This window comes from Lepidochelys kempii, chromosome 20, assembly GCF_965140265.1.
Source record: "Lepidochelys kempii isolate rLepKem1 chromosome 20, rLepKem1.hap2, whole genome shotgun sequence".
NCBI classification, from domain to species: domain Eukaryota; kingdom Metazoa; phylum Chordata; order Testudines; family Cheloniidae; genus Lepidochelys; species Lepidochelys kempii.
In genome coordinates this window covers 20,314,583-20,376,572 of record NC_133275.1, presented here as the reverse complement: position 1 = coordinate 20,376,572, position 61,990 = coordinate 20,314,583, and the positions used below count along the sequence as shown (strand labels likewise).

At 50.1% G+C, this 61,990-nt stretch overlaps 2 protein-coding genes across 2 annotated transcripts; one reads left to right on the top strand and one right to left on the bottom strand.

Moving 5' to 3' along the window:
- The first annotated feature begins 3,956 nt into the window (after positions 1–3,956).
- Positions 3,957–28,283, top strand: LOC140900976 (adhesion G protein-coupled receptor E3-like). Its single transcript, XM_073319063.1, has 16 exons — positions 3,957–3,987; positions 5,916–5,954; positions 11,746–12,975; positions 14,003–14,079; positions 14,432–14,521; positions 15,057–15,240; positions 16,219–16,335; positions 17,237–17,436; positions 18,330–18,500; positions 21,421–21,615; positions 22,330–22,565; positions 23,277–23,343; positions 25,481–25,572; positions 26,731–26,899; positions 27,009–27,113; positions 27,897–28,283. Exons 1-16 carry the CDS (start codon positions 3,957–3,959, stop codon positions 27,930–27,932), a joined length of 3,039 nt encoding a protein of 1,012 aa, XP_073175164.1. The 3' UTR covers positions 27,933–28,283.
- On the bottom strand, positions 27,960–59,424 carry LOC140901067 (adhesion G protein-coupled receptor E3-like). The gene is given in 15 exon segments (XM_073319224.1): positions 27,960–28,028; positions 30,161–30,267; positions 30,386–30,531; positions 40,473–40,564; positions 41,969–42,035; positions 42,747–43,014; positions 43,693–43,891; positions 50,504–50,564; positions 50,566–50,663; positions 53,084–53,286; positions 54,185–54,301; positions 55,177–55,360; positions 56,339–56,415; positions 58,400–59,004; positions 59,420–59,424. Coding segments are annotated over 15 exon segments (2,298 nt in total).
- Between the last annotated feature and the right edge of the window lie 2,566 nt (positions 59,425–61,990).

The window sequence follows — 61,990 nt, the reverse complement described above, 5'->3', positions numbered from 1 at the left end:
TCTTCCCTAGCCTAGCATAGTCTCCCTTAATACTCTTCTATTCTCTGGATCAGCTCTAGTTACAGGCCTGTCTATTCTTCTCAGTAAAGAGTCGATCACATAGACCTGCCTTTTCCTGGTGACGGTGCTATTCTCCAGTCAATCGCCTGTTCCCTCTGGCTGCAAGTTCTTCCCATTCCTATTCTCCCTTGTAATCCTCTTCAACCCATCCTGTATCCTCCTGGGGTTCATATTTGGTGTCGTCTCCGTTGACTCTTCCTTTTCCTAGCCGCTCTTCTCTTCTTTCTTCGCCCTTCCACCTTCAGTGACTACCTGCTGAGCCACTTCATTTTCCAACTCTGCAAACCTGTTCTTGAGCTCTATTTCTCCTTCATTAGCCCATCTTTTCCTCTGCCTGGTTCTTTTAGTCACATGCTTCCACTGAGCACTTTCCTCACCCAGCAGTCTCCCCTCAGAATTCCTCAGTCCTGCTTCCATCTGCAAGTCTGAGCTTTTCCCTTCAGATACCTCATGTCTTTGCTCCATAATCTGCTCGAACCCCTTTCTAAACTCAACCAGAGTTTCCACCTGCATCTCCAAACCTCAGATCTTTTCCTCCATCAGCTCTCTCAGATGGCATTTCATGCAGACAAAACTCTTACCAGGTACCCCCTCCAGGACCATGTACATACCGCAGCTTCCACATCCAGTCATCTTCATTGTGTCTTCCACTGCCTGGGTCACTCCCACTGCTGCCTCTGTATCTGTCATTGCCTTCCCACCTAAATCCTATTCATCTGGGAAACACAAACCACACCAAAACACCACTGCCCACAGCAAAAACAAACCCCAAACAAGCACCACAAACACAAACTACCCTTACAAACTCCCCCTAAAACTCCCCCGTTTACAGCTCTGTTTGCTGGCTCCCGTGCCGCTACAGGAGTCTGTATCTTTAAATATTCATGGTAAACAGGCCCAATGGCCTGTGAGGGGATGTTAGATGGGGTGGGATCCGAGTTACTGCAGAAAATTCTTTCCTGGGTATCTGGCTGGTGAATCTTGCCCATATGCTCAGGGTTCAGCTGATCGCCATATCTGGGGTCGGGAAGGAATTTTCCTCTAGGGCAGATTGGAAGAGGCCATGGAGGTTTTTCGCCTTCCTCTGTAGCATGGGGCACGGGTGACTTGCTGAAGGATTCTCTGCTCCTTGAAATCTTTAAACCATGATTTGAACAAAACACATTCTAAGCTGATCTTAACACTTTCAGTGTCCTTACATATTTAGATGCTTCTCACCACAGGCTGGCTGGTTGCCCTTCAGCCAGGCTCTCCGCTTTGATCAGTGCTTCAGTCGCTTGGTGGTGATGTCTGTAGATGGAGGTGGAAGAGAGAGGAAGAGCATGGCAAACATCTCTCCCTTTTATCATGTTCTTTCTTCCCTCTTGGCTTTGCCCCCCTCTTTCCGACTCAGGTGAGCATTACCTCATTGCAGTCCCAAAGTGACCAAAGAAGTGGGGTGACTCACTCAAGAGTCCAACAGACTCTTTGTTGCTGCCTAGGCAAGTGTCCTTTGTTCCTTTGAGGCTGGGCTGGGTTTGTCCCATACATGCCCTGTTGAGGTGTGAACTGCCCCTCTGCTCTTGGAGAGTTTTGCCTGGGCCTATTTTAAGCCATGAGGACACATTGTCATCCTCATAACTATATATATGAATTTACAGCCCATAACATTACTATACCATTACTGTAACAACCATTACTATAACATCACTATAACAACAATGCTCAGTGCATCATGAGCCTTCTGAAGACTCCCGATATGACAAACTTTGCATTGGATACCACACAGTCATATTATAAGGATGAACATGGGGGTGCAGGCTGTTCACCCGAGGTACAGAACGTCACTCCTCCCCCATTAACTTACTGCAAGAGGGTTAGTCACTGACTAGCTCAAAGGTAGTTTGTGTTATAGTTCTCTTGGCACCCAGCCATCAAGGCCATCAGGCGGTGTACCTCAGTTTCCTCATTCACACACAGCAAACCAGGTTTTTTATGGTTTCTCTGCTGTGATAAGCTTTAAACCTGTTTACAGGTATTAATTGAAAAATAGCATTATCATAAGGTTTAACATCCATGTCAAAATTCTTACCCCAAAACTTAACATTAATACCAAAATTTTTATCTCAGATGTACGTTTACCAGTATCTTTATGATATCATGCCCTCTTTTCAGAAAGTGTACTGTAAGTCTAGTTTGTTCATTACCCATGCTGTCCTTTGACTCTCTCCCATGTAATCAGTCACTGGCTTTTCTTTCCCTCCAGCATTCCCCTCTGTGTGGGCTCTTAATTTAATCATGTTTCTGGAATTTTGGTGCCTCAGAGTCTGGCAAGATAGGTGTTCAGGGGGATCCTGCACATTGGCTGGCCCTTTGGGGAGTGGTCTCCCAACCCCAGGACTGCACCTAGGTAGAAAATCCAGCTCACTTTTTGGGGTTACCCGGTGTTTCCTCCTCCCAGCACTGAGTCCTTCCCTGCCCCCTAGTGGGCTGTGATCGGGGCTCTCTGGGCGAGGTGTCTTTACCCTTCGATCAGATTCACCTTCTCCCAGCAGCCTTCCTGTAACTGCTCCCTGTTTCTTACCAGCCTGGGGGAAAACACCCCCTTCTCTGTCAGTTGGGTCATTTGTATTCCGGCAAACTACCCCCTGGCAATTTCCTGGTCCCAACTCCTCTGTTATCACAGGCATTGGAGCTGCATCTTGATTTAAAGAGACAAGGTTACTTTCCAAAAACTTATCAGAAATAGCATCCTGAAGAACAGGGACCTGGATTGGGGTACCCTTCGCCACCCCTTTCTCTGTCCCTGAGAAGTCAGCTGTGAGACTGCTCCCCTCCAGGAGGCTCCTTGTCAAAACCTGGGTCACAGACTGAGTGCCTGGGTGCATAGATCCTGACCCAGCCACCCTCCTAGTGTCCCGGGCATCCTGCACTGAGTGACTAGTGAGGAGACATTCCTGTACCCCCATTATTCCTTCCCCAGTTCCCTCCTCTGGGCCCTCTCCTAAGACATATTCTACTATGGGTCATCAGCAGGGATTGTACCTAGAACCTTCTGCACTGAAAGCATGAGCCTTGTACCCTTTTAGCTAAGGGATATGCAGCGTAAGGACTGTCTGATTCCCTGTTGGCCTGTGAGGGCACTGTGATGAAGCGGGACTGTTCTTAATGTTTCCTCTGAATATTGTGGGGGTGCCTCAGTTTCCCCTATGCAGTTCTTAAGTATCTAGGTGGTGGGATAAGGGTGTATGATCGTTGCAGAGCCCTGGAGGGCAGGTGTGTGCAGGGGTCTGGACACAGAGAATGGCCAACACCCTGTTTCCTGGCAACTGGTGGCCTGGGCCCTTCCCCCCTCCAAGGTGAGCGCTAAAGGGTTGGAGACAAAGAGATCAGGTGACCTCCTGGCCTGGGAAAGGGACAATGCCAGAGGAGGAGGGGCTGGAGAGAGTTTCAGTTTGGGGCTGGCTGGGGACATGGAGTGAAGTGCAGACGTGGTTGTCTGGCTCACTGCCCCCCAAAATGGACCCAGCTGAGGGGTCCTGTTCTCTGCACCTACAAGCTCTGTTTAGACCATGTTCCAGTCGTCTAATAAACCTTCTGTTTTACTGGCTGGCTGAGAGTCACGTCTGACTGCGGAGTTGACCCTCTGGCTTCCCCAGGAGCCCCGCCCGAGTGGACTCGCTGTGGGAAGCGCACGGAGGGGCAGTGGTCAGACCCAGGAAGGTGGAAGTTGTGTGAGCTGTGTGTCTTGAAGACAGTCTGCTCACAGAAAGGAGACTTCCCCAGACACCAGAGATAAGGGGAGTAAAGAGGAAGTTGCTGTGAACGAGTTTGTGTCAGTTCTGCTTGTGGGTTTGTTTCGGGTTAATAAGGAAGGTGCCAGGGTCAGAATCCCAGAGCTTGTCTTCTGAGCAGCCATGGCACGCCGAGGCTTCGCGTTTCCTCCAAGTAAGTAGAACCGAGTTAGTGATGACAGAGCCGTGGTGTATGGGAGAGTGTGGCAGGCAAGCCGCTATCCGCTGGATAGCTGGGAGTAGCCAGCTGGCAACTTATTGGAGATGCCAGGGAGGGGAAGTTAGAAGGGTTCTGTCCTGAAGTACTTCGGAGGTTCCCTGGCCTATCAGGGTACATCTACACAGCCTGTGGCAGGGACCCTCCAAGCCCACCTTGACAGACTCAGGCTTTTGCTACCATGATAAAAAGAGCGGTGTCGTCAGCACTTTTAAGTTGTGGTTTGGACCAGCTGAGGCCCATTCCTTTCCCTAGACTTCAGAGCCTGACCTCCAGTCCAAGCCACCCACAACTTAGAAGCTCTGTGTACTCAGCTACTTTTAGCACAGGAGCCCAAGCCCGACTCTGTCGAGCTGGGTTCTGAGCCCTGCTGCTGCAGTCTGCTGCGCGGTGTAGATGTACATTCTGTTACCAGCTGGGCTTCACAGGTGGACAGAGAGCAGCTGCAGCACCAACTCTTGGCTAAACAGATTAGCAAGATACATGCTCTCCTGCAAACTTATGGTGCATCTTGCCCCTCTCTAGGGCGTGTGTTTGTTTCCTTGCTGAGCATTGGGCATGCTGACCCATGAGGAACAGATGGGAGAAGGTTATATCTGACAGAACCCAAATGACAAGGGCAAAGGGGGAAAGCCCGGTGTGGTGATTGTGTGAATTTTGGTAATGATTTATGATTCCTGTGCATGCTTCAGTTTCCCTCCGGCCTTTGCATTTCTGTGCATTGAGCGTAAAGGGATATGATGTGGTATTTGACTCAACAGTCTGGCTGGAGACCAGAGTCATTAACAAACTAAGTAAAGAAAATTTACACCTGTGAATGGAGGGTCTGGAAAAGTCAGCGGAAACCCCAGTGGCCAGGACATTCACTCCTTGTGACCCACAGCTGAGAGGAAGGAGATTTCCTGGAGGCTTGCAGGGCAGCAAACCAAATGCACTGAGTGGGAGAACAAAGGGGAAAGATGACAGTGGGCTGGATTTAGAGCTGAGCTTTCAGAGACACAGGAAACACACCTGGAACTAAAGGAACAGAGACGGTGAGAAAGTGCCAAGATGGTTTGTTCCTACAGCAGCCTGGCTCATGGGAGCCCTGGCATTGGTCAGCATGGCCCATGTCTTAACCTGTGCCTCTCTATGCTAAAGTCAGGACTGTTGGATTCTGTAGGCCAGGTGGCTAATACATTCTTAGCTTGTTTTGAAAAGGCTGCCTGACATTACTGAAAATACTCACTGAGAGCATTGTTCCCTGAAGGAGTAAAGAACAAACCTCGCACTGGAGTCTGGCTCTGCTGGACTTACTACTGGGAGCCATGGAAAATGATGGGGATTGCTGGCACCCAAAGGCCTAGCTTTGGAGGCCACGGGTCTGCCCCTGTGGAACTGTGTAGGTCCTTGGGGCCCAGCACACTACAGGGATCTCTCCAAAGGGACTGGTTACAGGCTGTGTCATAGACCAGACCCTGTGACTCCCTGACACCCTGCCTCAGGCCATTGAGAAGCTACTCAGACTCCAGCTTCCCAGCTGCCTCCTACAGGGCATCAGAGGATGAGACTAGAATGGAAAAATCCAGTGTCTACCTTCCATTCTCCCCACATCAATGAGGTCCAATGCCCTGATCCTATTTCTGATCTCCTAAGTCCCAGGATAAATCCAGGATAATGCCAATAAAAGTAAATCAATGGAGTCATTCCAAATTGACACCAGTATAACTGAGATTAGGGTCAGACTCATACAAAGGTGCTTAGACTCCTTTAATTAGTAATGTCTCCCTGTGTTGTTTATTGCCATATCTTAGATTTTAAACAAATTTTGTTCATCTTCTCTCAAGTGTTTTTCCTCCTTGGACTGTTCTGGTTTCTACCACCAGCAAGCGCCCAGACGACAAACAGAATTGGTAAATTCTCAGGTTCGTGAAACATAATGCCTTGTGTAACGTTTCTGTGCCCATAATAAGTGAGTATCATATAGAGTGTCTGCCATGAAGCTGGTATTGGCTTGGCAGCTCTCAGCAGCATTCTCTGGACTCTGATGTGGGGGTTCACTGCATCTGGGTCATTAGGCGCAGCAGAATGCCCAGAGGGGTGGGTCCACCTCAGGTTCTAAACAGACCCTGAAGGGAAAACCCAGAATTTTGAGAACAGGGAAGATTGGGTGTCAGGGATAATTCCTCCTTCTCTGTGTTCGTTTATTCATTCACTCCCTCTTTCTCCCTCTGTCACTCCTTAGGGTATTCTAGTTTTAGTCTGCTCACACTCTGTCCCATGGTGGACAAGAACCTCTTTCTGCTTCCATGTCCCACTGAGAGGTCTTTTAATAGTGTCACTAGGCCATACTGAAAAGCCAGAGGTGGGCCCAGAAAGCGGTAGCTGGTGACTTCCTATACTGGACTGCAGTCCCTGGAAGTCTGTCAGAAAGGAGCGAGGGAGAATGAAGTAGCAGTAACTCTGGATCTGTCGTTTTGGCAGCTTCCTCTTTAAGGAGCTGTGAGTATTACAGAATTGCAAATGAAAATTGAGATCCTGATCAATTTCATGTAGAAACTAGAAGCGCGGGGAAATTCTTATTGCCAAGAAGGCCAGTGGCACATTGGGCTGTATTAGTGGGAGCATTGTCAGCAGATTGAGCGAAGTGATTATTCCCCTCTATTCAGCACTGGTGAGGCCACACATAGAATATCAGGGTTGGAAGGGACCTCAAGAGGTCATCTAGTCCAACCTCCTGCTCAAAGCAGGACCAATCCCCAACTAAATCATCCCAGCCAGGGCTTTGTCAAGCCTGACCCTTAAAAATCTCTTAGGAAGGAGATTCCATCACCTCCCTAGGTAATGCATTGCCGTGCTTCACCACTCTCCTAGTGAAACAGTGTTTCCTAATATCCAACCTACACCTCCCCCACTGCAACCTGAGACCATTACTCCTCATTCTGTCATCTGGTACCACTGAGAACAGTCTAGATCTGTTCTCTTTGGAACCCCCTTTCAGGTAGTTAAAAGCAGCTATCAAATCCCCCTCATTCTTCTCTTCTGCAGACTAAATAATCCCAGTTCCCTCAGCCTCTTCTCATAACTCACGTGCTCCATAGAACCATAGAACCATAGAATATCAGAGTTGGAAGGGACCTCAGGAGGTCATCTAGTCCAACCCCCTGCTCAAAGCAGGACCAGTCCCCAACTAAATCATCCTAGCCAGGGCTTTGTCAAGCCTGACCTTAAAAATATCTAAGGAAGGAGATTCCACCACCTCCCTCGGCAACGCATTCCAGTGTTTCACCACCCTCCTAGTGAAAAAGTTTTTCCTAATATCCAACCTAAACCTCCCCCACTGCAACTTGAGACCGTTACTCCTTGTTCTGTCATCAGCTACCACTGAGAACACTCTAGATCCATCCTCTTTGGAACCCCCTTTCAGGTAGTTGAAAGCAGCTATCAAATCCCCCCTCATTCTTCTCTTCTGCAGACTAAACAGTCCCAGTTCCCTCAGCATCTCCTCATAAGTCATGTGTTCCAGTCCCCTAATCATTTTTGTTGCCCTCCGCTGGACGTTTTCCAATTTTTCCACATCCTTCTTGTAGTGTGGGGCCCAAAACTGGACATAGTACTCCAGATGAAGCCTCACCAATGTCGAATAGAGGGGAACCATCACCAGCCCCCTAATCATCTTTGTTGCCCTCCGCTGGACTCTTCCCAATTTTTCGACATCCTTCTTGTAGTGTGGGGTCCAAACTGGACACAGTACTCCCGATGAGGTCTCACCAATGCCGAATAGAGGGGAACGATCACGTTCCTTGATCTGCTGGCAATGTTCCTACTTATACAGCCCAAAATGCCATTAGCCGTCTTGGCAACAAGGGCACACTGTTGATTCCTATAAAGCTTCTCATCCACCGTAACGCCTCAGTCCTTTTCTGCAGAACTGCTGCCTAGCCGCTTGGTCCCTAGTCTGTAGCGGTGCATGGGATTCTTCCGTCCTAAGTGCAGGACTCTGCACTTGTCCTTGTTGAACCTCATCAGATTTCTTTTGGCCCAATCCTCTAATTTGTCTAGGTCCCTCTGTATCCTATCCCTGTCCTCCAGCGTATCTACCACTCCTCACAGTTTAGTGTCATCTGCAAACTTGCTGAGGGTACAATCCACACCATCCTCCAGATCATTAATGAAGATATTGAACAAAACCAGCCCCAGGACTGACCCTTGGGGCACTCCACTTGATACCGGCTGCCAACTAGACATGGAGCCATTCATCACTACCTGTTGAGCTCGAGGATCGAGCCAGCTTTCTATCCCCCTTATAGTCCATTCATCCAGCCCATACTTCTTTAACTTGCTGGAAAGAATACTGTGTGAGACCGTGTCAAAAACTTTGCTAAAGTCAAGGAATAACATCTGGAGTATTGCAATTTTGGTCCCCCCACTACAGAAGGGATGTGGACACATTGAAGAGAGTCCAGTGGAGTGCAATGAAAATAATTAAGGGGCTGGGGCACATGACTTACGAGGAGAGGCTGAGGGAACTGGGGTTAATTTAGTCTGCAGAAGAGAAGAGTGAGGGGGGATTTGATAGCAGCCTTCAACTACTTGAAGGGGGGGTTCCAAAGAGGATGGAGCTCGGCTGTTCTCAGTGATGGCAGATGACAGGAAAAGGAGCAATGGTCTCAAGTTGCAGTGGGGGAGGTGTACATTGGATTTTAGGAAACACTATTTCACCAGGAGGGTGGTGAAGCACTGGAATGGGTTCCCTAGGGAGGTGGTGGAATCTCCATCCTTAGAGGTTTTTAAGGCCTGGCTTGACAAGCCCTGGCTGGGATAGTTTAGTTGGTGTTGGTCCTGCTTTGAGCAGGGGATTGGTCTAGCCCAATGCTTCTCAAGCAATCTGATGTGGGGGACAGGCAATTTTTTTTTCAAATGTGCGTGCAGACCGGCAGCCGATGGCTTGCAGATCAGCGCGGGTCCACGGACCACCACTTTGAGTAGCACTGGTCTAGATGACCAACTGAGGTCTCTTCCAACCCTAATATTCTATGATTCTATGATCCTACAAATGGAGCTAAATCCTGAGAGGCATTGAGGACCGGCAGCCAGGGCCGGCCCTAGACCAAATGGGGTGCACACCCTTCCATTTGTTAAACCTTTATATACCTTATTTTTGATTGCATTTGTAGTCCATTTCATGACTTTGATGCACGATTTGTATGCATGATTTATCCCTGTCTCATGAGATTAACAGTTGATACTAGGGTTGCCAGGCATCCGGTTTTCAACTGAAACGCCCAGTCGAAAATGGGCCCTGGCGGCTCCGGACAGCACCACTCACTGCGCCATTAAAAGTCAGGTCGGTGGTGCAGTGAGGCTATGGCAGGCTCCCTGCCTGCCCTGGCTTTGCGTAGCTCTCCGGAAGCAGCCAGCACGTCCGGCCCCTAGGCTCAGCGGTGATCAGAGAAGCTCCAAGTGCTGCCGCTGCTCCCAGGGCCAGCTCCGCAGCTCCCATTGGCTGGGAACTGTGGCCAATGGGAGCTGTGGAGTCAGCGCCTGTGGGCATGGGCAGTGCACACTACACAGAGCCACCTGGCTGCTCCTCTGCCTAGGGGGCAGAACATGCCGGCCACTTCTGGGAGAAGTGTGGAGCCAGGGCAGGAAGGGAGCCTGCCTTAGCCCTGCTGCATCACCAACTAGGAGCTGCCTGAGGTAATTGCCGCCCAGCCAGAGCCCCCACCCTGAACCCCCTACCCTAGGTTGGAACCTCATCCTGCACCCAAACTCACTCCCAGACCCCACACCCCTACCTGCACTCCAACCGCCTGCCGCAGGTCAGAACCCAATTCTGCACCCTAATTCCCTCCCAGACCCTGCACCCTCACCTGCATCCCAAATCCTTGCCCCAGGTTGGAACCCCCTCCCATACCCAAACTCCATCCCAGAGCCTGCACCCCCAGATGGAGCCCTCACCCCCTCCCACAACTCAACCCTCTGCCCCAGCCTAGTGAAATTGAGGGAGGGAGGCAGAGAGCGACCAATGGAGGGAGGGAGGCTGGAGTGAGTGGGGGGCAGGGCCTTGGAGAAGTGGCGGGGCCTTGGGGAAGAGGGCAGGGGCCAGGGTGTTTGGTTTTATGAAAAATGAATCCACATACGGAATACATGAAACATTTTACTTCAAACATTCTGTTTTCCCTTTTGTTGCTAACAACAAAAACAGCACCCCGAGCCCAGGGCCCCCCAAACCTGGCACCACTGATGGTTGCCTGGGTCACCTGCCCCTAAATCCAGCCCTGCCGCCAGCTCCCATTCAGGCTAAGAATGATGGGCCTCATTCTCTTCTCATGTACATCAATGTAAATCAGGAGAAATGCACTGAAATCAATGGCGGTCATATGGTGTAAGGGACAGGGGAAGGAGGCTCAGCATTTCACAATATCTTCCCTCACTGATCGTATTAAAGGGGCTGAAGCTAGACAGCCAGATTCTCAGCTAGTGGAAATTTGAGAAGCTATATTACGTTTGGCCTTAATTTTCTTTCAACTCAGGACAGAGAGAGAGCTCTGGGAGTGAGGATAAAATGTTTATTGGGAGATACAATGTTTCTGGATCTCTCTATAAAGAGCCAAGTTGGATGTCAGCTGGGGGGTGATGGGCAGAATCCTCATCTGTTGTAAATCAGCAAAGGTCTGTTGTAGTCAGTGGTGCTACACTGATTTACACTGTCTGAAGATCTGGCCCTATATAACTAAAAGGGAAGTAAAGGAAACTGATTAAATGAAACTTTTATTGAACTTTTTAAATTGTAATTTTATTAATCTGTTTCTTATGTGTGTTTAATGAAGGGTTCTCTCTCTCTCTCTCTTTCTGTATATATATATTTAACGGTGGTGGTCACAACAGGAGACGGTGCCAGCGATAACTTGACACAAGACCCAAACCACACTTATGGGTTTAATGTTGTAACAGTACAAAAGGGTTTTATTATCACCTGAGCCAAATAGGCCCAAGGCACCTACCCTTCTCAACACAACAGAATATGGTTCTATAGTTTTTAACGCTTAGAGCACAAGAGACTGAGAGTAGGAAACCTGGATTCTATTCTTAGTTCTACTGCTGATTTGTGGGGTTACTTTGAGCAAGCTCCTAATCCTCTCTGTGCCTTAGTTTTCCGCTCAGTGCAATGGGGACAGTAATATTGACCCATCTCCTGGTGGGACTGAGAATTATTGAATGTCTGTCTGTAAAGTGTTTGAAGCTTAGACAGGAGGCGCTAGGGAAGGGGAAACAATTATTCTTAGAGCTGAGTCCAAATCATTAAGTGTGCATTTGGATCTGACATTTTTCTGTGTTTCCATGAGTGTTTGGATCCAGGATTCTGGTTCTCAACAATTATAGAGATCAGGGACATTCATGGAGTTCTGATCCAGATTGGAACATTCCCCGAAGTCATGTTTGGTTCCCAAGTCTTTGTTGGGTTCTAAGCTGTCTAAGTTGTCCTTGTTCATTATTTAAAATAATGTGTACTATTAATAAAAATTATTTTAATTTAGATTAAAAATATAATGGGAAAAATTTCTAGCTGCATTAAGATTTTCAGGCTCCGTTTCTTTTTACTGGGTCTTAATTTTTGACCTGAACAAAGTTGATCCAGTCCCTTTTACTCTATCCACCTCTTGACAGTATCTCTCTCTACCTCCAATGTTTTATTGCTATTTTTCCTTGCAGGCACATGTCAGACTGAGACTCTGGGAAGAGAATTCATCACCTCCTACATGGAGGACTGTGGGAACTCGAGTCAATTTGAAGTGCAAATTACTGGCTACTTTGCCTTCACTTCAGTGTCTGTTTCCATCCCCAATTGCAAGGGTGACAGGGCAAGGTTTGAGAATAAGACTATGGTAAATCAGGGAGAGATGGTGCGGGTCAGGCTACCAGAGTCAGTGGGAATTAACGGCAGTGACGTGGTCTCCAAGGTGGTCCTAGTCAAGGCTGACAAAGATATCTCGGTAGTGTCTGTCAGCAACAAGCATGTGAGCCCTGAGATCACTGTGCTGTATCCTGTCTCCAGCTTGGGAAATGAACACTATGTAGTGACTCCCTCTACGGAATCCTTCGATAGTTACCCAGAGTTCTCTATTATAACGTACCAGGAGCCCAACTCCGTGGAGGTCCATGTGAAAGGCAAGTTACATTACCTAACACAGGTCCACACCACTGGCAGCAAACTGAAATTTAAGCCCTTCAGTTTCCATGTCATCCAGTTACAAGGCATAGAAGATCTGTCTGGCACCAGGATTGTCTCAGAAAAGCCAGTGGCCGTCTTGGTTGGCCAGGTGTGTTTTTGTAATAGCACAAAATGCAACCACGTCTTTGAGCAGCTCCTACCAGTCTGCAGCTGGGGAACAACATACATCATTCCTCCCTTACCCTGGCAGAAAAAAGATGGCATAGTCTATATCACTGCTTCCCAGAGCATGACTGTGTTGTATCAACGAGGAGACCAGCAAGAGAATGTTACTCTAACAGGAGGCAATGTATTCCAACTTCCTGTCAAGCCCTCAATCCCAGTCTACATCTCTGCTAACGTGGGCATCCAGGTGGTGTTCTACAGCCTGGGCGCAGCTATCCCTAATTCCTCCCACGCCTTCCTGATGAATGTTCCAGATGTTGCCAGTTACTGCCTGATGTATTCTATAAATGAGCAGGAGGGCTTTGAGAACTTTGCCTTGATGGTGGCCAATAGATCAGAGACTGGCGCCATCATCTTAGACAATCAGCCTCTAAAGGATGTGAAGTGGAACCCAGTCCCTGGCACTGAGTTCGTTTGGGGCATGCGTACGCTTGGACCTGCCATGAGATCCCATGCTGTGGAACATGCCAGCTCTCCATTCGCACTCCTGAGTGTTGGCACTGCTGCCATGGACAGCTATGGGATTCCGGGTTCCTGCAGGAAGAGTGAGTAGCCTGGGTTTTAAATCTATTTTGGCAATGTAAGGCTTTTAGTGTAACTGAGGCCTGCTCAACACCTAAAACTTCAGTCAATCATAAGGCAGCCTAAGCCTCAGGGTAGGCAACACAAGGTCAACAGAAGACTTCTTCTCTTGTCCTAGCTACCACCTCTGAGAGGCGGATTTACTACAGCAATGGAAGAACCCTTCCATCACCATCGTCAGTGTCTACACTACAGTGACACAGCTGCAGCTGCACCACTTTAGCGTTCCTACTGTAGACATACCTTGATGAGAGTCAGGCCTTTTAGAAGTACAAGAGCAGGGTTAGAACAGTTCTTGGGAAGGGAAACTTCTTGAGTAGTGATGTAACAACTGTCTTCTTGGTAACCCCAAGGATCAAACCCAGGACCTTGTAAATCCATGACCCACTCCTGATTGAGCTAAGAGACAAACTCCCATAGCTAGGAGCTGTAGCAGAACCAGACCTTTGGTGGAGCAGCCCCAGAGGACACATAAGACACACTGATCAATGAGACACACAGACACACAGACAAAGTGAGTATTAACCAGGTGATGTGTGGACACACGCCAGGCTTTTAGGGCTGAATGTATTGCTAACTGATTATAAACTCAGTTGAAAGTTGTCAGACAGGGCTAAAGGGATCAATGGAGCTAAAGGGAGAAAACACCTGCTGGGTTTCAGGAGATCATCAACTTTGTATTCTGGAAGGAAGAAAGGATGGCCTTTGTGGTTAAAATGCTAGGCTTGGACTCAGTTGATCAAGCTTCCATTTCCAGCTCCGTCATAGAGTTTGTGTGAGTGTGGTCTTAGGTGTGTCACTTTGGCCAAGATTTTCAAAATCGCCTTGTGATTTTGCTTGCCTAACCTGACACCTTAAAGGGTGAGTGCTCAGCACTTTTGAAAGTCAGGGCCCTTTTAAGTTGTCTGAAATCACGAGACACTTTTGAAAACCTTAGCCCTGCAGATGTTGACTTGATGTAATTGTCCGTGCCTCTCTTTGTGTTGCTAGATGTTACCTTTAAATGCCAGACTGAGACTCAACAGATAAGAGAGCAGTTGAAGAAGTGCAGAGATGTCTTTCAGCAGGTATGTGTAAGGGGTTTATTTGGGCTTTGAGGGTTTTCACAAAGAGTACACAGAAAACTTTGAGCCTGAGGATTCTCTGCTTATCCAAGGTTTACCACTGACTTCAGTGGGAGCAGAATCAGTCCAACACAAAGTGCTTTTGAAAACTCAACCTTCAATACTATGTGAAATATCAGCATGTCTGTGGGCTTCAGCACACTTAGCCTTAACGTGTATAATCTGTGGACATTGTAGTGGGACAGCCAGCCAACCACAGGTCAAAGCAAGATCACGATGAGGAACCATTTACCTTAATTTTGGGTGGCCTTTCCATGCTTGTAGAAATAACCCATTTCCTCTGATTGTTCTGCAGGGCAACACCAGTGAATTTTGCTCCTTCATGAATTCAACCTTAGTGAATTTGGAGTCCATGTGTGCAGAGGGCAGAGCAGCATCGCTGGAGGTTAGAGGTTCTGCCCCTACGTGGGTGGGCGCTCCATGGCCAAATGCCCTGCGCATTGGTATAGCCCTCTCACTTTGGGGGAAATTGTAGCTGCTCTTCAGAAAAGGGGTGTGTGTGCGCATGTGCATGATCTCTAGCTGAAGTGGCAGGGGATCTGGGTTCTGTCCCCACTGGTCCTAGGAGGATCCAAATTGCTTCCGGGGGCAATACAGAGAGAACCGAGATGTCTGCTGATTGGTTGTAATGTTCTCTGGCACCTACACTGAAGGGACCAGGGATGAGGAGCGAATGACACACGGTGTTAGACGTACCCTGGCTTCAGGTTACTGTGAAGTCCTGAGCAAGCCTCAGTAGCCTCACTCGCTCAGTAAAGGGCTCCCTCTTTGAGAAAGCTGCAGTCCCTCTGAGTGGGAAGGTCACTATGAACCTGTATGTCCCTAAGAGGGTCATTGTTCCCCTGGGAGTCTGAAGAATGTGGCTCATGAACCACTGAAATCCTCCGTCCTTCTCAGGGTGTTTCCTTTCCCAATCCCAGGAAGTTGCTCGCCCCTTTGGTTCCTTGCTGAATAGCTCCATCCTCAGTGCTGGTGGGACTGAGAGCAAGAGGGACGTGGCCTCCGCCGTGACCTTCCTCCTGCAGAGTGTGGAATTGGCTGCACTGACGGTTGCTTTGCGGTCTCCGGAGTCTAAGACCCAGAACGTGACAACAGAGTTTATGGGTGAGGAGGATGAGAGGCTCCCACATCGCCTCGTGGCAGCTGTGAGATGGGGGTTATACACTTTTCAGTGCAGAACACCACTGCAGCCTCACTGCCCCTCTCTCAGGGTTTAAAACCCAGCCCTGGGCGGCAGGTGAATGAGCCACTGAGAGAGGTTAACCATTGAGAGAAACTAGCCCCAGACCCCTCCCTCTCTGCCCAAGGCCCATCCCCTCCTCTTCCATCCCCCATCTTCCACTAGAGCCCAGAGAAACCTGCCTTGCACCCCGCACTACCCCAGACCCGGAGCGTCCGATGGGTACTGCAGCCAGAGAACCCCCAGCCGTAGAGTGCTGGGCAGCCGGAGCATCCCCAACTCCAGCGCCGGGCAGATGGGCAGACAGCATGACGTGGCATGGTCCCAGCCCCAGCGCCCCCAGCCCTGGGCCTTGTGAGCACCTGCCTGCCCCAGCCTGCCTGCCCCAGCCTCTCAGCCATGGAAGAGTCGGAAGGGAACTGGAAGTAGGCAGGAGGGAGCCTGGGGGCAAAGCATGGGCTGGGCCATGCCAGGCTGTTTGGGGAGGCACAGCCTTCCCCAGCCTATGCTACCCGCCACCCATAAACCGAGCCCTGGGGCTTTGCAGCAATGGCAGCTGCCTGAGAGGGGTTTAAAAGCAATGCCAATCTTCTGTTGCCACAGGCAGCTGCCATTAGTTCCTCCTTTCACTCCCTGCCCCAGCAATACCCCTTCTTGCTGCTTCCCCTGCTAAAGCGCAGAGGTGAGGCAGCAGGGAGAAGTTGCCTTCTGCCTCTTGGCACAGTGGCATCTTCATGGGGGCGCAGGCATGATGGATCACAGAAGGTCAGCCAGAGGGGCTCAGGGAAACGCAGAGAGATGGAGGTGAGGAGGAAGGGGGAGGGGTGGTGGGATTCAGAAATAGTGGAGCTCCAAACCTGCCTTGCCCTTGCAGCAAGAAGCATTGCCATTTCCCTCCCCAGCTATCAAGACGCTCCTCGTCCGAGCTGCAAGTTGCCGTGATGAGGTCTTCAGGCTGAGAGGTCAGAAGGAGACAATGGACATTTACTGCAATGCCGTCACCAGAGCAGACACAAAAGGTACCATCCTGGTGCTTCCCAGGCACTCACCCCTTTAGATACCAAACCCCGGCCCTAGTTCTCCCCTTCCTCTCGCCCCATGCTGGCTTGCTTGCCTTTGTTATCCTGACACTAGTGTGGACCTTGTTGGCTGAGCCAGTGTTTCTCAGGCCGTTGAGCTGTGCAGAGCCCTTCATTCCTGGCTGTCCCTCAGCATGAAAATCAACCCATGTGGGGCAGGGAGGAGAGAGAAGCTTTGATGGGCATATGAATTGGTCCAGAGAATGGAAAGATCAGAGATCCGTTGGCCCAACACATGATGTCCTGATGATGAGCCCAGCTTGGCCCCAGGTTGACATGTGTGACTTCCTGGAATGGAACCAGGATAATATTGACCAATTTTACTCCAATTTTCAGGCCAGTATGATGTAACTGGGGCTGGTTCTTAATTCTTTAGCCCTAGGGAAAGCTCCTCACTAACCATCCCCTCTGCCTCTCCTAACCAAGAAAAACTATGGCTTCACCTCAGTGCCTTTCACCTAGGGCTGTGTACCGAGCTGGATAATGTGTAGTATGGGGGTATGATTTCTAACGAGCACTAACTAACTGTGCATTAATTGGTCTGTATAGACCCTACTAGTGTGCACTAAAGGTTCCCTAGTGTGCTTTAATGTATGTTAGTGCACTTTAGGAATCACACTCCTATCGTGCACGCCAGATGTTTCCAACACAGAAGTGCTTCTGTGGAAGAAGAGGGAGGAGGCAACATATTCCAGTGGTTAAAGCTCAAAATGCTAGCCAGGACTCCTGGGTTCTTTTCCCAGCTCTGCCCCAGACTCGCTGTGACCTTTGGCACGTGGATTGCTCTTTCTTTGTCTCAGTGTCCCTGTCTCTATGATGAGGCATCATTTCATGTTTTCAGATCCTTGGGCTGTTGCTTTTATTTCTTACTCCACCTTGGACTCCATCATTAACACGACATTACTTGATGAGGGAGATCTAATGGCTGATGAGAAATTGAGGAATTTTCACCTGAATTCCAGGGTGGTGAGTGGGGCTATCGGAGATGGGAGGCCCATGTACCTCTCCAGACCTGTGAATTTCACCCTGCACCATAGACAGGTGAGTGTAGATCTTTTTACTTTGCTGTGTGCCCAGGACTCCAGGACTCCGGGACACAGACAGGGGTAAGGGGGCCAAGGCTGGGACTGCAGCTGGTGGTGGGTCTGGGTCTGGAAGCAGGGCCAGAGCCGTGGCCGGGAGCTGAGGCTGGGAGCAGGAATGGAGCAGGAGCCAGGCTGCGGTGGGGGCCAGCAGCTGAGTCCATGGCGAGGTGCGGCTCCACTCCCAGCCCCGCCCCTTCCCCCAGCCTGGGCCGGGAATGGAGCTGCAAGAGGCTGGGGCTCGGAGTGGAGCCATGCTGAAGCTGGGGACGGTGCCAGACCTGGGGCTGGAAGTCAGGGATGCGACTACTGGTGGGACCAGAGCAGAGCTCAGGGTGGGGAGGGGCTGGGTGGTGCTCCCTCTCTGCTCCCCATGGGGGCTGACCCAGGACCTGTCATGTCCCTCCAAAGGGGGGCGCACCCCACAGTTTGGGGACCTCTGCCCTATAGACAGAAGAGTTCAGGGAAACAGCATGAGATGGTGCCGTCTTTGACAAAGTAATGAACTTGCTAGAGTGCATGTGGGTATATGTGGGCGGGTGTGTGAATGCCTTTTAACGGCTCAAATCAAAACTTCACAATTGTGTGTCATAGACCCCACAGTGCCCAGAGTTAAGGGAATTACCACTTTAGCTCTGGGGTCAGGGACTTGTGCTATTGGAGCGGGAGGATCTCGCTTGTATTTCCACTGCCAATGGGAAGTCCCAAATGGCTTTTACGTGCAGCACAATGAGAGTCATGAAGCCATTGATGACTTCAGGTTTATTATTGTCTATTAGAAACGTGTGACAAAAGAAACAGTATTCTCCCCATGACCCAGTGAGGATAATGATGGGGTGTTTTGGTTTCCAGGCAAAGAAAGAAGAGGAAGAGACTCGCTGCGTTCACTGGAAATTCATCCTTGGGAAAGGCACCTGGGCTGAGGATGGCTGCAAAAGTCTCCAGACGAACAGCACTCACACCATCTGCAGCTGTGACCATCTCTCCAGCTTCGCACTACTGATGGGTCCCACCGGAGTGGAGGTCAGTGTCAGACTCAGTGTCAGACTCAGATCAAAGGGCTGAACTCTGAGCTCCTTACTTGGACAAAATCAGTGGGAATTTTGCCTGAATGACCGCTGAGTAGGAACCTCAGGGTATAATCTGTGGCCATACAGGATGCGTGGGGTTTTGATCTGAGGTGCCTAGAGTAGCCCACACTGAAAATGCCAAGGTCACGGCAGGCTGCAAAAAGGAGAGCAGATTTCCCCAAAACTGCTGGTTAACACTGTAGTTTGAATCACCAACCAGTCACAATCTGTGCTCCAGATCCCCAACACTGGTTATTGAGAAGCTGAAAAAAAAAAATCACACAGCCCCCTTTATTGCATTCCATGCTGCCAGTCAATCTTTTAGTATCTAAAACTAAAGGTTTTTGTTATAAATGAAAAGAAAAGAAAGAGAAGAGAGTTGTTAAATGATCAAAGCAATCCGATACATATGACTTCAAGGTCCATATATCAGGTTCTTAGCAGCGATGGTGAGTTTGCTGGCTTGTAAAGTCCCTCTGGAACACATCCAAAGCTTAGATGGGTCTATCAGACCTTTGTTCAAAGCTTCAGTTTGTCGAGAAGTTACTCCAGAGGTGAGAAGCAGGATTGAAGACAAAATGGAGCTGATGCAGCTGCCTTTTTCTTTCCTTTTCCATGTGGCTTGTACTTCCTCTGTCTGAAACACAAGCTCACAGCACATGGGCATGGAAAGGTACTTGGAGTCCCCTGTTCATAGGCATGTCCCTACATATCCTGCTGACTCTTGGGCATAGCCCCTGGCTTCTCTCAATGCGTTCATTCTAGAGCTCAGTGATTCTCAAACTTTAGGAACCTGTGGACCCCCATTTTGATTTAAAATTTTTTGCAGACCTTAAACCCCCTGCTCAGCCCCAGGCCCCACCCCCATTCCATCTATTCCCCTAAGGCCCCACCCCACGTCTTCCTTCCCCTGGTCCACCCCTGCTCCTCCTCTTCCCTGTGTCTGCCCCCTCCCCTGAGCGTCCCCCATGCCCACTCCTTCCCCTCCCTCCCAGTGCCTCCTGAACGCTGCTGAACAGCAGTTCTCCGGCATGCAGAAGGCACTGGGAGGGAGGTGGAGGACTTGGTCAGCAGGGTCTTCGGACCCCCTGGCGTGGCCTCGCGGACCCCCGTTTGAGAAACGCTGGTATGTTACACCAATAAAAATGATACCAACAGGATCTTGTGAGAGGGACAAGGCAAATTGCCACGTTTATTGTAAATACAACAAAATATTCCTATATGCAATTTCTATATAGATCCAATCACACACACAGACATTCACACACAGGTTCTACATAAAGGCTGTTATAGTTACCCGCCTAGATGTTGCTCATGCCAAGCCACTGGCCAGGTGGCCTGGACACGAGAGTGGAGCCGAGTCGTTGTCAGATGCGCATCCGATGCTCCTGGAGGGTGGTCGTAGAACCAGACTCAAAGAACACATGAAGTATGGGCGGGGCCACAGGGAGAAGAGGTGGGCTGGGGAGCTACCCTGGGAAAGTACGAGATTAAATCTGGGAAAGTACCAGATTTAAGATGGATTCCAGTATCATGTGACATACTCTCCATTCTTCCAGCGCTGGCCCGCACGTACCCGGAAAGTTTGCAAATAAACAGATTTCAGAGTAACAGCCGTGTTAGTCTGTATTCGCAAAAAGAAAAGGAGGACTTGTGGCACCTGAGAGACTAACCAATTTATTTGAGCATAAGCTTTTGTGAGCTACAGCTCACTTCAACGGATGCATCCGATGAAGTGAGCTGTAGCTCACGAAAGCTTATGCTCAAATAAATTGGTTAGTCTCTAAGGTGCCACAAGTCCTCCTTTTCTTTTTGCGAATACAGACTAACACGGCTGTTACTCTGAAATGTGTACATCAGTGATACAAGTTTATATCTGATTCTCCTAACTCCAAACATAGAAATAATACATGCAAACAAAGGGGATGAACACACTCAGTAGATCCTAAGCTTTGTAATGATACCTTACAAGAGACCTTTTGCGTAAAGCATATTTCAGAAACATCATAGTTACACTCATAAGCATATTTTCATAAAACATTATGGAGTGCAACGTCACGCGCACATTCTGCGTAGGGAGAGGGTACGGGGGTCTCTGTGGGGAACTGTGACTCTCCATCTCCGTGAGGCGGGCCGGGTGGCTCAGTATCCTTGCTGCCTCATCCTTCTCCCCCCACCCACAGCTTGACTGTGAACCATGGATAACTAATCTCTGGGAACGATTTTCCAACCAGTTATGCACCCACCTAAAAGTGTCTCCATCTAGGTTGTATTTGCCTAGTTTGTTTATGGGAAGTCTCAGAAGCCTTAGGGCTTGTCTACACTGGCAATTTACAACGCTGAAACTTTCTTGCTCAGGGGTGTGAAAAAACACCCCCTGGAACACAGCAAGTTTCAGCACTATAAAGCGCCAGTGAAGCAGTGCACCAGGTAGCTACGCCTCTCGTGGAGGTGGGTTTTTTAAAGTGCTGGGAGAACTCTCTCCCAGCACTCTGCTGCGACTACACAAGCCGCGGTAAAGCGCTGCGATGGCAGCACTTTAGCATTGCCAGTGTAGACGAGCCCTTGCTAAAGTCAAGAAATACCACATCTACCTTGTCACCACCATCCACAAGGCTTGTTACCCTGTCAAAGAAAGCTATTAGGCTGGCTTGACATGATTTATTCTTGACAAATCCATGCTGACTGTTATTTATCACCTTTTTATCTTCTAGGTGTTTGTAAACTGATTGCTTAATTATTTGCTCCATTATCGTTCCGGATACGGAAGTTAAGCTGACTTTTCTGTAATTCCCTGGGGTGTCCTTACTTCCCTTTATTTCCCATGTAGCATCACAGGGCTCACTGGTGAGTCTCCCTTTGCTGTGTTACAGGAGAGTTATCCACTGACCGTCGTCACCTACGTGGGACTGACCTTCTCCCTGCTGTGCCTCCTCCTCGCCATCCTCACCTTCCTCCTTTGCCGCTCCATCCGCAATGTCGGCACCTCCCTCCACCTGCAGCTCTGCCTCTGCCTCTTCCTGGCCGACCTGCTCTTCCTCACCACGGTGACCCGCACCCGCAGTCGGGTCTGTTACCCACTTTTATTCTTGGTTTAAATTTGAGCTGTGTCCAGATCCTCTGTCAGCATTTCTAAAGCTCCCCTCACTCCAGCACCTTTTTATACCCTCAGCTGGGTGGTAACATTTATTCCATGCTCTTTAGTCCCACAGAAATAATTATTTACTGCCCTCCAAAAGAAATCTCTCTGGGTGAAACCAGTCCTTCCCTTTCCCTTGTGGGCTCCATCCTTCATCAGACAAAGGAACCTCGATTTCCAGAGTCACAGTCCCCTGCCTGTCCTCTCTGCCCCCACACTGATGGGCAGATGCAAGGCACCTATATCTTGAAGCAGATACAGAGAAGAGAACCGACACCCTCCAGGTCTCTCCCTATTATGAGGACCGGGAACTTGTTTATGTCCCTGCTCCCTATCCTAGGATTCCTCACAGTATCCAACAATTTCCACGATTCATTTGGGAACTACAACCCCCAGAAACCATCTTTTCTGAGTGGAGATCAGGACCAGCCTGGACTCTGAATGATTGAAAGGGCCAGCCAGCTTGCCCTTAGACAAGCTCCTGTAGACTGAAGAATTTATTGTCCCTGGGAGAGAGCCGTAACTGGAGACATGTGTTAATAAAAAGCCCTATATGATCCTCACAGAAGTCCCCCCACCTCCAAATTCAGTGTTTCCCTTCCCAGAAGCAGTGTCCCAGAGCTCTCTCTCGTCCTGTCCTCAGGTGGTGTGTGCTGTCATTGCTGGCTTCTTACACTACCTCTTCCTGGCCGGCTTCACCTGGATGTTCCTGGAGGGGCTGCACCTCTTCCTCACAGTCCGGAACCTGAAGGTCGTGAATTACACCAGCGCCAGCCGGTTCAAGAAGAGATTTATGTACCCGTTCGGCTACGGATTCCCAGCCCTGGTGGTGGCTATTTCTGCAGCGGTGAATCCTGGAGGCTATGGAACTTCCAAATAGTAAGTGCAGTGCCCATCCCGAAGGGGAGCAGGGATGTGGCTTCCATGTGGTTGTCTGGCTCACCCCAGGTCTGACTTGAACCGAGATTTTCCTGCCTGGGAGCTGACTGTGACACTGAGCTGCCCTGAGCGCTGTAGTTGAGTTGCCCACCTGTCAGACATCTACACTCCTCGCCCCACTGATGATGCGGAAGAACAAGCCAGAAAGATCCCAGCTTGACTCCCAGCTCCCAGGCTGGATTTGTGGCATTGGTGGGTAGGAAACAAATGCACCTTCTTACTGTGGGCAAATCCCTGAGGATCCCCTCTCTCAAGTGAGCGACTCCACTAAAACAGGGCATGGCAGATTCTAGACACCCCAGGCTAGATCTTCAGCTGGTGTAAATCAGGGTAGCTTCACTTCCTTCAGTGCAGCTAGGCACATATACATCCGCTGCATGTCTGGCCCTCCCTCAATACTGCGCCCATCCACCAGAAAGGGTCATTTGAGGAGGTGGAAGAGGAAGTGGAGGCTGAAAGCAGGAGATGCTGAGGTAGATGGGGAGAGCTGTTAGCCTGCCGCCCGCAGGAGAGTCGGCCATGTCACAGGCTGGCTGAGATCCATCTTGCTTTTGAGAGCCAGCTGCCCTGTGACACCCTCTCTCTGCCTGCGGTGCTGAAAAAGGGTCGTAATCCCATTAAAGTCGCCTTCTTCTTGCTCCCTGCCTGTAGCTGCTGGCTCAGCCTGGAGAGAGGATTTCATTGGAGCTTCCTGGGACCAGTCTGTGCCATAATCCTGGTGGGTACCTCACAGAACCACAGGGCCCCATTTTCCTCTCTCCTCTGCGACCCTGTGGAGTCCTGTGGAGCCAAGAGAGGAATATCTCCCAGAGAATTTAAGATGAAAGAGTCCAAGAAGATCCCATTTCATTCCTCCCTCTTTGGCCAGTGCAGGATTTCCCACTAACAGAATAGCCTACGTTCTATGGAGGCAGTCCGGGCGAATGGGTCGGGCACTGGGTTGTGAGTCAGGGGACCTGACTCTGCCACTGGCCTGCTGTGTTAACTTGGGAAGTAGCTTCCCCTTGCTGTACCTCTGTTTCTCCTCCTACCCTTTGTCTGTCTTGCTCATAGGCACCGAAAAAAATAGCGGATGCTCAGCACCCACTGGCAGCCAGCTCCCCACTGCCAGCGGCCGTGCGGATCAACTCCTCCCCCTCCATCCCAGCGCCTCCCGCAGTCAGCTGTTCTGTGGTGTGCAGGACGCGCGGTGGGGGAGGGGGCGGAACTGGGTGGGAAGAGGTGGGGTGGGGGTGGGAAGAGGCAGGTCTCACAGAGTCCCCGGGCGATGCTCTGGAACTGCTCCCTACGAAGCCAGTCAGGACTCTGGGGAAGTCTCTTTTCTGTGAGCAGCCTGTCTTCAGGACACACAGCCCACACAGCTTCCACCTTCCTGGGTGTGACCTCAGAGCATTCAGCATCCTCTGCCCCTCCGTGCACTTCCTACAGCGAGTCCACCCAGGCAGGGCTCCTGGAGAAGCCAGAGGGTCAACTCCGCAGTCAGACGTGACTCTCAGCCAGCCAGTAAAACAGAAGGTTTATTAGACAACTGGAACATGGTCTGAGACAGAGCTTGTAGATACAGAGAACAGGACCACTCAGCTGGGTCCATTTTGGGGGGCAGTGAGCCAGACAACCATGTCTGCACTTCACTCCATGTCCCCAGCCAGCCCTAAACTGAAACTCTCTCCAGCCCCTCCTCCCCTGGGTTTTGTCCTGATCTCTTTGTCTCCAACCCTTTAGCTCTCACCTTCCAGGGGGGAAGGGCCCAGGCCACCAGTTGCCAGGAAACAGGGTGTTGGCCATTCTCTGTGTCCAGACCCCTGCACACACCTGCCCTCTAGGGCTCTGCAACGATCATATACCCTTATCCCACCACCGAGATACTTAAGAACTGCATAGGGGAAACTGAGGCACCCCCACAATATTCAGAGGAACCATTAAGAACAGTCCCACTTCGTCACATCTCTCCCCCTTTCAAGACCGAACTGAGTGGGGTCACTTTAGCTGGTGACCTGGGGAAGTTCTAACCCACCAATGTTCCCATAGATGCCCCAGCATCTCTTGGAGAAGGAGTGGGGTGGGGGCGGGGCTTGGGGTGGGGTGGGGGGTTGAGTGGCCCAGAGGAAGCCGGTCTCTGTGGTCTTGCTAAGTTATTTTGCAAACAAATGCTCCAGGACAGGGGCTGTTCCTTTCTAGGTGTGAGTACAGAACCCAGTGCCGTCTCAGTTGGAGCCTCTAGGTGCTACCACAATATGATTAATTATAATATGTCATTACTCATGCAATGCTGCCATGGAAGCAAGTGGGACCTCTGCCGGAATGAGGATAGTTTTGTCCCGTGCCTTGTCCAGCCTGGCTGGTAAATAACCCAAGTGATGGGAGTAGGGAAGGTGGCTGCTGCATGGGGAGTTTGGGGAAGGAAGGGAACATGTGTTGTAAGAGATAAAGGTAGCAAATGTCCTTGCAGATTCCTCCCCATCTCAGGCAGCGGGTTAAGAATTAATTTCAGTCTCAGAATTGAAGGGAATCCTCTATAGACAGGATCTAGAAGCTTTGGGCCAAATCACACAGCTCTAAATCCGGAATAACTGTAGACCCCACTGGAATCAGTGGAGTCACTCCAGATTCAGATAAGAGCAGAATGTGGCCCTCTGGCTGTATGATCACATGTGATGCATTGCAGCCCTGCCTTTGCCAACTGTTCCCTGCATGGCCTGGGACCAAGATCTGGTAGCGAATGGTATATGACCCACCTTGACGAGCAGTCACTGGTCTGCAGCAGTCTGATCCCATAGGATTGTTCTGTGCCTCAGGCAGAGAGACTGGCCTTGGCTAGCATGTTTTACAAGGAATATTTCATGCTGTTTCCACAGATAAATTTAACATTTTTTATTGCAACCCTCTGGATCCTGAGAGACAAACTCTCCTCCCTTAATGAAGATGTGTCCACTCTCAAAGACACCAGGTAGGACAGCACTATATCTACTAGAATAGGGGTGGGCAAATTTTTGGCTCGAGGGCCACATCCGCATGGGAAAATTGCATGCAGGGCCATGAAAGTAGGGCTGGAACAGGGGCTTGGGGTGCGGGAGGGAGTGTAGGGTGTGGGAGGGGCTAAGGGCAAGGGGTTGGGGGGGGAGGAGGGAGTGGCAGAGTGTGGGAAAGAGCTCATGGCAGGGGTGTAGGGAGGGGTCCAGAGTGGGGGAGGGGGCTCAGGGAAGGGAGTCAAAATGTGGGTTACAGGAAGGGTTCGGTGTGCAGGCTCTGGCCCGGCGCCACTTACCTGGAGTGGCTCCAGGGTGGCAGTGGGGCTCAGGCAGGCTCCCTGCCTGCCCGCCCTGGCCCTGCACCGCTCCCGGAAGTGACCGGCGCCACATTCCTGCGGCCCCTGGGAGATGGGGGGCGAGGGCTCCGTGCGCTGCCCTCGTCTGCGGGTTCTTCCCCCGAAACTCCCATTGGCCGTGTTTCCTTGTTCCTGGCCAATGGGAGCTGTGGGGGGAGGGGGTGGGGGGAAGGGGTAGAGGAGCGGTGTTGGCAGGCGAGGGCAGTGTGCGGAGCCCTCTCCTCTCCCCATGCCCATGCCTAGTGCTGTGTAAGGAGAAATGCAAGTCTGTGCTGATAGTGAGAGCTGGGCCATGTGCTACTTAGGGAGGAAACTCATCTCTTTTCCCTGTGGCTGTGGATACTGTCGAGGTAAAGTGCCATCCATTGAGGAGGAAGGCAAGTGTGGCTTGCTGTTGCTCTGTAGCAACCCCTCTGTCTATCTGTGGACCAACATAGATGGGTTCCCGAGAGCCCAATATCCTGTTCCCTCTTGATTGTCACATTGCCAGGGCCTGATGTGAAGGGATTAAAAACAAAACCGTAATGAGAGGTTGAACCATTTGCTTTGGAAGAGCCACCTGTGGGAGGTAAAGGTGTGTGTGTGTGGGGGAGATGGTTGGGCACAATATTGTATTTTGGATTCATAGGCGTAAGTTGCCATTGTGTTCATCTTGACAGTACCCCTAAGTCACAGTAAAGCGGGTGCCAGCTGTTTCGCCCCACACTGCCCGCAGCCCCCTGACTCAGTCACTCACCAGAGGATCGTTATAATGGGATCTCTCCATCTGCCTTTATCCAGACTACTGACTTTTAAAGCTATCGCCCAGCTATTCATTCTGGGCTGCACATGGAGTCTTGGTATCTTCCAAGTTGGCTCAGCAAAAATGGTCATGGCGTATTTATTCAACATTGTCAACAGCCTGCAGGGAGCCTTCATCTTCCTGGTGCACTGTCTCCTCAATCGCCAGGTAACGCCCATGGCATGTCATCAGCCACCCAGTGACTTCACGGGACTAGCAGTGGCCTGTCTGAGGGTGTTAGTTACATGATGTAGTGACCATGTCCCTTATTCTCCAGGTGAGAGAGGAGTACAGGAGGTGGATTAAAGGCACAAGAAAACCCAGCCCCACAACTCAAACGTTTAGTCCGTCTGTGTCCACTGTCACAACCGGCACCAAGATGGTAAGAGATCCTCTATTCTGTTCCAATATCAGCATCCAAAAGTCGCATCCATCTGGGTCTGTCAGAGCTGCTGAGATGCCTTGTCCCCTGAGTGACACGTGCTTGTTTTAACCCATCTGAGAACGGCACTGGGAGTCTTAGTGAAATTCAATTGCATCCAAATCAAGGGGGAATCCCAGGTCTCCTAGAACCCAGCACAGAACTCCTCTTTTCTTGCGCACCTCCACATTCCCTTTCCTTTGCTTCTTTGCAAGCTCCATGCATCACTCAATGTGGAATGGGCTGGGATACAAATTCAGGTAATTATCCAATTGGGGAAGTTTGCAAACCAAAACCTGGGTGGAAATCTTCCCAGTGTAGATGAGCCAGGCCAACGAAGAGTTAGCACTGGATGGAATTTCCTCTGGCTCTTCTACTGGGAAAGGATCCAGAAGCTTTGTCTGGAGTGAAAAGTGGAGACTTATATCTGGGAAAATCTCCCTGCTCCAGTCCCAGCATGAGACGCCACAACCTTTGTCTGGAAGTACACATTTCTGGTTTATTTAGAGCAGCCTCTATTAAGCGCTACTTTATGGCTTACCTGTGCATGGGTTGGGGAAGGGAGTGGGCTTTGTCTTCACTTGTTTAGTTATTTTCCTGCACGTGATGTCACTTCAGTGGAGGCTGGCTGAATTTTGCAGACTCTGCGCTATTCCTGAATGAGGACCCAGTCCTGATCCCATTGAAGTTGACTGGAGTTTTCCCATGGGATTGGCACTCAATGTATATTTGTTTTGCTGGCAGGTGAGTTGGGGAGAGCCCTCCACTTCATCTCCATGAAACAATCATCTCTCCAACCAACAATGTTTATCGTACAGCCGGCTTTGCTGTGCCAGCGGGGCAGTTGCCGTTCTTCATCCCAACTACATACAAAACCTGGAAGGGGAAGCGGGATTGGACAAAATCCTCTCTCTAATCCAAATCCAAAACTCCTACTGAATTCAAAGGCCACCCTAGGGTTTTAGCTGGGTGTGTCTCCCACATTTAAAGGGCCAGATCCCAGGTCAGAGAGCAGTTATTTCTTAGGGAAAGCATGTGGGGGAGTTGGGGGGTGGGAGGCGATTTGCAGAGGCCTCGCGTGCTGTGTGTGTGAGCTAGCTCTGCTGTTTCACTGTAATGCGTAAATAATAAAATAACCTGCTTATGGAGCTTGGTTGCTTCTTTGGTTTGAGGGTTTGCTGTCAGGTTCTGCCTGTCCTGGAAACCTAGGGCCCAGTTCTAAAGCCTCTTTATGCCACTCTGGCTTAAAGGTGTAAAGGGGCTTTAAAGTGGGCAGCAATGGCCCTGTGATTAGCCCTCCTGGGCAGGAGTCCTTCCTGGCTGCTGTGGAGCTGGCATAAAATCTCTCCATTAGCCCTGCTCCCAGCCCCTGGCATGGGGGTTGTGACTGGTGGGGTGGAGGTGCTGCTGAGGGCATGGCTGAGGCACACTGCTTCGTGGCTATTGTCTGCTTCCCAATGCCCCGAAGGACCCTTGGAAATGCACGAGTTTACACCAGCTGAGGACCTGGCCTGTAACCACGTTTCAGCTTCAGCGATGTCACTGCACCATTAAATGCTCTTCTGCCTTTTTTTTTTTTTAAGGACATTTGTTTCAAACGGTGCTGTTCAAACCGTGCTGTTCCCGCAGCACTAGGAAATTCGCTGATGTCATCGTTCTGTTAGAAACTTCTCCAAACTGAGAGCAGTGACGGTGTCAGCCCACTTCTGTTCGCCGTGTTTATTTATGTGATCTGGGCACGTACAGTCCCATTGTGCTTGGTGCTGTACATACTCATAGTCAGAGACAATCCCTGTCCCAAAGAGCTCACAATTGTGTGCTATTTTACGGGTTGAATGACTGAATGACATAATCCCCCACCCCCCACCCCCTCCGCAATGTCCGTCACGAAGTCCGGTAATTTTGTCAAGTGTCCGTCACGCAACGTGGTGGTGCCTACTCCTGCCCTGTGCTTCAGGGGGACACAGGGTCATAGAATCATAGAATATCAGGGTTGGAAGGGACCCCAGAGGGTCATCTAGTCCAACCCCCTGCTCGAAGCAGGACCAATTCCCAGTTAAATCATCCCAGCCAGGGCTTTGTCAAGCCTGACCTTAAAAACCTCTAAGGAAGGAGATTCTACCACCTCCCTAGGTAACGCATTCCAGTGTTTCACCACCCTCTTAGTGAAAAAGTTTTTCCTAATATCCAATCTAAACCTCCCCCACTGCAACTTGAGACCATTACTCCTTGTTCTGTCATCTGCTACCATTGAGAACAGTCTAGAGCCATCCTCTTTGGAACCCCCTTTCAGGTAGTTGAAAGCAGCTATCAAATCCCCCTCATTCTTCTCTTCTGCAGGCTAAACAATCCCAGCTCCCTCAGCCTCTCCTCATAAGTCATGTGTTCCAGACCCCTAATCATTTTTGTTGCCCTTCGCTGGACTCTCTCCAATTTATCCACATCCTTCTTGTAGTGTGGGGCCCAAAACTGGACACAGTACTCCAGATTAGGCCTCACCAATGTCGAATAGAGGGGAACAATCACGTCCCTCGATCTGCTCGCTATGCCCCTACTTATACATCCCAAAATGCCATTGGCCTTCTTGGCAACAAGGGCACACTGCTGACTCATATCCAGCTTCTCGTCCACTGTCACCCCTAGGTCCTTTTCCGCAGGGTCCAGGGTGGCCTGCAGGGCTAGTGGGGGGCCTGGCGGCAGCAGCAGCAAGTAACCTGGCTCCAGCCCGCTCCGCTCCACCCTGCCGGGTTCGCGGGGTTGCTCATGGGTGGGGGTGGGGGGAAAGGGTGGGGGTGGGGGTGGGAAGAGGTGGGGTGGAGCAGGGTGTGCTGGGGCCGGGTTGCTCACTGCTGCTGGTGCCAGACACCCATTGACCCCCCCAGGCCACCCTGGACCCTGCGTCTCCCTGAAGCACAGGGCTCCCCAAAGCATGGGGCCTGGGGCGTTTGCCCCGATCCATACTATGGATGGGACGGCTCTGCTTGGGCACCACCAAAAATTATACAAACCTGCCGCCCATGTAGATCGGACATCTGAGATTTCGTGCTGGACGTTCGGAAGCCCTTGATCCATCTCCTGTACGCCTCTCTCACCTGGAGCGTGAGGGACACGGTCACTGCACTATGTAACTAACTCTGAGGAGATCAGGCATGGCCACTGCGAGGCTGATGAAGGTGCTGGGTGGGGGTGATGACAGGCACAGGCGTTACCTGTCAATTGAGGAGAGAGTGCACCCAGGAAGATGAAGGCTCCCTGCAGGCTGTTGACGGTGGTGAATAAATACGCCATGACCGTGGCTGCTGGGCCGACTTGGAGGAGACCAAAGCTCCATGTGCAGTCCAGAATGAAGAGCTGGGTGATGGCTTTAAAGGTCAGTAACCTGGATAAAGACAGATGGAGAGATCCCGTTACAATAACCCTCTGGAGAGCAACTGGGTCAGGAGGATCTGGGCAGAGTGGGGTGGAGCTACTGGTCCCTGCTTTCTTGTGTGGGACATGTTTACTGTAAATGAGAACACACTGGGAATTCGTTCCCATGGATCTTAGATATGCTGTTCCTCTCCTGCAATCCCTCACACCCTCCGCATGCCAAGGACCTTCCAAACCAAGGCATTTGACCCTCCAGGGTTGCTTTGTTGCCTTCTCAACTATGGTCTCTGAGAGTGGACGCATCTGCGCCGAGGGAGGAGAGTCTGTTTCTCAAGATCCACAGGGTCGGGGCAAAGAACGTCACATTTATCTGTGGAAACAGCTGAAAATATTTTCTGTAAAACGTTTCATCCAGGGCCAATGACTCGAGCTGAGGCAGAGAACGATCCCAGGGGACAGATCTGAACACTGCAGAACCAGGGACCATTGATCCCCTCTTCTGTAATATCCTCTGGCAGCTCTCGGTCCCTCCCCATGCACGGAGCTGATGGCACTGCCAGGGCTGAGATGGATCAATGGGATCACAGAGGCCAGATTCTGCTTAGAGTTAAAAATGAAGTGACTCCAGCCTTCAGTGGGCTCAGTTTACACCAGTGTATCTGAGAGCAGGATCTGAGTCAGAGTTTCCAGCACCTGTCTTTAGGCTCTTCCCTGCCACTTTCAGGCTGCAACTAATCTCCCCATCCCGGGCTCTGGGAAGAAACCGCATGGACTTTGTCATCTTCACTCCACCCAATGTAGATCCTTTCCCCCACCAAACACTGCATGGTGCAGCCCTTCCCTTCCTCATTCCTTGGGTCAGTAACTGGACTAGACCAAACTCTTGCTGTCCTCAAGGTAAGCTCCCACTGGTTTCTGTGGCAGCTGTGCCCGAGTAAAGGCTCTGGCCTGGGGATACAGCCATACATAGAGTTTTATGGGCCATGTTCTCCTCCTGGCTCCTCTGAAATCAGTGGGGTCGCAGAGGAGAGAGGAGAATGGGGCCCTGTGGTTCTGTGAGGTACCCACCAGGATTATGGCACAGGCTGGATCCAGGAAGCTCCAACGAAAGGCTCTCTACAGGCTGAGCCAGCAGCTACAGGCAGGGAGGAAGAAGAAGTGCATTATCCCAGCTCAGTGACATTAATATGAGTATATTACCCCTTTTCAGCCACTGGAGTAGAGATGGGGTGTGACGGGTTGGGTCACAGAAACCCCTTTGGGAACTGCCATCTGATGTGCTGTGACTACCTCTGAGCGTGTTTTCCCTGGCATCTTGGGACTTCAGTACCTTGCCGGGTGGTGCCAGACACACTAGCCTGCCACAAACACAGACCCAGGTCCAAACCATGTCCCCCAAAAGCTGCAGGCTTTACTGAAAACAGCTTAAGAAGTGCTCCTGTCTCCAACACCCAGATACCCAGTTCCCAATGGGATCCAAACCCCAAATAAATCTGTTTTACTCCATACAAAGCTTATCCTGGGTAAACTCATAAATTGTTCGCCCTCTGTAACACTGATAGAGAGAGATGCACAGCTGTTTGCCCTCCCAAGTATTAATACATACTCTGGGTTAATTAATAAGTAAAAAGTGATTATATTAAATATAAAAAGTAGGATTAAGTGGTTCCAAGTAATGACAGACAGAACAAAGTGAATTATCAAGCAAAACAAAATAAAAACACACAAGTATAAGCCTAATACAGTAGGAAACTAAATGCAGGTAAATCTCACCCTCAGAGATGTTCCAATAAGCTTCTTTGACAGACTACAGAGTAACAGCCGTGTTAGTCTGTATTCGCAAAAAGAAAAAGAGTACTTGTGGCACCTTAGAGACTAACCAATTTATTTGAGCATGAGCTTTCGTGAGCTACAGCTCACTTCATCGGATGCATACCGTGGAAACTGCAGAAGACATTATATACATACAGAGACCATGAAACAATACCTCCTCCCACCCCACTGTCCTGCTGGTAATAGCTTATCTAAAGTGATCATCAAGTTGGGCCATTTCCAGCACAAATCCAGGTTTTCTCACCCTCCCCCCCCCCCCCCCCCACAAACTCACTCTCCTGCTGGCAATAGCCCATCCAAAGTGACCACTCTCTTCACAATGTGTATGATAATCAAGGTGGGCCATTTCCTGCACAAATCCAGGTTCTCTCACTCCCTCACCCCGCTCCAAAAACCACACACACAAACTCACTCTCCTGCTGGTAATAGCTTATCCAAAGTGACCACTCTCCCTACAATGTGCATGATAATCAAGGTGGGCCATTTCCAGCACAAATCCAGGTTTTCTCACCCCCCACCCCCATACACACACAAACGCACTCTCCTGTTGGTAATAGCTTATCTAAAGTGATCATCAAGTTGGGCCATTTCCAGCACAAATCCAGGTTTTCTCACCCTCCCCCCCACCCCCAAACTCACTCTCCTGCTGGTAATAGCCCATCCAAAGTGACCACTCTCTTCACAATGTGTATGATAATCAAGGTGGGCCATTTCCAGCACAAATCCAGGTTCTCTCACCCACTCCCCCCCGGGGACACACACACACACACACACACAAACTCACTCTCCTACTGGAAATAGCTCATCCAAACTGACCACTCTCCAAGTTTAAATCCAAGTTTAACCAGAACGACGGGGGGGGGGGGTAGGAAAAAACAAAGGGAAATAGGCTACCTTTCATAATGACTTAGCCACTCCCAGTCTCTATTTAAGCCTAAATTAATAGTATCCAATTTGCAAATGAATTCCAATTCAGCAGTTTCTCGCTGGAGTCTGGATTTGAAGTTTTTTTGTTGTAAGATAGCGACCTTCATGTCTGTGATTGCGTGACCAGAGAGATTGAAGTGTTCTCCGACGGTTTATGAATGTTATAATTCTTGACATCTGATTTGTGTCCGTTTATTCTTTTACGTAGAGACTGTCCAGTTTGACCAATGTAAATGGCAGAGGGGCATTGCTGGCACATGATGGCATATATCACATTGGTGGATGTGCAGGTGAACGAGCCTCTGATAGTGTGGCTGATGTTATTAGGCCCTGTGATGGTGTCCCCTGAATAGATATGTGGGCACAGTTGGCAACGGGCTTTGTTGCAAGGATAGGTTCCTGGGTTAGTGGTTCTGTTGTGTGGTATGTGGTTGTTGGTGAGTATTTGCTTCAGGTTGCGGGGCTGTCTGTAGGCAAGGACTGGCTTGGGAGTTCAGCTGAACATTCCTTAGCTTCTCACCAGCTGGTAGATTCCCCTCACTGAGAAATGTCTTGTTAATGATGGAGTCCAGGGTGGAATAAGTAATACAAGCAACAGCCGTGAAACCTGTTGGAACAGGAGATGATACCTCGTTCTGGACATAGGGATGCTGAAGTTGAAGAAAGAGCCAGCCAGGTGCCGCTAACAGGGGAATTTCAGAGAGCATAGCTGCAGAGGCTATGGTTGGAGCTAGAGAGACTTGGTGAGCTGTTCGGTGGTGGTTTGTCTCCATGTAGCTGGAATTTGGGGCCCCTGAAGAGGTCAGGTGAGAGAAGTCTGTTCCTCTGTCTGTGTGGGGCAGAAGAAGAACCACCATCTGGAAGCTGAAGCCAGACAAAATGAAACTGGAAATCAGACACCACAGCGAGAGCAATTAACCATTGGAACAAACTCCCAAGGGAAGCAGTGGATTCTCCACCCCATGCTGTCTTCAAATCCAGACCGACTGCCCTTCTGGAAGGCACCAGGCAATTTAGACAAACACAAGTTATTGGGCTCAATTCACGGGGCCAGTTCTATGCAGAAGGTCAGACCAGATGATCCAATGGTTCCTTCTGGCCTTAAACTCTATGAGACACCCACTTCATACCACAGAGGCCCTCTGCTGAGCCATCTCCCCTCGGAGCCCCCACCTCTGTGAGACAAACAGAAATGAAGGTGTCTGCACAGTCCCATGGCCGACAGCCTGAGAACCACTGGCACAGTCAGCAAGGTCCCCACTCATGCTGGAGCCAGAGACGAGGCTCCTGGCCTGGGGTTCCACAGGGACAGAGCAAGGATAGAACCAGGACTGGGGTTTGGTGCCTGGGAATCGCTCTGTGCTGCAGTTTGGTCTCTGGGCATCTCCATCCCCTGGATGGTACCTTGTGCGGTTGCCATGGTGACTGTATCACAGGGAATGTCCATCGTCTCCTCCTGAGCTCTCAGCCTGAGGCCCCGCTGTCTGCACTGCAGTTCCCTGTGACACGCGAGTCTCAGTACCTGGTGGGAGGGGAGGTGGGAGAGGAAGTGACAGAGCTTCCCACTGTGAAACCACTTCCCCAGGAATCTGTTCATCTGGCCCAGATCCTTACCCCTCTCCCACTCTGCCTGGGGTGTGAAGGTCTTCGGGGTTCTTCCCTGTTGGGGAAGGGGATGGTTTGGGGCTCCCCCTCTCTGCCTGTCCTTGGCCCATCTCCCCGTATCCCCTCCCCACATGCTGGCTGTACCTCCCTGGGGGTTCTGCATCTCCTCTGCACTCACCCAGCTGGTGGAGTGGCGTTTGGGGTGGGGGCAGAATGGGGGGAGAAGTGCCTGGCTCAGCATAGCTGACCCTAGGGGCAGACTGCAAGTGCTGCATTGAAAACCTCTGGCATTTTCTGATACACCTCAGGGCACTGGCTGGGCTGGATTAAAATTCCTGGGGCAGGGGGCAGTGCTGTTCTGTGTCTGTATTGAATGCACTGTATAATCTTCTATCCCCCAGCAGCTGAGAGCCAGATGGCCCCTTCACCTGTAGATCCTGTCCTCCCGTTCTGAGTGTTCATCTCTGGAGACCGGAGTGCAGTGGACAACATGGCCTGTTTCACGGCCTGCATCAGGAGCGTCACAGCCGATGCCACCTCTTCCTCGCTGGCACCAGGCCGGAGGGAGCTGCTGTTCAGGAGGGAGTCGAAAGGGTGAGTTGCTTCCTAGCAATAGGGAAAGACACACCTTGTGAGTGAAGAATCTGGGGGCTCCAGTGCCACATCCCGTGTGGGGACAGTGACGTCACTTGGGAACACTGGGGGTCAGACTGGCCTTTCCCAGCTTGGGGTGCTACACACCAATGGACACTCACCACTAGAAAAAAGAACAGGAGGACTTGTGGCACCTTAGAGACCAACAAATTTATTTGAGCATGAGCTTTCGTGAGCTACAGCTCACACATCCCCAGTGGAAGGCATAGATATTTTCTGGAGTATCAATCTACACATCCTCCTGCTGTGAGACCCCTACATGAGCTCAGGGGGCACGGGGCTGTGGGGTGCACCCAGGGCAGACCCTCTCACCTCCAGTGATAACGCAACACTCCCATCTCTGCACGTGGATGTCAAAATCCTTACAGTTGAATTTATGAAGGAGTAAACCCCGCAGCTGCAGAGAAGCCTCTCACCTGCAGGGATAATGCCGCACTCCCATCTCCGCGTCACTGGAGGGGCAGAGTTAAGGTCCTTCGCATGCAGAGGGAGTGAGGGATTGCAGGAGGGTAACAGCATATCTAGGATCCATGGGAATGAATTCCCAGTATGTTGTCATTCACAGTAACCCTGTCCCACACAGGAAAGCAGGGGCCGATAGCTCCACCCTACTCTGCCCAGATCCTCCTGACCCAGTTGCTCTCCAGAGGGTTATTGTAACGGGATCTCTCCATCTGCCTTTATCCAGGTTACTGACCTTTAAAGCCATTGCCCAGCTCTTTGTTCTGGGCTGAACCTGGAGCTTTGGTCTCCTCCAAGTCAGCCCAGCAGTCATCATCGTCAACAGGGAGCCTTCATCTTCCTGGGTGCAGTGTCTCCTCAATCGCCAGGTAACGCCCATGCCTGTCATCACCCCTGCAGCACCTTCACCGGCCTCACGGTAGCCATGCTTGATCTCCTCAGAGTTAGTTACATAGTGCAGTGACCGTGTCCCTCACGCTCCAGGTGAGAGAGGCGTACAGGAGATGGATCAAGGGATTCCGAACGTCCAGCACGAAATCTCAGATGTCTGATCTACCTGGACGGCAGGTTTGTATAATTTTTGGTGGTGCCCAAGCAGAGCCGTCCCATCCATAGGACGGATTGGGACAACCACCTCAGGCCCTGCGCTTTGGGGGCCCCCGCACTTCAGGGGAAGTGGGGTCTAGGGTGGCCTGGGGGGGTGTCTGGCACTGGCAGTAGCAAGCAACCCAGCCCCAGCATGCCCTGCTCCACCCCACCTCTTTCCACCCCGCCCCCACTCCACCCCTTCCCCCAAACTCCCGCCCATGAGCAATGCTGCAAGCCAGGGGGGTAGAGTGGAGCAGGCTGGGACCAGGTCACTCGCTCCTGCTGGCACTAGGCCCCTCGCTAACCCCCCAGGCAGCCCTGGACCCCATGTCCCTCGAAGCACAGGACAGGAGTAGGCACCACCATGTTGTGTGACGGATACTTGACAAAATTACTGGTCATTGTGGGGGTGGGTATTATGTCATTCAGTCATTCAACCCTTAAAATAGCACACACTTTCCCACACTGAAAAAACACAGTAACCTAATAATAATAATTAATCATAATAAATTCAACTCATAGAATTCATGAGCACACCTCCTTTTTGCAAGTTCATAGCCACTTTTTCTGCAGCTTTTCCAAAGTGAGCAAAACACCGTGCTGCCTGATACCCTTCCACACACCTTAATCTACAGGGACTGTTAGGCAACACCTCTTTAGAACAACAAAGCTGATTTTCACCAGCTGAATATCTGAAGGGTGCTGAGGAGATAGAGAGATGGGAAAAGTCCGTCTTAACCAAAAAACCATCCTAAGGAAGCAGAACTGAATTTAGTTCCTGATTCTACTACAGGCTCCCTATTTGACTTTAGCCAAGTCACCTGATCCCCTCTTCCCCTGCTGTCTAACAGGGGTAATAATCCTTCTCTTCTCCCACCTTGTGTCCATCTCGTCTACTTGGCTTGTGAGCTCCTTGGGACAGAGATTGTCTCTGACTGTGTGTGTGTACAGCACCAAGCACAGTGGGACTGTACGTGCCCACATCACATAAATAAACACGGCGAACAGAAGTGGGCTGACACCGTCACTGCTCTCAGTTTGGAGAAGTTTCTAACAGAACGATGACATCAGCGAATTTCCTAGTGCTGCGGGGACAGCACAGTTTGAAACAAATGTCCTTAAAAAAAAAAAAAGGCAGAAGAGCATTTAATGGTGCAGTGACATCGCTGAAGCTGAAACGCGGTTACAGGCCAGGTCCTCAGCTGGTGTAAACTCGTGCATTTCCAAGGGTCCTTCGGGGCCTTGGGAAGCAGACAATAGCCACGAAGCAGTGTGCCTCAGCCATGCCCTCAGCAGCACCTCCACCCCACCAGTCACAACCCCCATGCCAGGGGCTGGGAGCAGGGCTAATGGAGAGATTTTATGCCAGCTCCACAGCAGCCAGGAAGGACTCCTGCCCAGGAGGGCTAATCACAGGGCTATTGCTGCCCACTTTAAAGCCCCTTTACACCTTTAAGCCAGATTGGCATACAGAGGCTTTAGAACTGGGCCCTAGGTTTCCAGGACAGGCAGAACCTGACAGCAAACCCTCAAACCAAAGAAGCAACCAAGCTCCATAAGCAGGTTATTTTATTATTTACGCATTACAGTGAAACAGCAGAGCTAGCTCACACACACAGCACGCGAGGCCTCTGCAAATCATCTACCCCCACCGCATGGTGTTCTTTCCCTAAGAAATAACTGCTCTCTGATCTGGGATCTGGCCCTTTAAATGTGGGAGACACACCCAGCTAAAACCCGAGGGTGGCCTTTGAATCATAGAATCATAGAATCATAGAATATCAGGGTTGGAAGGGACCCCAGAAGGTCATCTAGTCCAACCCCCTGCTCAAAGCAGGACCAATTCCCAGTTAAATCATCCCAGCCAGGGCTTTGTCAAGCCTGACCTTAAAAACCTCTAAGGAAGGAGATTCTACCACCTCCCTAGGTAACGCATTCCAGTGTTTCACCACCCTCTTAGTGAAAAAGTTTTTCCTAATATCCAATCTAAAACTCCCCCACTGCAACTTGAGACCATTACTCCTCGTTCTGTCATCTGCTACCATTGAGAACAGTCTAGAGCCATCCTCTTTGGAACCCCCTTTCAGGTAGTTGAAAGCAGCTATCAAATCCCCCCTCATTCTTCTCTTCTGCAGGCTAAACAATCCCAGCTCCCTCAGCCTCTCCTCATAACTCATGTGTTCCAGTCCCCTAATCATTTTTGTTGCCCTTCGCTGGACTCTCTCCAATTTATCCACATCCTTCTTGAAGTGTGGGCCCAAAACTGGACACAGTACTCCAGATGAGGCCTCACCAATGTCGAATAGAGGGGAACGATCACGTCCCTCGATCTGCTCGCTATGCCCCTACTTATACATCCCAAAATGCCATTGGCCTTCTTGGCAACAAGGGCACACTGCTGACTCATATCCAGCTTCTCGTCCACTGTCACCCCTAGGTCCTTTTCCGCAGAACTGCTGCCTAGCCTTTCGGTCCCTAGTCTGTAGCTGTGCATTGGGTTCTTCCGTCCTAAGTGCAGGACCCTGCACTTATCCTTATTGAACCTCATCAGATTCCTTTTGGCCCAATCTTCCAATTGGTCTAGGTCCTTCTGTATCCTATCCCTCCCCTCCAGTGTATCTACCACTCCTCCCAGTTTAGTATCATCCGCAAATTTGCTGAGAGTGCAATCCACACCATCCTCCAGATCATTTATGAAGACATTGAATAAAACCGGCCCCAGGACCGACCCTTGGGGCACTCCACTTGATACCGGCTGCCAACTAGACATGGAGCCATTGATCACTACCCGTTGAGCCCGACAATCTAGCCAGCTTTCTACCCACCTTATAGTGCATTCATCCAGCCCATACTTCCTTAACTTGCTGACAAGAATACTATGGGAGACCGTGTCAAAAGCTTTGCTAAAGTCAAGAAACAATACATCCACTGCTTTCCCTTCATCCACAGAACCAGTAATCTCATCATAAAAAGCGATTAGATTAGTCAGGCATGACCTTCCCTTGGTGAATCCATGCTGGCTGTTCCTGATCACTTTCCTCTCATGCAAGTGCTTCAGGATTGATTCTTTGAGGACCTGCTCCATGAATTTTCCAGGGACTGAGGTGAGGCTGACTGGCCTGTAGTTCCCAGGATCCTCCTTCTTCCCTTTTTTAAAGATTGGCACTACATTAGCCTTTTTCCAGTCATCCGGGACTTCCCCGGTTTGCCACGAGTTTTCAAAGATAATGGCCAGTGGCTCTGCAATCACAGCTGCCAATTCCTTCAGCACTCTCGGATGCAACTCGTCCGGCCCCATGGACTTGTGCACGTCCAGCTTTTCTAAATAGTCCCTAACCGCCTCTATCTCCACAGAATTCAGTAGGAGTTTTGGATTTGGATCAGAGAGAAGATTTTGTCCAATCCCCTTCCCCTTCCAGGTAGTTGTGATGAAGAATGGCAACTGTCCCGCTGGCACAGCAAAGCTGGCTGTACGATAAACATTGTTGGTTGGAGAGATGATTGTTTCATGGAGATGAAGTGGAGGGCTGTCCCCAACTCACCTGCCAGCAAAACAAATATACATTGAGTGCCAATCCCATGGGAAAACTGCAGTGAACCCCTGCCCTGAGCTCTTTCCCGCACTCTGCACTCCCTCCTGCTCCCCAACCTCCTGCCCTGAGCCCCATTCTACACCCCACAGCCCTCCTCCACCCCAACCCCTTGCCCTGAGCCCCTTCCTGCACAATGCACCCCCTCCCACACCCCGCACTCCCTCCCGCACCCCAACCCCCTGTTCCAGCCCTACTTTCATGGCCCTGCATGCAATTTCCCCACGCGGATGTGGCCCTCGAGTCAAAAAGTTTGCCCACCCCTATTCTAGTAGATATAGTGCTGTCCTACCTGGTGTCTTTGAGAGTGGACACATCTTCATTAAGGGAGGAGAGTTTGTCTCTCAGGATCCAGAGGGTTACAATAAAAAATGTTAAATTTATCTGTGGAAACAGCATGAAATATTCCTTGTAAAACATGCTAGCCAAGGCCAGTCTCTCTGCCTGATGCACAGAAGAATCCTATGGGATCAGACTGCTGCAGACCAGTGACTGCTCGTCAAGGTGGGTCATATACCATTCGCTACCAGATCTTGGTCCCAGGCCATGCAGGGAACAGTTGGCAAAGGCAGGGCTGCAATGCATCACATGTGATCATACAGCCAGAGGGCCACATTCTGCTCTTATCTGAATCTGGAGTGACTCCACTGATTCCAGTGGGGTCTACAGTTATTCCGGATTTAGAGCTGTGTGATTTGGCCCAAAGCTTCTAGATCCTGTCTATAGAGGATTCCCTTCAATTCTGAGACTGAAATTAATTCTTAACCTGCTGCCTGAGATGGGGAGGAATCTGCAAGGACATTTGCAACCTTTATCTCTTACAACATGTTCCCTTCCTTCCCCAAACTCCCCACACTGCAGCCACCTTCCCTTCTCCCATCACTTGGGTTATTTACCAGCCAGGCTGGACAAGGCACGGGACAAAACTATCCTCATTCTGGCAGAGGTCCCACTTGCTTCCATGGCAGCATTGCATGAGTAATGACATATTATAATTAATCATATTGTGGTAGCACCTAGAGGCTCCAACTGAGACGGCACTGGGTTCTGTACTCACACCTAGAAAGGGACAGCCCCTGTCCTGGAGCATTTGTTTGCAAAATAACTAGGCAAGACCACAGAGACCGGATTAATCTGGGCCACTCAACCCCCCACCCCACCCGAGACCTCTCCCTCACCCAACCTCTTCTCCCAAGCCACCTCTTCTAACCTCCGAATGGCCCCAAGTCCCGCCCCCACCCCACCCCTTCTCCAAGCCCCTGCCTCTTCCCACCCCCACCCCACCTCTTCCCACCCAGTTCTGCCCCCTCCCCCACCATGCGTCCTGCACACCACAGAACAGCTGACTGCGGGTTGCACTGGGATGGAGGGGGAGGAGTTTATCGGCACGGCCGCCGGCAGTGGGGAGCTGGCTGCCAGTGGGTGCTGAGCATCCACTATTTTTTTTCGGTGCCTATGAGTCAAACAGACAAAGGGTAGGAGGAGAAACAGAGGTACAGCGAGGGGAAGCTACTTCCCAAGTTAACACAGCAGGCCAGTGGCAGAGTCAGGTCCCCTGACTCACAACCCAGTGCCCGACCCATTCGCCCGGACTGCCTCCATAGAACGTAGGCTATTCTGTTAGTGGGAAATCCTGCACTGGCCAAAGAGGGAGGAATGAAATGGGGTCTTCTTGGATTCTTTCATCTTAAATTCTCTGGGAGATATTCCTCTCTTGGCTCCACTGGACTCCACAGGGTCGCAGAGGAGAGAGGAAAATGGGGCCCTGTGGTTCTGTGAGGTACCCACCGGGATTATGGCACAGACTGGTCCCAGGAAGCTCCAATGAAATCCTCTCTCCAGGCTGAGCCAGCAGCTACAGCCATGGAGGAAGAAGAAGGTGACTTTAATGGGATTACGACCCTTTTTCAGCACTGCGGGCAGAGAGAGGGTGTCACAGGGCAGCTGGCTCTCAAAAGCAAGATGGATCTCAGCCAGCATGTGACATGGCCGACTCTCCTGCGGGCTGCAGGCTAACAGCTCTCCCCATCTACCTCAGCAGCTCCTGATTTCAGCCACCACTTCCTCTTCCACCTCCTCAAATGACCCTTTCTGGTGGATGGGCGCAGTATTGAGGGAGGGCCAGACATGCACTGGATGTACATTGGCCTAGCTGCACTGAAGGAGGTGAAGCTACCCTAATTTACACCAGCTGAGGATCTAGCCTGGGGTGTCTAGAACCTGCCATGCCCTGTTTTAGTGGATTTGCTCACTTTAGAGAGGGGATCTTCAGGGATTTGCCAACAGTAAGAAGGCGCATTTGTTTCCTACCCACCAATGCCAGAAATCCAGCCTGGGACGTGGAAGTGAAGCTGGGATCTTTCTGGCTTGTTCTTCCGCATCATCAGTGGGGCGAGGAGTGTAGATGTCTGACAGGTGGGCAACTCAACTACAGTGCTCAGGGCAGCCTAGTGTCACAGTCAGCTCCCAGGCAGAGAAATCTAGGTTCAAGTCAGACCTGGGGTGAGCCGAACACCTGCATGGAAGCCAGATCCCAGCTCCCCTTTGGGATGGGCACTGCACTTACTGGTTGGAAATTCCGTAGCCTCCAGGATTCACCGCTGCAGAAATAGCCACCACCAGGGCTGGGAATCCATAGCCGAACGGGTACATAAATCTCTTCTTGAACCGGCTGGCGCTGGTGTAATTCACGACCTTCAGGTTCCGTACGGTGAGGAAGAGGTGCAGTCCCTCCAGGAACATCCAGGTGAAGCCGGCCAGGAAGAGGTAGTGTAGGAAGCCAGCAATGACAGCATACACCACCTGAGGACAGGACGAGAGAGAGATCTGGGACACTGCTTCTGGGAAGGGAAACACTGAATTTGGAGGTGGGGGGACTTTTGTGAGGATCATATAGGGCTTTTTATTAACACATGTCTCCAGTTACGGCTCTCTCCCAGGGACAATACATTCTTCAGTCTACAGGAGCTTGTCTAAGGGCAAGCTGGCTGGCCCTTTCAATCATTCAGAGTCCAGGCCGGTCCTGATCTCCACTCAGAAAAGATGGTTTCTGGGGGTTGTAGTTCCCAAATGAATCGTGGAAATTGTTGGATACTGTGAGGAATCCTAGGATAGGGAGCAGGGACATAAACAAGTTCCCGGTCCTCATAATAGGGAGAGACCTGGAGGGTGTCGGTTCTCTTCTCTGTATCTGCTTCAAGATATAGGTGCCTTGCATCTGCCCATCAGTGTGGGGGCAGAGAGGACAGGCAGGGGACTGTGACTCTGGAAATCGAGGTTCCTTTGTCTGATGAAGGATGGAGCCCACAAGGGAAAGGGAAGGACTGGTTTCATCCAGAGAGATTTCTTTTGGAGGGCAGTAAATAATTATTTCTGCGGGACTAAAGAGCATGGAATAAATGTTACCATCCAGCTGAGGGTATAAAAAGGTGCTGGAGTGAGGGGAGCTTTAGAAATGCTGACAGAGGATCTGGACACAGCTCAAATTTAAACCAAGAATAAAAGTGGGTAACAGACCCGACTGCGGGTGCGGGTCACCGTGGTGAGGAAGAGCAGGTCGGCCAGGAAGAGGCAGAGGCAGAGCTGCAGGTGGAAGGAGGTGCTGACATTGCGGATGGAGCGGCAAAGGAGGAAGGTGAGGATGGCGAGGAGGAGGCACAGCAGGGAGAAGGTCAGTCCCACGTAGGTGACGACGGTCAGTGGATAACTCTCCTGTAACACAGCAAAGGGAGACTCACCAGTGAGCCCTGAGATGCTACATGGGAAATAAAGGGAAGTAAGGACACCCCAGGGAATTACAGACCGGTCAGCTTAACTTCCGTATCCGGAACGATAATGGAGCAAATAATTAAGCAATCAGTTTACAAACACCTAGAAAATAATAAGGTGATAAATAACAGTCAGCATGGATTTGTCAAGAACCAATCATGTCAAACAAACCTGATAGCTTTCTCTGACAGGGTAACAAGCTTTGTGGATGGCGGGTGGGTGGTGGGGAACGGTAGATGTGGAATATCTTGACTTTAGTAAGGCTTTTGATACTGTCTCACATGACCGGTCAGCCTCACTTCAGTCCCTTGTAAAATCATGGAGCAGGTCCTCAAGGAATCCATTTTGAAGCACTTGGAGGAGAGGAAAGTGATCAGGAACAGTCAGCATGGATTCACCAAAGGCAAGTCATGCCTGACTAATCTAATTGCCTTCTGTGATGAGATAACTGGCTCTGTGGATGAAGGGAAAGCAGTGGACATGTTATTCCTTGACTTTAGCAAAGCTTTTGACACGGTCTCCCACAGTATTCTTGCCAGCAAGTTAAAGAAGTATGGGCTGGATGAATGGACTATAAGGTGGACAGAAAGCTGGCTAGATCGTCGGGCTCAATGGGTAGTGATCAATGGCTCGATGTCCAGTTGGCAGCTGGTATCAAGCGGAGTGCCCCAGGGGTCAGTCCTGGGGCCAGTTTTGTTCAACATCTTTATTAATGATCTGATGATAGGATGAATTGCACCCTCAGCAAGTTTGCGGATGACACTAAACTGGGGGCAGGTAGATATGCTGGAAGTTAGGGATAGGGTACAGAGTGACTGAGACAAATTGGAGGATTGGGCCAAAATAAATCTGATGAGGTTCAATAAGGACAAGTGCAGAGTCCTGCACTTAGGACGGAAGAATCCCATGCACCACTACAGGATGGGGACCGACTGGCTAAGCAGCAGTTCTGCAGAAAAGGACCTGGGGATTACAGCGGATGAGAAGCTGGATATGAGTCAGCAGTGTGCCCTTGGTGCCAAGAAGGCCAATGGCATATTGGGCTGTTTTAGTAGGAGCATTACCAGCAGATTGAGGGAAGTGATTATTCCCCTCTATTCGGCAATGGTGAGGCCACACCAGGAGTATTGCGTCCAGATTTGGACCACCCACTACAGAAGGGATGTGGACAAATTGAAGAGAGTCCAGCGGAGGGCAATGAAAATGATTAGGGGGCTGGGGAACATGACTTATGAGGAGAGACTGAGGGAACTGGAGTTATTTAGTTTGCAAAAGAGAAGCGTGAGGGAGGATTTGATAGCAGCCTTCAACTATCTGAAAGGGGGTTCCAAAGAGGATGGAGCTCAGCTGTTCTCAGCTGTGGCAGATGACAGAACAAGGAGTAATGGTCTCAAGTTGCAGTGGGGGAGGTCTAGGTTGGATATTAGGAAACATTATTTCACTAGAAGTGTGGTAAAGCACTGGAATGAGTTACCTAGGGAGGTGGTGGAATCTCCATCCTTAGAGGTTTTTAATGCCTGGCTTGACAAACCCCTGGCTCGGATGATTTATTTGGTGTTGGTTCTGCTTTGAGCAGGGGATTGGACTAGATGACTTCCTGACGTCTCTTCCAACCATAATATTCTATGATTCTATGACCTTTTCATAAACAAACTAGGGAAATACAACCTAGATGGAACTACTATAAGGTGGGTGCATAACCGTTAGAAAATCGTTCCCAGAGAGCAGTTATCATTGGCTCACAGTCATGCCGGAAGGGCATAACAAGTGGGGTCCCGCAGGGATCAGTTCTGGGTCTGGTTCTGTTCAATATCTTCACCAGTGATTTAGATAATGGCATAGAGAGTACACTTATAAAGTTTGTGGATGACACCAAGCTGGGAGGGGTTGCAAGTGCTTTGGAGGATAGGATTAAAATTCAAAATGATCTGGACAAATTAGAGAAATGGTTTGAAGTAAATAGGATGAAATTCAATAAGGACAAATGCAAACTACTCCACTTAGGAAGGAACAATCAGTTGCACACATACAAAATGGGAAATGACTGTCTAGGAAGGAGTACTGCGGAATGGGATCTGGGGCGTCATCTTGGATCCAGGGCCGTCCTTAGGATTTATGGGGCCATACGCAGTATTATTAAACTGCTGCCCCTATGCCTGATGGCAGGAAAGGATACCGAGACGCCCGGCTCGCCTCACGGCGGTGGAGACTCACAGTCCCTCGCAGAGATCCCTGGACCCTCTGCCTCACGCAGAATGCACGGAAACTCATTTGTCCAGCTATCTGGAAGGAAAGGGGTGTTGTCCCTTTAAGAGCTATACATAATGACAGGTTTCAGAGTAACAGCCATGTTAGTCTGTATTCGAAAAAAGAAAAGGAGTACTTGTGGCACCTTAGAGACTAACCAATTTATTTGAGCATGAGCGTTCGTGAGCTACAGCTCACTTCATCGGATGGCGATGAAAGCTCATGCTCAAATAAATTGGTTAGTCTCTAAGATGCCACAAGTACTCCTTTTCTCTTTAAGAGCTAGCCTCTCTTCAATGTGGGGGGAGGGGGAGGGAGAAAGGCATGGACAGGAAGACTTTGGAAGTAAGTTTTTTGTACTATAGTAATTAAAATTAAAATGTGTATTTTAGATAAGAGTGGTGGTTTGAAGGATTTATTTAAAAAACTAGATGTCTGATGATCCAAGCATTTAAAGCTAAAGATGAATACTCAGATTGTGGATCTAAAAATCTATGCAGGGATTCTTTAGAGATGTGATTTTATAATCTTCAGCAATCTTGTAATGAAATATTTTTAAAGCAAATTTTAAACTAAGGTCCTGTAGACTAACATGTTCTGAGTAAATATTACAGTAATGCACAACTGTTTTTGTCAGTAAATTCAGAAACTGACAGTATATACCTAGGGGTTGGCAAATGCCTGTTAAATGGCTTCATTACCACTTGAATGGCTCTTTAACAGTTTCAATGTTTCAGAGTAACAGCCGTGTTAGTCTGTATTCGCAAAAAGAAAAGGAGTACTTGTGGCACCTTAGAGACTAACCAATTCATTTGAGCATGAGCTTTCGTGAGCTACAGCTCACTTCATCAGATGCATACCGTGGAAACTGCAGCAGACTTTATATACACGCAGAGAATATGAAACAATACCTCCTCCCACCCCACTGTCCTGCTGGTGATAGCTTATCTAAAGTGATCATCAAGTTGGGCCATTTCCAGCACAAATCCAGGTTTTCTCGCCCTCCACCCCCCCACACAAATTCACTCTCCTGCTGGTGATAGCCCATCCAAAGTGACCACTCTCCCCACAATGTGCATGATAATCAAGGTGGGCCACCCCCAGCACAAATCCAGGCCTTCTCACCCCCCCACCTCCATACACACACAAACTCACTTTCCTGCTGGCAATAGCTCATCCAAACTGACCACTCTCAAAGTTTAAATCCAAGTTAAACCAGAACATCCGGGGGGGGGGGGGGGTAGGAAAAAACAAGGGGAAATAGGCTACCTTGCATAATGACTTAGCCACTCCCAGTCTCTATTTAAGCCTAAATTAATAGTATCCAATTTGCAAATGAATTCCAATTCAGCAGTTTCTCGCTGGAGTCTGGATTTGAAGTTTTTTTGTTTTAAGATAGCGACCTTCATGTCTGTGATTGTGTGACCAGAGAGATTGAAGTGTTCTCCGACTGGTTTATGAATGTTATAATTCTTGACATCTGATTTGTGTCCATTTATTCTTTTACGTAGAGACTGTCCAGTTTGACCAATGTACATGGCAGAGGGGCATTGCTGGCACATGATGGCATATATCACATTGGTGGATGTGCAGGTGAACGAGCCTCTGATAGTGTGGCTGATGTTATTAGGCCCTGTGATGGTGTCCCCTGAATAGATATGTGGGCACAGTTGGCAACGGGCTTTGTTGCAAGGATAGGTTCCTGGGTTAGTGGTTCTGTGTGTGGTATGTGGTTGTTGGTGAGTATTTGCTTCAGGTTGCGGGGCTGTCTGTAGGCAAGGACTGGCCTGTCTCCCAAGATTTGTGAGAGTGTTGGGTCATCCTTTAGGATAGGTTGTAGATCCTTAATAATGCGTTGGAGGGGTTTTAGTTGGGGGCTGAAGGTGACGGCTAGTGGCGTTCTGTTATTTTCTTTGTTAGGCCTGTCCTGTAGTAGGTAACTTCTGGGAACTCTTGTTGTTCTAATAGGTCTGGCAGACTGGATGCTTTTTCATTTTAAGTTACTAGATCCCTTCTGGAGTAAGAGTCACCAGGCTGCAGCAGCTGCAGGAAGGGTCAGAACAGGGATAGGAAGAGGCAGAAGGGTGGACACTAAGACCCACAGGTGCCCCAAATTTTCAGATGCCCTACACAGTCTTGTATGCTGCATATGCCTTAGGACAGCCCTGAGTGGATCACAAGCTAAATATGAGTGAACAGTGTAACGCTGTTGCAAAAAAAGCAAACATCATTCTGGGATGCATTATCAAGGAGTATTGTAAGCAAGACACGAGAAGTAATTCTTCCGCTCTAGTACACGCTGATTAGGCCTCAACTGGAGTACTGTGTCCAGTTCTGGGCACCAAATTTCAGGAAAGATGTGGATAAATTGGAGAAAATCCAGAGAAGAGCAACAAAACTGATTAAAGCTCTAGAAAACATGACCTATGAGGGAAGGTTGAAAAAATTGGGTTTGTTTGGTCTGGAGAAGAGAAGACTGAGAGGGGACATGATAACAGTTTTCAAATACATAAAAGGTTGTTACAAGGAGGAGGGATAAAAATTGTTTTTCTTCACATCTGTAGAAAGGGCGGTTTAGGTTGGACATTAGGAAAAAATTCCTAACTGTCAGGGTGGTTAAGCACTGGAATAAATTGCCTAGGGAGGTTGTGGAATCTCCATCATTGGGGATTTTTAAGAGCAGGTCGGACAAACACCTGTCAGGGATGGTCTAGATAATACTTATTCCTGCCATGAGTGCAGGGGACTGGACTAGATAACTTCAAGGTCCCTTCCAGTTCTATGATTCTATGGACTATGGGTGACCATTTATAATATGGTTACCAATGTTACAAAATTTCAATGAATCTTACCAGATATGCCATGTAAGGTATCAGTCGAAAAGTTATGATTTGTAAGTATGATAATCTTGTTAAAATGTATGTATTTTCTTTGCATCGTGAGTTATAAATGTGTGATATGTCTGTGCTGTGTTTCTGGGTGACACCCCCGGACAGATTGGCATCAGCACTATCCAGTCTGTTTGGTGGCCCATTGAGGGTAATCACCTATACCAGTGTTTCTCAAACTGGGATCTGCAAGGGCATTCCAAGGGGTCCACAGGCCCCGCTGATCAAGTCCTCCACCTCCCTCCCAGTGCCTTCTGCATGCTGGGGAACAGCTGTTCAGCGGCATGCAGGAAGCGCTGAGAGGGAGGGGGAGGGGCGGGGATGGGGTACGCTCAGGGGAGGGGGCAGAAAGACACAGGGAAGAGGAGGAGCAGGGGTGGACCGGGGGTGGGAAGAGGTGGGGTGGGGCCTTAGGGGAATAGATGGAATGGGGGTGGGGCCTGGGGCTGAGCAGGGGGTTGGAGGTCTGCGAAAAATTTTAAATTAAAATGGGGGTCCTCAGGTTCCTAAAGTTTGAGAATCGCTGAGCTCTAGAATGAACACATTGAGAGAAGCCAGGGGCTATGCCCAAGAGTCAGCAGGACATGTAGGGACATGCCTATGAACAGGGGACTCCAAGTACCTTTCCATGCCCATGTGCTGTGATCTTCTCTTTGGGACAGAGGAAGTACAAGCCACATGGAAAAGGATAGAAAAAGGCAGCTGCATCACCTCCATTTTGTCTTCAATCCTGCTTCTCACCTCTGGAGTGACTTCTCGACAAACTGAAGCTTTGAACAGAGGTCTGATAGACCCATCTAAGCTTTGGGTGTGTTCCAGAGGGACTTTACAAGCCAGCAAACTCACCAACGCTGCTAAGAACCTGATATATGGATCTTGAAGTCATATGTATTGGATTGCTTTGATCCTTTAACAACTCTCTTCACTTTCTTTTCCTTTCATTTATAATAAAACCTTTAGTTTTAGAAACTAAAGGATTGGCTGGTAGCTTGGTATTTTGGGTAAGAGCCAAACTAATATTGACCTGGCAATGTGGCAGTCCCTTTGGGGATCAGACGAACATTTTGTTAAGTGAATAGCATTTTAAGCAACTTCTCGCTTTACTGGACCTATCTGCTGATTGGGAGCCAGAGACGGGAATTCAATAAAGGGGGCTGTGTGATTTCTTTTTTTCAGCTTCTCGGTAACCAGTGTTGGGGATCCAGAGCACAGATTGTGACTGGTTGGTGATTCTAACTACACTGTTATCCACCAGATCACAATCCCAGCCCAGCCCACTTGACCCTGACCGATCCTGTGTGGCCACAGATTATACCCTGAGGTTTCTACTCAGTGGTCATTCAGGCAAAATTCCCATTGATTTTGTCCAAGTCAGGAACTCAGAGTCCAGCCCTTTGATCTGAGTCTGACAGTGAGATACCTCCATTCCGGTGGGACCCATCAGGAGTGCGAAGCTAGAGAGATGGTCACAGCTGCAGATGGTTCATCTGGAGACTTTTGCAGCCACCCTCAGCCCAGGTGCCTTTCCCAGCGATGAATTTCCAGTGAACGCAGCGAGTCTCTTCCTCCTCTTTCTTTGCCTGGAAACCAAAACACCATCGTCCTCCTCACTGGATCAAGGGGAGAATACGGTTTCTTTTGTCACACATCTCTAAATAGACAGTAATAAACCTGAAGTCACCAATGGCTTCATGGCTCTCATTGTGCTGCACGTAACAGCCATTTGGGACTTCCCATTGGCAGTGGAAATACAAGCGAGATCCTCCCGCTCCAATAGCACAAACCTCTTGTGATGCTGTCAGGGTTCCCTCCCCACTCTGAAATCTAGGGTACAGATGTGGGGACCCGCATGAAAGACCCCCTAAGCTTATTCTTACCAGCTTAGGTTAAAACTTCCCCAAGGCACAAATTCTTTGCCCTTGGAGGGTACGCCGCCACCACCAAGTGATTTAACAAAGAATCAGGGAAAAGACCACTTGGAGAATATCCCCCCAAGCCCTTACACCTCTTTTCCTGGAGAGGCTTGAGGATAATATCCTAACCAATTGGTTACAAAGTGATCACAGACCCAAACCCCTGGGTCTTAGGACAATAGAGAAATCAGTCAGGTTCTTAAAAGAAGGATTTTATTTTAAAAAAAAGGTAAAAATCACCTCTGTAAAATCAGGATGGAAAATAACTTTACAGGGTAACAAAAGATTCAAAAACACAGCAGAACTTCCTCTAGGCTTCGTTTCAAAGTTACAAAAAACAGAATAAACCTCCCTCCAGCAAAGGAAAAATTCACAAGCAGAACAAAAGATAATCTTAGACGCCTTGCCTGGCTTTTACTTACAATTTTTGTAATATGAGAGACTTTTAGGATGGTTTATAGGAGGAGTTTTCTGACCTGATGCTTCTCTGCTTCCCAAGAGAACACACATAAAACCAAAGCCTTCCCGCCCCACCCCAAGATTTGAGAGTATCTTCTTTCCCCACTGGTTCTTTTGGTCAGATGCCAACCAGGTTATTTGAGCTTCTTAACCCCTTACAGGTAAGGAGGAATTCTAGGCTGCCCTTATCTGTATGGTTATGACAGATGCAGCAAGGAGTGGGGAGTACTGACCTGGGAATGTTGCAGGGGAGTTTTACTGGGAATGTCTGCATTGGGGATGGGAGACTTTCCTTGAGGGAAGATACCTGAGCATGTAACATGAGAGCCCGGGAGGGGGGTTGGGGCCAGGTGACACCTTCTGCCCAGGAAACTGGACAAAGGCTGGAGGAGGGGGGTGTGAGATGGCTGGAGGGGGTTTCAGTTTGGGGCTGACTGGGGAAACAGAGGGAGCCCCGGGACTGGGGTCTAAGCTCCCTGCCCCACAGAAGGACTTCATAGAATCAATCATAGAATATCAGGGTTGGAAGGGACCCCAGAAGGTCATCTAGTCCAACCCCCTGCTCAAAGCAGGACCAATTCCCAGTTAAATCATCCCAGCCAGGGCTTTGTCAAGCCTGACCTTAAAAACCTCTAAGGAAGGAGATTCTACCACCTCCCTAGGTAACGCATTCCAGTGTTTCACCACCCTCTTAGTGAAAAAGTTTTTCCTAATATCCAATCTAAACCTCCCCCACTGCAACTTGACTTGACTGAGGGGTCCGTGTTGTACCTACCAGCTCTGTTTGGGACTGTGTTCCTGTTGTCCAATAAACCTTCTGTTTTACTGGCCGGCTGAGAGTCACAGTGAATTGCAGGAAGTGGGGGTACAGGGCCCTGACTCCCCCACACTCCGTGACACCCCTGACCCCAGAGCTGAAATGGTAATTCCCTTAACTCTGAGTACTGTTGGGTCTATAGCACACAATTGTACAGTTCCGATTTGAGCCATTAAAAGGCATTCTTACACCCACCCACAAATATCCACATGCACTCTATCAAGTTCATTACTTTATCAAAGAAGGCACCATCTCATGCTGCTTCCCTGAACTCTGCTATCTATAGGGCAGAGGTCCCCAAACAGTGGGGTGCACCCCCTAAGGAGACATAGAGGAACCTTCAGAGGGACATGACAAGTCTCGGGTCAGGCCCCATGTGGGGCAGAGAGGGAACACCATCCAGCACTTCCCCACCCTGACCTCTGCTCTGGTCCCACCTGTAGCCACATCCCCAACTTCCAGCCCCATGCCTGGCACCATTCCCAACCTCAGCATGTCTCCACTCCCAGTCCCAGCCCCTTGCGGCTCCATTCCCGGCCTTCCATTTATTCCTGCTCTGAGGGGTGAGCCAGGCACAGTTGTTATTCCTGAGCATTTTACATGATTAATCATAATCAGGCCTGGTGTGAACCCTATGTAATGTTCTCCATCAAAACAGCCCCAGCGTCAGGACTGAAGAAGCTTCCTCTCTTTCTCAGATAACTGTTTCTCAGTCCAGAAAGGCAGCAGAACTCAAATGCCCTGCAGGAGATGCATCTTTCAAGAGACCAGCTGGAGTCCCGGGCACACAGCAAAGTAAAAGGATCTACACTCGTCTATGGCGCAGGGTGAAATTCACAGGTCTGGAGAGGTACATGGGCCTCCCATCTCCGATAGCCCCACTCACCACCCTGGAATTCAGGTGAAAATTCCTCAATTTCTCATCAGCCATTAGATCTCCCTCATCGAGAAATGTCATGTTAATGATGGAGCCCAGGGTGGAGTAAGAAATAAAAGCAACAGCCCAAGGATCAGAAAGAATGAAATGGTGACTCATCATAGAGACAGGGACACTGAGACAAAGAAAGAGCAAGCCAGGTGCCAAAGGTCACAGCGAGTCTGGGGCAGAGCTGGGAAAAGAACCCAGGAGTCCTGGCTAGCATTTTGAGCTTTAACCACTCGAATATGTTGCCTCCTCCCTCTTCTTCCACAGAAGCACTTCTGTGTTGGAAACATCTGGTGTGCACGATGGGAGTGTGATTCCTAAAGTGCACTAACGTACATTAAAGCACACTAGGGAATCTTTAGTGCACACTAGTAGGGTCTATATGGACCAATTAATGCACAGTTAGTTAGTGCTCTTTAAAAATCGTATCCCCATACTGCACATTATCCAGCTCGGTACACAGCCCTAGGTGAAAGGCACTGAGGTGAAGCCATAGTTTTTCTTGGTTAGGAGAGACAGAGGGGATGGTTAGTGAGGAGCTTTCCCTGGGGCTAAAGAATTAAGAACCAGTCCCAGTTACATCATACTGGCCTGAAAATTGGAGTAAAATTGGTCAATATTATCCTGGTTCCATTCCAGGAAGTCACACAGGTCAACCTGGGGCCAAGCTGGGCTCATCATCAGGACATCATGTGTTGGGCCAACGGATCTCTGATCTTCCCATTCTCTGGACCAATTCATATGCCCATCAAAGCTTCTCTCTCCTCCCTGCCCCACATGGGTTGGTTTTCATGCTGTGGGACAGCCAGGAATGAAGGGCTCTGCAGAGCTCAACGGCCTGAGAAACACTGGCTCAGCCAACAAGGTCCACGCTAGTGTCAGGATAACAAAGGCAAGCAAGCCAGCATGGGGCGAGAGGAAGGGGAGAACTAGGGCCGGGGTTTGGTGTCTAAAGGGGTGAGTGCCTGGGAAGCACCAGGATGGTACCTTTTGTGTCTGCTCTGGTGACGGCATTGCAGTAAATGTCCATTGTCTCCTCCTGACCTCTCAGCCTGAAGACCTCATCACAGCGACCTGCAGCTCGGACGAGGAGCGTCTCGATAGCTGGGGAGGGAAATGGCAATGCCTCTTGCTGCAAGGGCAAGGCAGGTTTGGAGCTCCACTATCTCTGAATCCCACCACCCCTCCCGCTTCCTCCTCACCTCCATCTTTCTGTGTTTCCCTGAGCCCCTCTGGCTGACCTTCTGTGATCCATCATGCCTGCGCCCCCATGAAGATGCCACTGTGCCAAGAGGCAGAAGGCAACTTCTCCCTGCTGCCTCACCTCTGCGCTTTAGCAGGGGAAGCAGCAAGAAGGGGTTTTGCTGGGGCAGGGAGTGAAAAGAGGAACTAATGGCAGCTGCCTGTGGCAACAGGAGATTGGCATTGCTTTTAAACCCCTCTCAGGCAGCTGCCATTGCTGCAAAGCCCCAGGGCTGGGCTTATGGGTGGTGGGTAGCATAGGCCGGGGAAGGCTGTGCCTCCCCAAACAGCCTGGCATGGCCCAGCCCATGCTTTGCCCCCAGGCTCCCTCCTGCCTGCTTCCAGTTCCCTTCCGACTCTTCCATGGCTGAGAGGCTGGGGCAGGCAGGCTGGGGCCGGTGCTCACAAGGCCCAGGGCTGGGGGCACTGGGGCCGGGGCCATGCTGCTCCCACTGTGCTGCCCACCTGGTGCTCCGGGGCTGGTGTAGCGTGGGGTGCAGGCGGGATGGGTTGCTCTCGGCTCCATTGGAAGAGAGGGGGTGGAAGGGACCTATGGCAGAAAGGGAGGGGCTGGGGGCTAGCCTCTCTCAATGGCTCGTTCTCCTACCACCCATGGCTGGGTTATAAACCCTGAGAGAGGGGCAGTGAGGCTGCAGTGGTGTTCCGCACTGAAAAGTGTATAACCCCCTATCTCACAGCTGCCACGAGGTGATGTGGGAGCCTCTCATCCTCCTCACCCATAAACTCTGTTGTCATGTTCTGGGTCTTCTTCTCTGGAGACCACAAAGCAGCCATCAGTGCAGCCAATTCCACACTCTGCAGGAGGAAGGTCACGGCGGAGGCCACCTCCCTCTTGCTCTCGTTCCCACTAGCACTGAGGATGGAGCTATTCAGGAAGGAACCAAAGGGGCGAGCAACTTCCTGGGTTAGGGAAAGGAAACACCCTGAGAAGGACGGAGGATTTCAGTGGTTCATGAGACACATTCTTCAGACTCCCAGGGGAACAATGACCCTCTTAGGGACATACGGGTTCATAGTGACCTTCCCACTCAGAGGGACTGCAGCTTTCTCAAAGAGGGAGCCCTTTACTGAGCGAGTGAGGCTACTGAGGCTTGCTCAGGACTTCACAGTAATCTGAAGCCAGGGTACGTCTAACACCGTGTGTCATTCGCTCCTCATCCCTGGTCCCTTCAGTGTAGGTGCCAGAGAACATTACAACCAATCAGCAGACATCTCGGTTCTCTCTGTGTTGCCCCCAGAAGCAATTTGGATCTTCCTAGGACCAGTGGGGACAGAACCCAGATCCCCTGCCACTTCAGCTAGAGATCATGCTCATGCGCACACACACCCCTTTTCTGAAGAGCAGCTACAATTTCCCCCAAAGTGAGAGGGCTATACCAATGCGCAGGGCATTTGGCCATGGAGCGCCCACCCACGTAGGGGCAGAACCTCTAACCTCCAGCGATGCTGCTCTGCCCTCTGCACACATGGTCTCCAAATTCACTAAGGTTGAATTCATGAAGGAGCAAAATTCACTGGTGATGCCCTGCAGAACCATCAGAGGAAATGGGTTATTTCTACAAGCATGGAAAGGCCACCCAAAATTAAGGTAAATGGTTCCTCATCATGATCTTGCTTTGACCTATGGTTGGCTGGCTGTCCCACTACAATGTCCACAGATTAAGACATGTTAAGGCTAAGTGTGCTGAAGCCCACAGACATGCTGATATTTCACATAGTATTGAAGGTTGAGTTTTCAAAAGCACTTTGTGTTGGACTGATTCTGCTCCCACTGAAGTCAGTGGTAAACCTTGGATAAGCAGAGAATCCTCAGGCTCAAAGTTTTCTGTGTACTCTTTGTGAAAACCCTGAAAGCCCAAATAAACCCCTCACAAGTACCTGCTGAAAGACATCTTTGCACATCTTCAACTGCTCTTTTACCTGCTGAGTTTCAGTCTGGCATTTAAAGGTAACATCTAGCAACAGAAAGAGAGGCACGGACAATTACATCAAGTCAACATCTGCAGGGCTAAGGTTTTCAAAAGTGTCTCGTGATTTCAGACATCTTAAAAGGGCCCTGACTTTCAAAAGTGCTGAGCACTCACCCTCTGAAAATCAGGCCCCTTTACGGTCTCAAGTTAGGCAACCAAAATCACAAGGCAATTTTGAAAATCTTGGCCTAAGTGATACAGCTAAGACCACACTCACACGGACTCTATGACAGAGCTGGGAATGGAAGCTTGATCACTTGAGTCCTAGCCTAGCATTTTAGCCACAAGGGCCATCCTTTCTTCCTTCCAGAATGCAAAGTTGATGATCTCCTGAAACCCAGCAGGTGTTTTCTCCCTTTAACTCCATTGATCCCTTAAGCCCCGTCTGACAACTTTCAACTGAGTTTATAATCAGTTAGCAATACATTCAGCCCTAAAAGCCTGGTGTGTGTCCACACATCACCTGGTTAATACTCACTTACGCTTTGTCTGTGTGTCTCAGAGATCAGTGTGTCTTATGTGTCCTCTGGGGCTGCTCCACCAAGAGTCTGGTTCTGCTACAGCTCCTAGCTATGGGAGATCGTCCCTTAGCTCAACCAGGAGTGGCTCATGGATTTACAAGGTCCTGGGTTTGATCCTTGGGGATAACCAAGATGACTGTTACATCAATACTCGAGAATTTTCCCTTCCCAAGAACTGTTCTAACCCTGCTCTTGTACTTCTAAAAGGCCTGACTCTCATCAAGGTATGTCTACACTAGGAACGCTAAAGTGGTGCAGCTGCAGCCGTGCCACTGTAGTGTAGACACTGACGATGGTGATGGAAGGGTTCTTCCATTGCTGTAGTAAATCCGCCTCTCAGAGGTGGTAGCTAGGACAAGAGAAGAAGTCTTCTGTTGACCTTGTGTTGCCTACCCTGAGGCTTAGGCTGCCTTATGATTGACTGAAGTTTTAGGTGTTGAGCAGGCCTCAGTTACACTAAAAGCCTTACGTTGCTCTGGCCTGGAAAAGGCGGTTCAAGTGGCTGGAAAAGGATCCTAAGAATGTTCCCTGTGGAGGGACCCTCCACAGCGAGTGTGGAACTGGTATAAGGGCCTTTATATGATCTTGGCTTCATCTGCAAGGCAGATCAAGGATGTGGTCAGAACATACCATGCTACAGCTACTTTCTGGTTCTCAGGGGCCATGGGAAGCAGAGGGTAAATTACAGCAACCCTGCATGGTCCCAGAATGCACAGAGCACAACGGTGGCTCAAAGCGACCTGTTCCTCCACCATTGCTGTTCCCTGGTGCAAGCACAGGACTGGCATAAGTAAGAATCAGGCACAAAATTCCCTTGGGTACCCAGAGGGCATCACAACCAAGTGTGGGAGGAAAAGTGCAACGGTCCTTAAACCAATTCAGACCAGCTGGCGAGCAGCTGCCTAACTGCATGAGCTGGGCGGAAACTAGTAGAGTGCAGCTAGCAACACAGGTACAATCTTAGGCCTGGACTACGCCTAAAACTTCGGTAGATCTAGCTATGTCACTCAGCGGTGTGAAAAATTCACACCCCTGAGAGACGTAGTTAAGGCGTCAAAGCCCAGTGTCGACACCACTAGGTTGACAAAAGAATTCTTCCGTCAACCCAGATACCAGCTCGCGGCGGGGTGGATTCACTACAGTGACAGAAAAACCCCTTCCATCGCTGTACCAAGTGTCTACACGACAGTGCTTCAGAGGCACATCTGCAGCGCCGTACCTGCTGCTGTAGCTTCTGTAGTATGGACACAGCCTGAGTAACTGTGGCTAGTGGTGGCCTAGGATGGCATGCTGGGCCAAATTCTCAGCTGGTGTAACTCAATGGAGCCCCATCAAAATCAACAGACTTTACACCAGGCCCATGGTTGCCTCCCCGGTTGTGACACTGTTTTCTTTGCATCATGCACAGAAACTGTGGTCAAAATAGATTTAAAACCCAGGCTACTCACTCTTCCTGCAGGAACCCGGAGTCCCATAGCTGTCCATGGCAGCAGTGCCAACACTCAGGAGTGCGAATGGAGAGCTGGCATGTTCCACAGCATGGGATCTCATGGCAGGTCCAAGCGTACGCATGCCCCAAACGAACTCAGTGCCAGGGACTCGGTTCCACTCCACATCCTTTAGAGGCTGATTGTCTAAGATGATGGCACCAGTCTCTGATCTATTGGCCACCATCAAGGCAAAGTTCTTGAAGCCCTCCTGCTCATTTAGAGAATACATCAGGCAGTAACTGGCAACATCTGGAACATTCATCAGGAAGGCGTGGGAGGAATTAGGGATAGCTGCGCCCAGGCTGTAGAACACCACCTGGATGCTCACGTTAGCAGAGATGTAGACTGGGATTGAGGGCTTGACAGGAAGTTGGAGTACATTGCCTCCTGTTAGAGTAACATTCTCTTGCAGGTCCCCTCGTTGATACAACACAGTCGTGCTCTGGGAAGCAGTGATATAGACTATGTCATCTACTTTCTTCCAGGGTAAGGGAGGAATGATGTATGTTGTACCCCAGCTGCAGACTGGTAGGAGCTGCTCAAAGACGTGGTTGCATTTTGTGCTATTACAAAAACACACCTGGCCAACCAAGACGGCCACTGGCTTTTCTGAGACAATCCTGGTGCCAGACAGATCTTCTATGCCTTGTAACTGGATGCCTTGGAAACTGAGGAGCTTAATTAAATAAAACTTTCATTTAATAAGTTTCCATTATTTCTCTTTTAATTATATAGGGCCAGATCTTCAGCTAGTGTAAAATCAGTGTAGCACCACTGATGACAACAGACCTTAGCTGATTTACAACAGATGAGGATTCTGCCCATTACCCTCGAGCTGACATCCCACTTGGCTCTTTATAGAGAGATCCAGAAACATTGTATCTCCCAATAAACATTTTATCCTCACTCCCAGAGCTCGCTCTCTGTCTCTGAGGGGAGATATTGTGAAATGCTGAGCCTCCTTCCCCTGTCCCTTACACCATATGACCGCCATTGATTTCAGTGCATTTCTCCTGATTTACATTGATGTACGTGAGAAGAGAATGAGGCCCATCATTCTTAGCCTGAATGGGAGCTGGCGGCAGGGCTGGATTTAGGGGCAGGTGACCCAGGCAACCACCGGTGGCGCCAGGTTTGGGGGGCCCCGGGCTCGGGGTGCTGTTTTGGTTGTTAGCGACAAAAGGGAAAACAGACTGTTTCAAGTAAAATGTTTCAGGTATTCCATACGTGGATTCATTTTTCACTAGCCTCCTAGAATGTTCTGGACCTTTATAGGATCTCATGGAACCTTCCAGATTTTCTGAGAACTACATTTTCCTCCAGCCTCCTAGAATGTTGTCAGCCATGCCCTCGCGACTATACACGGAGCAGGGCAACACCAAGGGTTGGCAACTTTCTGATTGCACAAAACCAAACACCCTGGCCCCCGCCCCCTTCCCCAAGGCCCCGTCCCTTCTCCAAGGCCCTGCCCCCCCCCCCACTCCAGCCTCCCTCCCTCGGTTGCTTGCTCTCCCCCACCCTCACTCACTATCACTGGGCTGGGGCAGGGGATTGGGGTGTGGGAGGGGGTGAGGGCTCCAGCTGGGTGTGTGGGCTCCAGGGTGGGGCTGGAAATCAGAGGTTCGTGGTGCAGGAGGGGGCTCTGGACTGGGTCAGGGGGTTGGGGTGGAGGAGGGGCTGAGGGCTCTGGCTGGGGGTGTGGGCTCTGGGGTGGGGCTGGGGATGAGGGGTTTGGGATGCAGGAGGGAGCTCTGGGCTGGGGCCAAATGGTTTGGAGTGGAGGAGGATGCTCAGGGCTAAGGCAGGGCATTGGAGGGGATGCTGGATGCTGGCTCCGGGGCGGGGGGGGGGGGGGGGGTTGGGTGCGGGAGGGGGTTCCAACCTGGCGTAGGGGGTTCGGGGTGGGGGCTCTGGCCGGGCGGTGCTTACCTCAAGCAGCTCCCAGTCGGTGGCTCAGTGGGGCTAAGGCAGGCTCCCTGCCTGCCCTTGCTCCGTGCTGCTCCCAGAAGTGGCTGGCATGTTTAGCCCCTAGGCGGAGGCGCAGCCAGGTGGCTCTGCACGGTGTGTGCTGCCCACGACGACAGCCAGCACCCCCACAGCTCCCATCGGCCACAGTTCTCGGCCAATGAGAGCTGCGGCGTTGGCACTGGGAGTGGCGGCAGCACTTGGAGCTTCGCTGATTGCCGCTGCGCCTATGGGACGGACATTCCCGCTCCTTCCGGGGAGCTGCATAGAGCCAGGACAGGCAGGGAGCATGCCTTAGCCTCACTGCGCCGCCTACCAGACTTTTAAAGGCCCGGTGAGTGGTGCTGTCCGGAGCTGCCAGGGTCCCTTTTCGACTGGGCGTTCCGGTTGAAAACCAGACGCCTGGCAACCCTAGTATCACCAGCTAGTCAAATGAGACAGGGATAAATCATGCATACAAATCATGCATCAATTAATGACATGGGCTACAAATGTAATAAAAATAAGGCATTTAAAAGTTTAACAAATGGAGGGGGTTGAACACCATTTGGTCTAGGGCCAGACCTGGCTGCAGGTCCTCAATGCCTCTCAGGATATAGCTCCATTTGTAGGATTTCCCAGCGCTTCTAGTTTCTACATGAAATTGATCGTGATCTCAGTTTTCATTTGCAATTCTGTAATGCTAATAGCTTCTTAAAGGGGAAGCTGTGAAAAGGACAGACCCAGAGTTACTGCTACTTCATTCTCCCTCGCTCCTTTCTGACAGACTTCCAGGGACTGCAGTCCAGTATAGGAAGTCTCCAGCTACCACTTTCTGGGCCAACTTCTGGCCTTTCAGTGTGGCCTAGTGACACTATTAAAAGACCTCTCAGTGGGACATGGCAGCAGAAAAAGGTTCTTGTTCACTATGGGACAGAGTGTGAGCAGACTAAAACTAGAATACCCTAAGGAGTGACAGAGGGAGAAAGAGGGAGTGAATGAATAAACGAGCACAGAGAAGGAGGAATTATCCCTGACACCCAATCTTCCCTGTTCTCAAAATTCTGGGTTTTCCCTTCAGGGTCTGTTTAGAACCTGAGGTGGACCCACCCCTCTGGGCATTCCGCTGCGCCTAATGACCCAGATGCAGTGAACCCCCACATCAGAGTCCAGAGAATGCTGCTGAGAGCTGCCAAGCCAATACCAGTTTCATGGCAGACGCTCTACATGGGACTCACTTATAATGGGCACAGAAACGTTTCACAGGGCATTATGTTTCACTAACCTGAGAATTTACCAATTCTGTTTGTCGTCTGGGCGCTTGCTGGTGGTAGAAACCAGAACAGGCCAAGGAGAAAAAACATTTGAGAGAAGATGAACAAAATTTGTTTAAAATCTAAGATATGGCAATAAACAACACAGGGAGACATTACTAAATAAAGGAGTCTAAGCACCTTTGTATGAGTCTGACCCTAATCTCAGTTACACTGATGTCAATTTGGAATGACTCCATTGATTTACTTTTATTGGCGTTATCCTGGATTTATCCTGGGACTTAGGAGATCAGAAATAGGATCAGGGCATTGGACCTCATTGATGTGGGGA

Excerpts from the sequence above, each read along its gene's own strand:
- LOC140900976 (XM_073319063.1), top strand. The coding sequence starts at position 3,957 with ATGGCACGCCGAGGCTTCGCGTTTCCTCCAA. Across the intron at positions 14,522-15,056 it reads GCAGAGCAGCATCGCTGGAG|GAAGTTGCTCGCCCCTTTGG; the intron begins GTTAGAGGTTCT and ends TCCCAATCCCAG. Across the intron at positions 21,616-22,329 it reads TGACCCGCACCCGCAGTCGG|GTGGTGTGTGCTGTCATTGC; the intron begins GTCTGTTACCCA and ends TCCTGTCCTCAG.